The 71,150-nt window shown below is 47.6% G+C and overlaps 1 protein-coding gene and 2 long non-coding RNA genes across 7 annotated transcripts; 2 read left to right on the forward strand and 1 right to left on the reverse strand.

Moving 5' to 3' along the window:
• Positions 1 to 14,440: 14,440 nt before the first annotated feature.
• Positions 14,441 to 47,285, forward strand: TLR5 (toll like receptor 5). Of its 4 annotated transcripts, none has more exons than XM_065589379.1 (4): positions 14,441 to 14,713; positions 18,531 to 18,627; positions 18,740 to 18,802; positions 43,649 to 47,285. In XM_065589379.1, the coding sequence occupies exons 2-4, from the start codon at positions 18,581 to 18,583 to the stop codon at positions 46,233 to 46,235; spliced, it is 2,697 nt and encodes an 898-aa protein (XP_065445451.1). In that variant the 5' UTR covers positions 14,441 to 14,713; positions 18,531 to 18,580; the 3' UTR covers positions 46,236 to 47,285. The 4 variants fall into 4 exon arrangements, with proteins under 4 accessions (XP_065445451.1, XP_008173443.2, XP_065445450.1 ...); XM_065589378.1 differs by lacking the exon at positions 14,441 to 14,713 and adding an exon at positions 14,747 to 15,086; XM_008175221.4 differs by lacking the exons at positions 18,531 to 18,627; positions 18,740 to 18,802 and having other exon boundaries at positions 14,442 to 14,713.
• Positions 47,286 to 49,637: 2,352 nt separating this feature from the next.
• On the reverse strand, positions 49,638 to 51,719 carry LOC135982479 (uncharacterized). The gene is made up of 2 exons (XR_010599864.1): positions 51,624 to 51,719; positions 49,638 to 50,535 (listed from the first exon to the last, which is right to left on the reverse strand). It is a non-coding gene; the product is annotated as an uncharacterized LOC135982479 (long non-coding RNA).
• LOC135982478 (uncharacterized) lies at positions 51,641 to 70,919 on the forward strand. Of its 2 annotated transcripts, XR_010599863.1 has the most exons (4): positions 51,641 to 52,039; positions 52,336 to 52,471; positions 54,547 to 54,640; positions 55,749 to 70,919. It is a non-coding gene; the product is annotated as an uncharacterized LOC135982478 (long non-coding RNA). The 2 variants fall into 2 exon arrangements; XR_010599862.1 differs by having other exon boundaries at positions 51,644 to 52,039; positions 54,547 to 70,919.
• Positions 70,920 to 71,150: the final 231 nt, after the last annotated feature.

Below are 71,150 nucleotides of genomic sequence, written 5' to 3' on the forward strand. Positions count from 1 at the left end.
AATTTCACAGTGTTGTAACCATGGGGGTCCTGATCTAAAAGAGAGTCATGGGGGGAGGGGGGAGTGTCGCAAGGCTATTGCGGGGGTGTTGTGGGATTGCCACCCTTACTTCTGTGCTTTTGTTGGCAGGGGTGCTGCCTTCAGAACTGGGCAACCGGAGAGCAAAGTCTGCTGGCTGGGTGCCAAGCTCTAAAGCCAGCACCACTGCCAGCACCAAGCAGCACAGAAGTTAGGGTTGCAGGGTATCAGGGGGTGAGTTACTATATGTCTGGGTTTTCCCAACAGCGTCCCCACCAGGGTCGGGTGCTGACATCTGGGGCCGCAGCCCCCCACCCAAATGGGGAGCTGTCCTAGCCAGCAGCCATGGAGCTTCCTGCAGCCGGGGGAAGGTCCTGGATATGGTCTGACCTGGCTCTGGGAGTGGCCCTTGCAGGGGAAGAGGAAGGCCCAGCCCAGGCCAGGAGTAGCAGCTGGAGCCTGGCCCACGGTAGGAGCCCTGCCCTACAAAAGCCAGATTTCACAGGGGAGATCAGATTTCATGGTCCGTGATGCATTTTTCACATCCATGAAGTTGGTAGGGCCCTATACATTGGGGGCTCACAATGACACCCTGGGTGGAGTCTTGTACTTAGAGGTGATTCCCTGGGAAATCCCCCATTCTTCTTCAAGTGATTCCACAGTAGGTGTGTGTGCTCGCCACGTGCACCGGTGCCAGACGTTTTCCCCCTAGCAGTACCCATAAGGGGGCAGCGCCCCCCGTGACCCCTGGAGTGGCGTTTTCCTGGCGTGGTATAAGGGGAGCTGCGCGCTCCCCCCACCCTCAGTTCCTTCTTGCCGCCAGTGAAGGTGCGTCGGAACTGCTCAGCTCCAGCCTTGCTGCAGCTTGTCACCAGAACTGTTTGTTCAGTAGTACCTGTAGTCAGTTAGTTTTCAGTGAAATTTAGTTAGTTAGTGAGCCTGGGCTGGGGCATGCCCCGGGATTTAAGTCATGCGGCTCCTGTAGGCGTTCTATGCCAAGGAGTGACCCTCACACAGACTGTCTGCGCTGCTTGGGAGAAACCCACATCAGCGAAAGGTGTAAGATCTGTAAGTCGGTCAAGCCCCAGACTGAAAAAGAAAGGGACATTAGAGTCTGGGCCATCCCGATGGAGTCGGCTCTGGCCCCGACCCCGGCACACCACTCCGATCCGGTACCCGGCACCGCAGCATTGGTGCACAGAGACCCTCCGGTACCCTCGACTAGTTGGCACCACTCCCCTTCCATGGGATGTGCCAAGAGGACCGGAAAGACTTCCTCTTTGCAACGGCACTGAGGAAAGTCTGGGATAGAGGCTAGACCCATGTCGGGTAGACCTCGGTCCCCCTCAGGCCCTAGGCCTCTGACTCATTCGGAGCGGAGTAGCCCGGCCCCTTCAGAGCAGACCTCTCCAGATGTCAGGATGCCATCTATGCCTGAAGCTCTCCAGGCGGCTAAGGACATCATGTCCATGCTGGTGCTCGGAGCACCGCCGATGTTGGCCCCACACTCCAGAGGCAAGTCGCCGCTGGGATCGCCGCAGTCGCCGCTGGCCCGGTACTGGGTCTCGGTCGAGGGAACGTTCCCGACACCACTCGCCGCCTAGTGACCATTCAGGGCTCAGTCCATGTGGATCACCCTCGACGCTGGCCAGACTGTCTGGATGGGTGCCATCCAATCGGGACTCCCGGTACCGCTCGTCTTCATGGAGTGAACCCAGACGGGACCATGGCAGATGTCGTCAATGGTTCTCGACTCGAAGGCGGTACCGCAGTCGGTCGCAGCATGACCATCAACCCCGTTCCCACTAGGTATCCTGCTCGAAGTCTCCGCCAATGCACCGTAGCTCCAGGCGTCGATCGCCGGCTCCTTGCCGTCACGGGTCCACCAGTCGAGATTGCTCGCGGAGCAACTGCTACCGTCGGTACCATTCTCCGGCCTCGAGGTCACAGTCCCGTGTTGTATGCCAGCCCGACCTCCGCTCACAGTCGCCCGTCTACAGGGCAGGCTAGCAATGGCACCGTGCCTTATGGCCAGCCCAGTGGTACCAATGGGCACTGTGGCCTCTGGCACAGCCCTGGTGGGGCTCGCTTGGTGGCCGGGGCGTCGGAAGGACCATCGGCCTCCATTCCTAGACCGCGGGGAAAGGAGACGACGGGCCCCACTTTCTCGGGGCCATGCCCGGAGTCTGAGCATGTGGTGGATCCTCCGGTGCTGGCCAACACCCAAAGCACCACACCAGCCTCCTCGCCCCATCCGTAGGAGCGGATTGCGGCCCCGCCCCTCTCCGCCCTGCAGGAGGACTACCGGGCCCATCTAGACTTACTGAAAAGCGTGGCAGCGAGCCTCCATCTCCAGGTTGAGGAAATGAAAGAGCCCTCAGATTCCCTGTTCAATGTGCTGTCCCCCTCGGCACCGGGCAGGATGGCCTTGCCGCTCCATGAAGGGGTGGCAAAAATGTCAAATGCCCTGTGGCAAACACCAGCCTCGGCTCCCATCTCTAAGAAGGTGGAGTGCAAGTACTTCATACCCACCAAGGGGCACAAGTATCTGTATACCCACCCCGTGGCCAACTCCTTGGTGGTCGAGTCGGTCAACCACAGGGAGTGACAGGAGCAGCCAGCCCCGACCCCAAAGAACAAAGACTCTCAGAGGCTGGATGCTTTGGGGGAAAAAATTTATTTGTTGTCAAGCTTCCAGCTGAGGGTAGCAAACCATCAGACTCTCCTGGGTCGCTACGAGATTAATCTCTGGGGATCCCTCCCCAAGTTTGAGGACTCCCTCCGGGAGCGCGATAGAAAGGAGTTTAAGGCACTCGTGGAGGAAGGGGCAGCCGCCGCAAGGCCGTCTCTGCAGGCCACTTCGGATGCAGTGGACACGGCTGCATGGTCCATGGCCTCGGCGGTGTCCATGAGACAGGCATCCTGGCTTCTGCTCTCTGGGTTATCCAGCGAAGCACAGTCGTCGATGCAGGATCTCCCTTTTGACAGGAAGGCGCTGTTTGCGGAGGAAACAGACACAAGGCTGCACGGCATGAAAGACTCCCGCATGACCCTCCAGACCCTGGGCCTCTATGTCCCTGCTCTGGCAAAGCCCAAGTTCAAGCAACACCAGGGTCCCGCCCAGGCCGCCCTCCCAAAATATGAGGCCGCCCATAAGAAGCAACGGGACTATAAGAAACGCCTGCAAAGACAATACCAGCCTGCACCCCAGGCTGGGTCCTCTAAGGGCAAGCAGGCGGGTAAAAGGCAGTTTTGTCGGGACGCTTGGGGGTACCCCGCCAGTTTTCAGCAGGGATCCACCCCCGATAAAGCTCCCTTTTTCCAATCGATTGTGTGCATTCCTCCCGGAATGGTCACGGCTCAACTCGGACTGTTGGGTCCTCAACACCATCTCCCGAGGTTACACCCTCCAGTCTACCTCCTACCCGCCCAACCACTGCCCACCCCCATCCCTCTTGGGGACCCATCTCATGAGGCTCTGCTCGAGCAGGAGGTCGGGAGGATCCTGGAACTAGAAGCGATAGTGGCGGTGCCCAAGGAGTTCCTGGGCAAGGGGTACTATTCCTGGTATTTCCTTATCCTGAAGGCCAAAGGGGGGCTCAGACCTGCGAGGTCTGAACCAGTACATGGTAAAAACTCAAGTTTCGCATGGTTTTCCTGGCCTCCATCATCCCCTCCCTGGATCCCGGGGATTGGTACACGGCCCTCGATTTACAGGACGCGTACTTCCACATCCACATATTCGAGGGGTAGAGGCGCTTCCTCCGTTTTGTGGTGGGACGGGATCACTACCAATTCACAGTCCTCCCGTTTGGTCTGTCCACTGCCCCCAGGGTCTTTACAAAGTGCATGTTGGTAGTAGCGGCCTCCCTCAGGCGCCGGGGGGTCCAGATATTCCCCTATCTGGACGACTGGCTGGTCAAGGGCACCTCCTGGTCGCAGGTGAGGGATCATATGGCACTCCTCCTGTCCACATGCACCACCCTGGGCCTGCTGGTAAACAACACCGAATCCACATTAGTCCTGGTCCAACGCATAGAGTTTATCGGGGCGCTCCTAGATGCAACATCGGCCAGGGCCTCTCTCCCCTCGGACAGGTTCAAGACCCTGAAAGGGTTCATCGACTCAATTGTAAGGTTCCCGGTGACGACAGCCAGATCCCGTCTGTAGCTGCTAGGGCACATGTCAGTGTGCATGTACGTGGTCCGCCATGCCAGGCTCAGGATGAGGCCCCTACAACTCTGGCTGGCCTCGCAGTTCTCCCAAGCCATGAACAGGCTGGACAAGGTCCTCACCATGCCGGACTCGGTGACCGCTTCCCTACGGTGGTGGTCCACACCGAGCAACATGCTCTGAGGGGTCCCATTCAGGGACAGGGCCCTGTCCATGGAGCTGGTGTCCGATGCATCGGACCTGGGCTGGGGAGCCCATGTGGGGAATTCTCAGACCCGAGGCCTGTGGTCTCCGTGAGACCTGACCCTTCACATAAACGTCAAGGAACTCAGGGCGGTACAACTGGCGTGTACGGCCTTCTGATTGCACCTGAAGGGCAAGGTAGTCAGAGTTCTCACGGACAACATGGCCTCGATGTTCTATATCAACAGGCAGGACAGGGCCCAATCCTCTGCCCTCTGCCACGAAGCCCTCAGTTTGTGGGACTTCTGTATAGCCCATGACATCCACCTAAAAGCTTTTCACCTACCGGGCACCCGGAACGTGAGGGCGGATCGCTTGAGCAGGAACTTTTCCTCTCAGCACGAGTGGTCCCTAGACCCAGAAGTTGCCCTCCAGCTTTTCCGGAGGTGGGGAACTCCCCAGGTGGACCTGTTCACAACCTGAAAGAACCGATGATGCCCTCAGTTCTGCTCCAGGGGGGGGCCTGGGGAGGGACACTGTCTCCAATGCCTTTATCCTCCCCTGGTCAGGCCAGCTCCTATACGCCTTCCGTCCCTCCCCCATTCCCGTTGATCAGCAGTTCCTAGAGAAAATAAAGACAAACAAGGCCAGGGTCCTCCTCATTGCCCTGGCGTGGCCCAGGCAGCACTGGTACGGGACCCTCTGGGGCCTGGCGGTGGCTCCACCCTGGCCGTTGCCGCTCCTCCTGGACCTGCTCTCTCAGGACCGGGGCCGTCTCCTCCAACCCAACCTGGCAGCTCTTCACCTCATGGCGTGGCTGCTCAGTGGCTAGGTGGCAAGGAGAGGACATGCTCAGCTTTGGTTCAGTGTGTCCTCTTTGAGAGTAGACGGCTCTTCACTCGCCGCTCCTATATGGCAAAGTGGTCTCGTTATGCAGGTGGGCAGTGGACCAAGGTGCATCCCCAACGGCTGCCCCGATCCAGCTTATCCTCGATTACCTCCTCAGCCTGAGGGCCCAGGGCCTGGCACCCTCATCGGTCAGGGTGCATCTGGCAGCCATATCAGCTTTCCATCCCCTGGTGCAAGGACACATGGTGTTCTCCCATGCTATGACCGGCCAGTTCGTTAAGGGGTTGGACCAGCTTTACCCATATTCTAAGCCCTGGTCCCACAGTGGGACCTGAATCTGGTGCTGCCTCAGCTCACAGGGCCCCCGTTTGAGCCACTGGCCACTTGCTCCTGGTCTCACCTCTCATGGAAGGTGGCCTTCCTGGTGGCTATCATGCTCAGGGCCCTGACCTCAGAGCCACTGTATACTGTTCCATAAGGACAAGGTCCAGCTCCGCCTACACCCCGCATTCCTCCCGCTTACCACAGGGTCAGGACATTTTTCTACCCATCCTTTGCTCCAAACCTCATGCGACTAATGAGGAAAGCTGCCTCCACACGCTTGATATGAGGTGGGCTCTGGCTTTCTACCTCAAGCGAACCAAGCCGTTCAGAAAGTCCTCGCAGTTGTTTGTCACCTCAGTTGAGCGCATGAGAGGCCAGCCAATTTCCACTCAGCGACTGTCCAACTGGATCACTTTGTGCATCTGCTCCTGTTATGAACTGATGGGTGTTCCCCCGCCGCCTATTGTTAGGGCACACTCGATGCAGGCTCAGGCCTCATCGGCTGCCTTTGTGGCCCACGTCCCCATTCAGGACATTTGTAGGGCCACCAAGTGGTCTTCAGTTCACACGTTCACCTCGCACCATGCAATAGTCTCCCAAACCAGGGATGATGCTGGGTTCGGCAGGGCGGTACTCCATCCGAGTGTCTGTGAACTCCTACCCACCTCCAGCAGATACAGCTTGGAATCACCTACTGTGGAATACACATGAGCAATCACTTGAAGAAGAAAAGACAGTTAGCTTTTCCGTAACTGGTGTTCTTTGAGATGTGTTGCTCATGTCTATTCCACATCCCGCACTCCTTCCCCACTGCCGGAGTTGTCTGGCAAGAAGGAACTGAGGGTGGGGGGGAGCGCGCAGCTCCCCTTATACCGCACCAGGCAGGCACCACTCCAGGGGCCGCAGGGGGCACTCCCCCCGCCACGGGTACTGCTAGGGGAAAAACTTCCGGCACCGGTGCACGTAGTGAGCACGCACACCTACTGTGGAATAGACATGAACAACACATCTCGAAGAACACCAGTTACGGAAAAGGTAACTGTCTTGTCAGTGCTCACATGTGGTGGGGACAGGGTGTAAAGTGCAAGCCAGCCGTGCACAAAGAAGTTATTTGGCTTGCCCAAGGTCATCCACAATGAGCTACTGGCAGTGTCAGGTAGAGAACATGGCAGCCCTCAATTTCAAGCCCCGGTTTTAGCCCCTAGACCACATGACTTGTTCTCTTGCAGTTGTCCAGTTCCAGCCCAGCTCTTGAAGTGCATCAGTTTTATTGCTGAACACTCAGGTCAGTGTGGACCTATGTTTAAACCAAGTGGGGATGCAATTGTGAACTAAAAACCTTACACCTCCGGGCCAAAGATAACTGGAATTCAGCATGGTCTTAACTATAACTGTTACAGCCTAGAGAGTAGGAATGTAGGCTGCCTGACTACGTCTGATGACAGGTATCAATTCCTGAGCTACCCACTGGGGAGAAGAAAAGGGATCAAAGCTAGCAGCTGGCTTGACAAGTGACAACCCTGGGAAGCCTAAGGGCTTCAGCCCTGGGTGGTTGGGCTCGGGCTGTGGCTTCAGCCCTAGGCCCCAGCAAGTCTAACACCAGCCTTGGCGACCACATTAAGATGGGGTCCCGACCCACAGTTTGAGAACCCCGGTTCTAGACTATGCCGAGAACCAGACAATGGGCACCTGTATAGCACAAATGGAGTACATTATCTTGTTGATAAAGAGGGATTTTCTCATCTATAGAGCTCCTCACCTGTGGAGAGCTAGTGGTTGAGGCGTGGGACTGGGAACGAGCACTGAGTTTAAATCTCTGCTCTGACGCTTGACTACGCATGTGGCCTGGGGCATATTTGCTAATGTCTGTTGTTTCTTCCCTATCTGTAAAATGATGATTATAATAATGACGTTCTCCTGTTCATCCTCAGGGGACAGACAGAGGATGAACTGGAGAATAATTGTGGAGTACTTTGAATATGACAAATGCTGGGGATAATTATTACAGTTTTATAAGGAGAGGAAGCCAATCATCCCTTAGGTTAGCCCACCTACCCTCGTAGCCACTGGCCCTGTTATTCACCATGGCAGTTTATTTGTCACTCTGTTAAACAGTGCTGTTGTAAATTGCTTGTAAAGGGCTGGGCCCTGACAGAGCCTGAATTCTAGTTTCTTTTCTCTAGCTGTTGTCTTCCACCCTCTTCATTTGCAAGCGGTTAAGTACAGTAACCAATTACAATTTAGCAGTGGTAGCTCCTGCAAAATTACCTTTGCCAACTCTCAGATCCTTCTCTCTATTCCAGGAGACTGACTCTTTGTTCCTCCCATACTTGAAATATTCTCTCTAATCTTGTGTGCTCTTCATTTTTATTCCTCACATTCACATTTTGATTAAAAGACTAAGGTTCATTCTCTGCCCTTTCCAGCTTTCTCCTAACGTTTCACACCTGACAATTATCTCATTCTTGCCTTCATATTCTTTTTGCCCTTTCACCTTGCGTAACACTGGTCTTCTCTTACTGTAAGTCTCTCGAGGTGGAAATGCATTCCTGTACAACTTAATCCCCATAGCATGCCTTGACAGGGGCTTTAAGGAGTTATAGTCTGTTTCAAAAACACATTTCTGTCTACAAATGTTTTACCCTCTATTGTTACAATTAACACCTAAAATGACTATAAGATGGCGAGAGAAAGTCTTTGTTTTCATTTTATTCACTGTGCGTTAGGTTCAGAAGGCCCAGATCTCACAAAGGCTCCTAACTTCCATTGGGATCAACTTTTGTGGGGCGGGGCCAAAGTGTTGTCACGTCACTTCAGTTGTTTCACCTGCACAGTTAGATTCTCCCTTGTAGATTTTACAGAAATAAGGGGGAAGATGAGAAAAAGCAGTTGTAACATTCAGGGCCAGGTGCAGTGTTTGGAATTATTTTCACTTTATATATATGAAACAGGACTAGTTTTCAAGGCAATGATAGCTCTTTAAATTGTGGAGAGGGCCTTAAGTTTGCCTTTTGTACTGCAAGGCCATCACCAGATTAAACACTTTCATAACAGTTGAAATGGCAAATGCTACAGTAGTGTGGATGGGACACCAGTGCCTTTTGCTAGCACTCCGCTCACTGTAACTGAGGCTGCCAAACAGGCTTTGTGACTGACACTGGAGAATTGAAATGTTTCTGCTCAACTTCAGTTGCTTTTCCTGACCCTGCATGTCACTTTACCTCATTACTTGTTGTTCTTCCCTCCCCCCAGTTTCTTGTCCCTGCACTAGTTCCAGTAATAAATGGTCACTGAGCAAAATCTCATTCAGAGGAGGAGACAGTGGATATCTATCATCTTTTATCAGGCAAAGAGACCTTTCAGCTTCTGCTGCCACCGCTGAAAGCTTGCACTTTGAAGCCTGATTGGGCCATTGGCACCCTAATCCTTTCCACTAGCTCAGTGGAAAAGGCAACAGCAAAAATCTTTCCCAGCTCTGTCACACTCAGAATTAGCCCAGACGATGACTGACGTTCATTCCTCCCATCCAGGCCTGGTTCTGACCTACTGTGAAACCTCCAATAGCAGAGAGCCTTCACATGGAAGGGGCTCCCATGGTGTGCACCTCGCTCCTCCTCCAGCCCACAGATGTAGCTGGGCTGCACACTGCCTTGTGGAAATACTGTTGTGAAGGCCAAGACTATAACAGGATTCAAAAAAGAACTAGTTAAGTTCATGAGGATAAGTCCATCAAAGGCTATTAGCCAAGATGGGCAGGGATGCAAAACTATGCTCTGAAGTATCCCTAGCCTCTGTTTGCCAGAACCTGGGAATGGGCGACAGGGGATGGATCACTTGATGATTACCTGTTCTGTTCCGTATGAAGCACCTGGCATTCGCCACTGTTGGAAGACAGGATACTGGGCCAGATGGACCATTGGTCTGACCCAGTATAGCCGTTCTATGCATGAGATGATTCCAGGCCTAATCAGACAGCTAGAACTTTTGAAGCCAATAATATCTAACCATGCAGCTAAGATATTCATAGCACAGCAAGCCCCCTAGTTGGTGGGCTGGCCTGGATTTAAAATCACCACCTGTTGACAACCATGGTGAGAGACTGAGGGCAGGGAAGTTGGGGATATTTGATGTGTGAGGGAGTGTCCTGGGAAGCATGTATGTGTGGCCTTCGCTCCTATCTTGCCTTACTGCCTGCTCCCCCTGGCTTGGATACATCTCCAAGGCCTCCTAAGGGCTGTTACTGCCTGCCCCGCCCCCCCTCCCCCAGCCTGTGGATCAGTGGGACCTCCCTTAGTCTCTGCTGCTGTCCCCTGGCTCTCCCCTGGCTGAGGCTGCATGTCCTTCCCTGAATCTGTGTGCATGCATGCGTGCGTGTAAGGCCAGGTCTACACTACAAACCTCTGATAGCATAGGGATGTTAGGGATGTGATTCCCTGACTGACATACCTGAGCCAGCCACAGCCCCTAATGTAGGCACACCAGTTTATACTGGCAAAACTCTGCTTTTAGCAGGACAGCTGCAGTTTTGCCAGTATAAACTGCATCAACACTAGCTGGTGTATAAACTTTGATGGTATAAACTTGTCTGAGTGTTTAAATGTAAGTAATTTAGTGATTATGAGAGGATCAACGGTGGGCCATGGATGAACCTGAACTGGTTCTGCTCCCATCCAATCTTATCTACAATGTTCTTAGACCGGGACTAAATCTCACAGGAGCAGAGACCATATTCCATCTGCTAATCCTAATGATTTATTAATTAATCAGTAACTAATCTAAATCATGCCAGTGCTCTGAAATAGCACAGGCTGCAAACTGAACCTAACCCACATTTTATTGTTACATATGTGCTGCTAGTTTTTGCTATTTCTGATCTGAAATATTTTGTGTTCACAAACTATTCTGTCTGGCTTCATATTCCTCCAGTGTGAAACTACACTGAAGTGAGGAGAGGGAGGGGGGAATATTAGCAGCAGGATCAAAAATGAAGGTAGCAGAAGTGATCAAAGACAAGCCTCCGATGAAAAGAGGACACTGCAGGATTCATTGAAGATACTTTTTTACTGAACATTTACACTGAGCAATCTGGAGTGTTTTCAACAAACCAGCTGGTATCGTAGTGTGACAAGACGAGCGAGGTGATATTGTTTATTGGCCCAACTTTTGTAGGTGGAAGAGACAAGCTTTCACGCCACGCAGAGCTCTTCCATGATGTTGGTCCAATAAAAGATATTACTGCACGTTCCACACCAGGGCCAGATTAAGACCTATTGAGGCCCTAAGCACTGAAAAGATTATGGTGCCCCCCCATATGTAATTCAAAATAAAAATACTATACTGTAAAATAAAATTTTATTTTTTGAAATGACACAAAATTTACATGTATGCTGAAATTAAAATAGCTTCTTTCTAGATTTTCTGATTGCAAAATTCTGGATAAGTTCATCGAAGCTGACTCGACGAAGCATGTCCACTTCCATACACAATAGGGAAAGTGAATTAAGTCTGGCCTGACACATTGTTGTTCTCTGAGGGTTTTTTATTCTTTTCAGCTGAGAAAGAGCGCTCTGCGGAGCAGTTAGTAATCATCAATGTTAGAAAAATACATCATGCGATCTCTACATTTGGAAATACACACTGTATTCTGTCTTTCGATATTGTCATGAAGATCAATGTGACTGAATTTCATTTTTCCTGTTTCATTAAACTTTGCGCGCATATAACAGTGGAACTGCCGTACTTCTCCACAGAGATTCATGTTCAAGTCAACAGGGTATGAGTCAACCAGCTTTTGGGAACCTTGTGAATATTGTTCGTCAGATAAGTCCATATCCTTTAGAAAAGAAAATCTACTTGATACTTCTTTGTACACTTCATATGAGCTTCAAGTGTATCAATTATAGCGTAGTAAGTAGATATGCGAAATTTGTCTCTAGGATTTGTGACAAAGTTCCTCCTCTATCTTGGTGGGTCCTGCCCTTATTGGCGGATTTTCTTGCCTCAGAGATTCACCATGTGGGTTGGGGAACAGTCCAGAGACCTTCCCCTCTGGAAGAACCCACAGTCCAGGTCAATTGGGAGGTTTGGGGGGAACCCGGGCCCGCCCTCTACTCCGGGTTCCAGCCCAGGGCCCTGTGGACTGCAGCTGTCTATAGTGCCTCCTGTAACAGCTGCATGACAGCTCCAACTCCCTGGGCTACTTCCCCATGGCCTCCTCCAAACACCTTCCTTATTCTCACCACAGGACCTTCCTCCTGGTGTCTAACGCTTGTGCTCCTCAGTCCTCCAGCAGCACAGCACACCCTCTCCCTCTCAGCTCCTTGCGCCTCTTGCTCCCAGCTCCTCACACTCGCACCACAAACTGAAGGGAGCTCCTTTTAAAACCCAGGTGCCCTGATTAGCCTGCCTTAATTGATTCTAGCAGCTTCTTCTTAATTGGCTCCAGGTGTCCTAATTAGCCTGCCTGTCTTAACTGGTTCTAGCAGGTTCCTGATTACTCTAGTGCAGCCCCTGCTCTGGTCACTCAGGGAACAGAAAACTACCCATCCAGGGACCAGTATATTTGCCCTCTACCAGACTCCTGTACCCCACTGGTCTGGGTCTGTCACAGATTCAATGCTGTTTCTGTTGCACTGCTATCATTTGCTTGTTTTTTCCTGATTCGCTTGTGGGACTGGGCTTCATTGTAGTTAGTATCAGGCAAGTTATCTTTTGATATGTCTTCAAATCTTTCGAAATCATTCCTCAAAGTGTGTAAGTGGTCAGCTAATGATTGACAGAGGTCTGCACATGTTTTCAAATCCAATTCTTTTTCTTGGAGAGCTTGACTTGTGTGGTAAAAGTGTTGTAAAATTTCATTCCACATGGTCAACATGAATACAAACTCTAGTTCTTGCATCTTATTTGCAACATTTTCTGCCTCTCGTTTAGTTTCTCCCTTTTGTGATTGGTCTTCAGCTATACTTTCTAATGCATCCACAATCTTCGAGTAGGACTCCAGAATTACACTTGTTGCCACTGCATGTGCCTCCCAGAGAGTATTAGAGAGAGATTTCAACACATGATCATTGCCCAAATATGTTTTAAGAACTGCCCATCGGTGTGTTGAGGCAGAGAAAAATGTATAAAGTAACTGGACTGTTGAGAAAAACCTTACTGCCACCGGACAACAATCAACAGCACTGCGGCCAACAAGATTGAGAGAGTCTGCAGCACATGGTATGAATATGGCATATTTGTTCTGTTCTAAAAGCTTCTTCTGCATTCCTTGATAACGCCCTGACATGTTGGCAGCGTTTGTCATAAGATTGACCTCTGCACTTTGAGAAATCTATTTTGCAAATTTGGCACAGATAATGCATTACTTGATTTGCCATTTCTTCACCAGTGTGGCTTTTCAAATTGAGGAATGTTATAAATCATTCAACTGGTTTTCCATTTATGGGAGACACATATCTTTGTACAATGCTCAGTTGATCAATATGTGAAAGATCAGGTGTAGAGTCGACAGATTAAACTGAAGTACCCAGCAGTACTTATTTCATCCACAATAGCTGAAAGAACTTTGTCACTCATTAGACCAATGAGTTCATCACATATTGTCTTGGATAAGTACGATGGGTTACCTTTGCCAGCATTCCCATATTTTGAGATATTGCCTTCTAAAAATGGGTCAAACTGAGCTACAAGCTCCAACAATCCCAAGAAATTTCCATTCTGCAATGATCCAAATGTGTCATTTGATCCCTGGAAAGGCAGACCACATTCAGCTAATGTTGGAATAACAGCTCTAATATGCTGCAAGACATGTTGCCAGTATTCACAGTCCCCTTTAATTTGTTCTTCCAATTTTTGTGTCAATCCAAAGCCCCGTCTTCGATTTAAATATGTCAACACTGAATCTCTGTGAGTAGTGCTATTTTCATGTTGTTCAATTAAAACAGTATTCCGCCAGTCACTAAATCCATCTGCAGCAAACCGGGATGTTGAAGGTTTATATGCAAAAAGTTTGCAAACAAAACAGTACCCAGACCCTGTTGATGGTGAATACAGTAGCCATTCTCGAGTGTATTTCTCATCATTCACTTTCATGCTGGAAAATATTTTTTGTGGACAATATCTTGTTTGTTTGCCATTGGTAAAAATCCGACATGATTTCTCAAATGGCCCAGTGTGGTGTTGACAGTCATTTGGTCCACGATCTATCCAGTAAACTACACCATCGGTACTGAAATCAACCCCCATACCAAGATCTTTTCTCCTATTATTTACAGCATGAGCAGGTTCAGTTTCTGACGCATCCACACCTTCTAGAACAATGTCTATTTTACCATCAGGAGTAGGATGATCAGTTACCGTCTCTGATTTCCTCACATTATTTCAATTTACGTTAGAAGGACGCCCCCCTGGTTTAGGTGGGGATAAGTAATAAAAAGAGAACAGAAAAACGGGGCAAGAGTGTGTAGTGGAGAGTAAGGAAGTCTAACAAAGTTCTGATATTTCCCATGATGACTTCTTCGATGCTTTTTTTGAAATATCAAATTAAAAAAAAAATCTGTTTTTTTTTGTGCCCCCTGCTTTGCTGGTGCCCTAAGCATGTGCTTTGTCTGCCTATTGGATAATCCAGCCCTGCTCCACACCCAACGTGTCTCGCTTTAATATCCTGGGACCAACAACACTGCAAACAGACAATATTGTATTTGGTTGTATATATTGACACGGCTGAGTCAACAAACCTTTGCTGTGATATCTGGCTTGTAACCAAGACTGAAGTGGCCACACTTTTCCAAAGTGGCCACTAATGTTGCGTGCCCTTGTTAAACTGACCCCCCCCCCCAAAGGAGACGCCTAAAATGAAGGGACACTTGAAAAGGCCGGGCTTAAAGGGCTCTAACCCTAGTAGGCTATAGGGCACCAATCAGCCTAGGCGCATACCCACTAGCTCAGCTGTCTGTTCTCACGGCGTTGTAGCCCTGTCAGCCCCAGGAGATTAGCTAGCTTTGGTGGCTGAGGCAATATCCTGTATTGGCCCAACTTCTGCTGGGGACAGAGACAGCTCTGGAGCCACACGGAGCCTCTTCCTCGCTGGCAAGCGAGTCTCGCAGCACCCGCCGCTGGGCACGACAAGCTAGTCCCGCGCCCGCCTTGTCTCGCTCCTAGGACTGGGGTAAGAGCGCGCGGACGCCGGGGCTGCCTTGCGCTTCGCTTGATGGACGTGACTTGTAACTGGGTTTTGTTTGGTAACTGCCGAGCTCCCCCCGCTGATGGCCGGGGTGTTTTCCCGAGGCAGCTGGCACAGGGCTCGGGCTGGGCTAGGCGAGCCCGGCGGAGGGTGTCCCCCTCCCCGCGCCAGTCGAGGCGGAGCAGGGTTGGGGAGGCGCGGGAAGCCCGGGCACGGAGGTGGAGCCCTGGGCGAGAATCCCTTCCCTGGCGGGCGGGCCGAGGCTTCGCGGAGAGGCTGGTGGCCGCCGCCTGCAGCGCAGCCCTTTTCCAGGGGCTCGCTCGGCTGAGCTGCCCGCGGAGCCGGGCCCCGGGCGGAGGTAAGCGGGAGGGAAGCTGGGTCTGTCCCGCATGGCGCTCAGCCACGCCCCGGGCCCTGCGGGAGGTGAGGCTGCGCGCGGGGACCTGCACTCTGGGCCAGCCCTGCCACGGACCCCCGCCGGCAAGCGGCTCCGCCCCGCTGCGCCCCACGCCAGTGCTCCTGCTGGGCGGCGCAGGGGCTGGGCCGGGGCGGCTCTGCGCCCACAGGGGAGCTAGGGGGTCCCCGCGCTCCTGCAGCACAGCTACTCCCCGGCCAGGTGCTGGCCCCGCGGGGTACACCGCGCCTGGCAGGCGGCCAGCGGGAGCCTGAGGCAGTGGCTCTGGGCGTCAGCTCTGATCGCTTGGCAGGTGCAAGTTCAGCTTGGCTCTGACTTCCCAGGACGCTGTCAGCTTCAGCCAGAGGGACATATTTTGGCACCTTCCAGCCCCAGCACCTTTAAAAGAGGCAGGCTGGGATTTTCAAACACGCTCTGTCTGGACTAATTTGTTCACCTGACCTCAAGGGTCAACCCCATTCATTGCCAGGGGAGCAGAGGGACCCTACCACTACTTGCTTTTGGAAATCCCAGCGGAATGATTTAGTTCTTACAACACCCCTGTGAAGTAGTTTAGTCCCATTTTATAAATGGAAAAACTGAGGCCCACAGGGCTCATTGGAGGAAGGGGTCTTAAAGTGATTTGCCAAAGGTCACACAGCCAGTCATGAATAGAGCCTAGGATTCCAGACTCTGCATTGTAATTAAAAACTCATGTCTGACCTGTTCCAGCTGACGGAGGGCTTGGGCTCACAGGCTGTTTGATTGCGCTGTAAACCTTCAGACTCAGGCTGGAGCCCAGGCTCTAAGACTCAGCGAGCCTAAAAGTCTACCCCACGAGCCACTTAGCCGGAGCCCCATGAGTCCAAGTCAGCTGGCATAGCTCAGCTACAGGCGTCTAATTGCAGTGTAGCCATATCCCCAGTTTCCTCTTTCACAACATTCACACTGCACAACACTCCGAGCAACGATAACGTTTATACACTTCAATTTCAAGCTGTGAGCTGTGTTGTTTATAATGTATGGATTTAGCACTGATTTTAGTTGCAAATTGTCACATGGTGATTAATAGATATCAGCTGGCATGAGAGTCCATAAAAAACAACTGAGGTAGCTGGCCACATTGCACAAAGCAATTGTTCTAGAATGACATTATCTAAGATTTCTGGACATTGGCCTGCCTGGCACAAAATCAATAAAAGCAAATACGGAGTTAGTGATTTTGAGTTGTTTTAAGACCCTGCTGCGAGGGAGATAACACAGATCCCATGCCACTACTGACCTATCTCAGTTGAGCAACAAGCAGTGACCAAGACCTGCGTGCTGAGCATCATAGGCTAGGTCTACACTACCCTCCTGAATCGGCGGGTAGAAATCGATCCCTCGGGTCTTGTCTCGTCGGGACGTGACAATCGATCCCCGAATCGACGCTCTTACTCCACCAGCAGAGGTGGGAGTAAGCACCGTCGATGGGGAGCGGCGGAGGTCGATTTTGCCGCCGTCCTCACAGCGGGGTAAGTCGGGCTCCGATACGTCGAATTCAGCTACGCTATTCAAGTAGCTGAATTTGCGTATCTTAAATCGACCCCCCCCTGTAGTGAAGACCTGCCCATAGTGGATACAGAGGGACATCAGCAGCATGAATTTCAAAGAGGTGGAGCATTGAGGTTGGGGGAGTGAGGATGTTCAGCCCTTCTAAAAACCAGGCCAAATATCTGAGAGCATTCCTCTTTTCTGTGTGTAGCTCAGCAAAGGAAGGTTATCCCTTCTTATTCTACACTCAAGCTGATAAGAGAAAAGAAGTGCTGGCATCTGGCATGGTGGATTTGATTTAAATCATGATTTAAATCACTAGTCAGGAAGACTCGATTTAATCATGGTTTTCTCCATAAAAGTGCATTCTTGTTGGTTTTTATAACCTTAATCCCTTCTTCACAACTCAGAGATAGATGTAGGTTTCATTTTTAGAAGGTACACACTATACATTTTTAAACAGTGATTTATTTTGAAAACTTTTCAGATTAGTTTTACAGCTATATCAGAAAATGAATGATTGTTTGGTTATTTCATTTACCAAAGGTAATTGAAGCAGATATTTATGAAATCACTGGGAGGTGAACTATCTCCAATTCAACAGGTTAATCATTAATATTTAGAGGATTGTTTTGCCATGCTGTATTAGGAGGACATCATCACCAGACAGACATTTAAATTGTTTTATTTAACTAAACCAACAACGTTAAGTATTCTGGATTTTTTTTCTTCAACAGCAAACATATAATATTTTAACAAAACAAGCATATGTCCATCACTTCTCACATTTATCTCCAGACTTCTTGTCCAGATCTGTTCTGCCCCCAACAATCTTCTATTCATTGAACTTTTTGAAACTTTGCACTTTTAGAGAGAGTTAGGAGATTGACTTTGTGTACACAAATTTGCAGAGGGACAGTAGAGTTGAGGTCTGTTATTTCTCACCTCTATATATTATTTATTTATTTAAAAACATTTTTGTTGTTAACAAGCATGTTACCTCTGGAGACACAAATCCACAGTTTGAGACCTGCAAAAATAAGCATCTCTGATGGTATCTTCTAGACTGAGCACTGAATTCTTTGGGTAGATAGAAGGATTAACCTAGATAATCTATACAGAAGCCTGTGGAACCTCATAAAATTGGGTCCTTAATCCATGAACTATGGAACTCATTTACAAAAGTTTTCTTAAACATTACATGAATATATTGTCTCATACTATAGAATTAGAATTTATAATCCCTATTCCATGATGAGATATCTTTGAGCTATAATGTATCTTAATTAAAACTATCTTTAGATAATTTTTTCCTCAAAAAGCATTTTATCAAAAATATCCGATTTAAATAAAAAAAATCAGATAAAAAAATCATTGATTTTTAGCCACCCTGGCATCTGGGCACGGAAGAATTTTGGGCACTCTGCTAGCACTTTCTTAAATAATGCTTGTACATTGTTTTGAAAAATGTAATCACTCCTTCCACCACCACTGGAAATATTATTATCCCCCTTTTACAGAGGAGCAAACCAAAACCCAGAGTGCCAGTGCTGGAAATCAAACCCAGGTGTTCCTATGTCTTCGTCCTGCTCTTAATCTACCATACTGCCTTTTTAAATTTTTGTTTGTTTATCCCATTTTTAATCTAGTAAATAAAGCCAATTAGAATATATGGCTTAGGTAAGAAAGGCATGGCAAACAGTTATTCACATTATAAACACTTAGGGAAACATTCTTAAAAGCACTCAGTGTTGGTCAAATCCTGCTTCCACTGACATCAATGATAAATCTCCCATTATTTTAATGGGAGCAGTTAAGCCATCACTTCACGCTTTCAAAAATTCCACTCTTAATTTACTTTTTCTTTATTTACAGACTGGGAACAGTTAGGTAAACCTTCCTCCTCTCTGCCCCTACTCCTGGGAATGCTGGGGCTTTATGTAAAATGGAATCTGGTTTGGAACCAGCTCAGGTATGAGAGGAGTCCAAACTAAAATCTTTCAGCCATTGATTAACCTTTAATTGGATTAAAGATGATATCTAATTGACTGTTCTTCACTATTGGCTCCTTTTCATATGCAAAGCTGCCTTTCATCCTGGTTATTCAACTATCATCTACAGCACCTGCCTGTTTATAGTAAAAGCAAGTAAGTTACATGTACATAAACAACGGATACTATAAATTCTGTAGATAATGGGGATTGGGAAGATTTCAAATCTAGACAAAAGCCTCATTGTTTTAGTAAATTGATTATGATGTTTAGTGGAAGCTAGAAAGTATAATGAATACAGAATGAAACATTCAGATAATCCTGAGAAGTTTGTCTATCAACTCATTGGGGAGATAATTCAGGGGGATGCATACCTTTAATTCTAGGAGCTTAATTTTCAGTTATATATTAATTACAGCCTCCAACTGCACATTTTTGTTTGATGAAAAAACTATAAATTACTTATTTTTATAGACAGCCATTTTCCAAGCCATCATTGCTGAGGTGTAAGTGGAGGATTTGATGTCAAAAAGATTTATTGATGCAAAGTCATCTTCAGGGTACCTTGGCTATCTCTGCAGAAGCTGTCGAACCTGAGTTTTTTGTATGCAGTCTTATTCAAGGGCTGAGAAGAGAGCTAGGGAGGTTATCTGGTGCTGGCTCTTTGCTTTAGAGCAGAAGTTCTCAAACTGGGGGTCGGGACCCCTCAGGGGGTCACGAGATTATTATGTGGGGGGTCGCGGGCTCTCAGCCTTCACCTCAAACCCCGCTTTGCTGCCAGCATTTATAATGGTGTTAAATATGTAAAGAAGTGTTTTTAATTTAAAAGGAGGTTGCACACAGAGGCTTGCTGTGTGAATGGGGTTACCAGTATAAAAGTTTGAGAACCACTGCTTTAGAGAGCAACTACATGAGGGACAGGCTCAAGTGGTCATAAGTGGATGATAAACAGTAACAACCTGTCTCCAGTGGATGAAGGCATAGCCTGTAAAAAAGAACTTATGTCAACATCAGTAAATGTTCAAGCAATATTGCTCTGAAAGAGAATTAGTTGGTTTTGAGGATCGGCTCAGTTACACAACTGATATACCCCTAAATAAGATTATGAGTTAGAATGGCCTTGCAGGGGTAGTACTGGTTCTCAATTAACTCAGGTTAAAGCAGGAACATACATGTGAGTCTGGGCATGTCTTGTGTTGTGGCAGAAGAAGAGTGCAATGTGACGCACCTAGCCCAGCCAGATAGCTTCCAGCTGCTGGAGTGAGTACTGGGGAGCCTCCTGCGGCCACTACCACCACCTCCCCAGACTCAGAACATTTCCCTAAAATATCTCGTCTTGGTCGGGGGCAGCAGTTTTGACAAAGGCTTAAGGTTTGGCCAGGGTTTTCTGTGAACTGGCTGGAATCTAGTGGCCCTATTTGTAATTTGGTGCGAGACTTTGGAATCTATAGAAAATTGGCTGCTCCCCAAGCCTATTGCACTCCTTCATTTCTTTTGTTTGCATCTTCCTTATATCAGCTAGCTGAATTTCTTGCAGTGAGTCTATACTGCCACAAATATCTTTTTATACCATGTGAGTTGACTTCCCTTTGCATAGGGTGAGTAGATACATGTTTATCTGTCTCTGTAGTTAAGATTTATAAACTGTGATTGGCTTAAAAATCATGAAATTTTAAAAAATAATACCTTTGGGGTCTTTTTATTTGAATTGTAGAGTTGAACCTTTGGGTGGGGGAGGTCCCAGTTCTTCGAGTGCTGGTCCCTATGTGTATCCCACATGTGGCTATGCATGAGAATCATGCGCCCAAGTTTGGAAATTCTGCAGAGCAGTGTCCATTGACCCGCACATGCGCAGTAGCTTCCCTCATGCTCTTGACCCAGGGTATACAAAGCAATGCAGATCAATGCCTCTCCAGTTCCTTCTTACTGCTGCATGGCCTGAGTCGGAATCGTGTCCTTCTGTGCATAACCTGCAAACTCAACTCCTTGTAAATAGCTTTATATCTAGTTTAGTAGTTATAGTTAGCATAAATTTATAGTTAGTATAGGATAAGTCCTCCTTACCCCTCAATCGGGGGACTATGCCCAGAGTCCCAGGATTCAAGAATTGTGTCTCCTGCTCTTGCTCCTTCTCCATCAGTGATGGGCATCAACAGTGCCTGCACTGCCTGGGTGAAGCACATATATCTGCAAAGTGCTGTATCTGCTAATCTTTTCCACCCAGAACTAGCGAGGCATGAGAGCTCTGTCTCAGGAAGTTTCTGATGGAGGAGGCTATAAGGCCTCGCTCCAACCCGGGCCTGCGAGACATCCCTGTACAGTGGCCTCAACTGACTAACAGCGCCCCTCCAAGCATGGGCCTCAGAGCAGAGCCATTACTACCAAAGCCCGAAGATGACTCTTACTGGGCTCTCCATGAAAGTAAGGTGCATTCTCATGGGCACAAGGATAGATCCCCACAGAGGACTGTCCATAAGAAATGCATTTCCTCCCCAAGTCAGTCCAGGTCAGGTGCGATGTCGCAGATGGAACCCATGGAACCTGCTCCACCAAAGACCCCCCCAGGTTGGAGGGTGAGGCATGAAAGAAAAGGGATTCAGGTAGTGACAGCAGGACCGAAGCGAAAAGCCAGATACTTGCCAGCTCATTAATGAATGCAAGTCCAGACCCATCATCAGTGCAGAGCTATTTATCTAAAGACTGAACAATAGCAACAGATGAGCCAGGTTCTTCAGGCATCCCAGCTGGAACTCCCTGGACTCTGGGCCCTACAGAGACCTTCGTAACCCCGAAGGATATATTTGTCTGTTATCCACAGTCTCTGCTCTTCGTGGGCCCTGCCCTCCTGAGAGAAATCCTTAAGCCTGGTGGAGGAATCGTTACTGATGTCTCAGGAGCAGTTACATCCCCTGGGCAGGAGTGCCGCAGTACCAACAGTGCCACCGCTACCAATGGAATTGGAATCAGAAGAGCTAGAGGAGATGGAGGCACAAGTATCTCAGAGAAAGCATAGGAGTCCTGTCATAACTATAAAGGGAAGGGTAACAGCTGTCCTGTGTACAGTACTATAAAATCCCTCCTGGCCAGAGACTCCAAAATCCTTTTCCCTGTAAAGGGTTAAGAAGCTCAGGTAACCTGGCTGGCATCTGACCTAAAGGACCAATAAGGGGACAAGATACTTTCAAATCTTGGGGGGGGGGGAAGGCTTTTGTTTGTGTTCTTTGTTTGGGAGTGTGTTCGCTCTCGGGACTGAGAGGGACCAGACATCAATCCAGGTTCTCCACATCTTTCTAAACAAGTCTCTCCTATTTCAAACTTGTAAGTAAATAGCCAGGCAAGGCGTGTTAGTTTTCCTTTGTTTTCTCAACTTGTAAATGTACCTTTTACTAGAGTGTTTATCTTTGTTTGCTGTACTTTGAACCTGAGATTAGAGGGGAGTCCTCTGAGCTCTTTAAGTTTGATTACCCTGTAAGGTTAATTTCCATACTGATTTTACAGAGATGATTTTTACCTTTTTCTTTAATTAAAAGCCTTCTTTTTAAGAACCTGATTGATTTTTCCTTGTTTTAAGATCCAAGGGGTTTGGATCTTGATTCACCAGGAGTTGGTGGGAGGAAGGAGGGGAATGGTTAATTTCTCCTTGTTTTAGATCCAAGGGGGTTGGATCTGTATTTACCAGGAGTTGGTGGGAGGAAAGAGGGGAATGGTTAATTTCTCCTTGTTTTAGATCCAAGGGGTTTGGATCTGTATTCACCAGGGAATTGGTGAAGGTTTTTCAAGGCTTCCCAGGGGGGAATCCATTGGAAATGGTGGCAGCGGACCAGGGCTAAGCTGGTAGTTAAGCTTAGAAGTTTTCATGCAGGCCCCTACATTTGTACCCTAAAGTTCAAAGTGGGGATACAGCCTTGACAAGTCCCGACAGGCATTCAAGAGGCTACCTACCAGCACTCTGGACACGAACCCCCAAAGAGACCTGGTACAGATTGGGACTATCAAGGCTGATGGACCCCTCCTTCTTGCCTTCTTGGGGCCTTGGGGCCTTATGGCAGACACCCAGACCCCTCTCACGTGTCATACCGCTCCTCTCCCTCTCGGCAGCTGGCTCCATTGGTGTATGAGGAGGAAGAGCTGGAACTGGGTCCGACAGTACCAACAGTTCCGACGGGGACTTCCTTATCATCCCTGGACGATGCTGTCACTCCTTTGTTGTCCTCTCTGTCGGATAACCATCAGCAATACCAGGAGCTGTTGCAAAGGGTAGCTAATAATCTACGGATCCCATTGGAAGAGGTCCAGGACCCTCAACACTGGCTCTTGGACATTTTACAACTACAAGGCCCGACCAGAATAGCTCTTCCAATTAATGAGCCTATATTAGATCTGGCCAGAGCAGTTTGGCACATACCTGCATCTTGTGCCCCTATGCCAAAAAGACACTACTTTGTTCCTGCCAAGGGAGCTGACTTTATATTTTCCCATCCTACCCCTAACTTGCTGTTGGTACAGGTGGACATGGAAAGAACTAGGTCACAGAAATCCATTCCAGCAGAGTAGGGCCCAAAGACACTGGACCTCCTAGCAGGAAGGTCTTCTCTGCAGGTCTGCAATTTCGTATAGCTAATTACCAAGCCTTATTAGCAAAATATGATTTCAACACCTACATCTGCCCTGCAGATTTCAGAGACAAACTCCCAGTGGAAGACTGAGCCCAATTCCAGTCTTTTCTGGATGACGGAAAACTAGTGACGAACTCTGCTCTCCAAGTTGCGGTGTATGCTGCAAATACTGTGGAGATTATATGAGCATCTCCCAACCCCAAGTTCCTAGTTTAAAGCTCTTTTAATCAGTTGTGCCAACCTCCATTTCAGAAGTCTAGTTCCCTCCTTCCTTCCTCAGGTGGAGTCCATCCCATGAGAACAGTCCTCTGCCTATGAATGCCTCCCAGTGGTCAAACATTCCCAAACCCTCCTTATAGCACCGATCATCATTATCTTGTCTTGCCCTCATTCTCCTCCCCTAGGGACAGGCTGAAGATCACCTGAGCTTCCATTTCCTTAAGCATCTTCCCCAGTCTGGCATAGCTTCCCATGATGCATTTCAGCTAGAATCTAGCTGTGTCATTTGTTCCCACATGAAGGACAGTCATTGGATTCTTTCCTGCTCCCATTAGGATCCTCTTCAGTCTCAGGTCCACATCCCCTATTTTAGCTCCTGTCAGACAGCACATCCTTCTGTTCTCCGAATCAGCTCTGGTGACTGGCCTGTTCTTCTTAGTAGGAAGTCACCAATCATGTAGACCTACCTCTTCCTGGTGTAATTCTCCAGGTTTCCTCCTGTTCTTTCTGACTGCAAGTCCTCTTGTCTTTTATTCTCATTTGCAATCTCTGCAAGTCATCCTGAATCCCCCTGGGGCTCTGAACTTTTCCCATCTTTGACTCTTTCCCCTCTTCTTATAAGACTAGACATTCTTCTCTTCTTCCTTGTCGTCCCACCTTCTGTTACAGCCTGCTGTGCCCCTTCTTCATTTTCCAGCTCCGCAAACCTGTTCCTGAGCTCTATTTCTCCTTCAGTAGCTGGTCTTTTCCTCTACCTGGTTCTTATAGGCATGTGCTTCCATTGGCCACTTTCCTCACCCAGCAGTCTGTCTCCCCATAGAGTTCTTCAGTCCAGCTTGCATCTGCAAGTCTTGATTTTTTCCTTCAGTCTCCTCTCGCCTTCCCTCCATCATCTGTTCAAATCCCCTTTGAAACTCAACCAGAATTTCCACCTGCATCTCCAGACCTCGGATTTTCTCTTCCATCAGCTTTATCAGATACTTCATACAAACAAAGCTATCACAAGGTAACAACACAACTAGTTTTGTCAGGGAAGACCAGACGCTGCTTTGAAGAATTTCCGCACTTGGGCGCGTGGTCCGCATGTGTACCCTCATCACGTGTGGAATACGGATAGGGATCACACATCTTGAAGAACCTTCAGTTACACTAAGTAACCTCTCATTTCAAGTTTTTCTCTGCAAGCATGAGAGAGCGAAATTTAGTGTGGTGGGGTTTTTCCCCTTATACTTACATGAATTCAGGCTTTAAGAAAAAGAACACTTATTGCAAGGGTTGACCACACTATCGCTTAATGGATAGCAAGACACAAAAGCACTGCTTTTCCCCCAATGGGTGAAGTGATTCTTAGCTTCTGAGATCTCATCTTTAGTTGCCCCCTCTGCGTGTCCCAAGCTCTGCCACTTGGTGTTTCTCGTCTCTCCTTCTGACAAGTAACTCCTTTCATTTTCTCATGCCTAGAACAGCCTTCCTGGCCCAGTACATCCTGTACCTCCACATACCTCCTCAGAACTCACCAAACAGCTTTCTATGGGTCACTGCTTCCTCAGCCCCCCTTTGGACAGTAACTGACTGTTACTCCATTTTTTTAAATTCAGAGGAACTAATGAGATGCTCTACACAATAATAGACCTCTCTCATGAGCTTTCTCACTCCTTCTATTCCCGCTCTTCACCCTATATCCTTATGTCTCACACAGAAAGTTCTCTAGTGCAATGACAGGTCACTTGTAGGTGTCTGTACAATCCCAGTCACATTTATGGTGCTGTAAAAATAAGTTACAGCCCATTTCAAGTGTGTTCTATCCTAGGCCCTACTTCAGAAGAAAGCTAAGCCAGTGTCTCTCAAAATCTGACTTTTCTCTATCTTCATTCCAGGAGAAAGTGGAGCTATGCACATGGCTTTGCCGCAGACACTCTTTTGTAAGTTGTAAGTTCCTACACAGTTGCTCCCAAGCGTAGTTCTATCCAGAATTCCAGACATACCATACCCCAAACACAGGTCTGTCTGCTTTTTGACCCTGCCAGAGAAACAGAACCTTTTAATTTTCTGAGGTCGGCAGGGGAGTATGCTCATCTTTGGTCTTTGTGGATGGTGTAGATCCCATGACATGATTTTTTTTTAATGTGAGTAAGAGATTACATCAATGGCCTGTGCCAAAATGTTCCCTCTTCTTCTCTCCTTCTTCTGTGTGCTGTGCATCTAGGCCAAAATGTTCAAACTTGGGCATCTAAAGTTAGAGACCTAAATAAATTACTCTAGTTTTCCAACTAGATGTTGGATGTTAAACACCCAGCAACTCTCATTGGTTACATCATAAGGTTTTGTCAGCTGGATCCGGGGGCAATAGGATCTTTGAGAAGCTGAGAAGGCATCAGAGATGGTTTGGGATTGTGAGGTAAGCATATTTAGCTGGATATTTCTTAAAACCATCATCAGTGAAATAGTTAACAATGTTAACATTTAAATGGTTAGCTTTAGGTTTCAGAGTTAAAACTCCATTGAGCTGTTCATAGCTCTCAAAGCTAGTGTTTCAGGCTGGCTGCAGACTCAGGCAAACTTCACTGCATTGTTTTACACTCAGTTCATGTTTTTAAAGATCTTTTAACATGATGTCTAGGACCCTGGAGAGCCTTTATCACCTTTGTTACCCTTTTCTGTACTCTCAGTATTTCTTAGCTTCACAACTGTGCACCATACTCCAGGGGTCATCGTGTCTGCTCCTTGTGCTCTTTTTCTGCGAGTGATACAAACCTCTGTTCTCTTTGCACTCTTAACTCCTCCCAGACATTCAGAAGATGGGGTTTAAGGATCTCTTCTCATCAGTCCCGCACCTTTTTTTCATCAGGCTCTGGCAATCTTTTATCACCTTGAATATGTCTCTTTTGCTGTTTGTCCAGTCCTCTCCTAATTGCTTCGCATTAAATTGCATGAGCCTCCTCAACCCCATTTTTCCTAATTACCTGTAGAAGTAGATATGTCCCCCTTGGGTATCAGCTGTCACTCTTAGTTCTAGGCACTGGCCTGCCTATTCCTTTTGCCAGTTCCTTGATGTATAGCATAAACAAGATAAGCATCAAGGAGTGAGTGTTGGTCCTAACATGTCACTTACCACCTATCTGATCTGTAGCCATTCAATGCTGGTCTTCCCTGACAAAACCAAGTGTGTTTTTACCTATCCCACTGTAAAAACATAGAGGAGACGGGTCACTTTCATTTTATTGAGGTAAACTAGGCAAGGTCAGCCATGGGTCAGACAGGTGCCTTGTCTCCATTTAGGTTTTTACAGCAAATTAGCTGTTGCGTTTGTTATCTCGCTGTAAAACATCACTTTGTTAAATAGTGAAGACAAAGCCTTCGCCAATGTTCTCTGGCTTCTGTTACCAAGCCAAGTTGGTTAAGGTTTGTTTTTTTTAGTCAACTCATTTCACCATTGTACTTGTGCTTGTTAACTTTATACACATTTTAACCTTGAAGACAATACTCTATTGAAACTCTACTTGAAGCTCTAGAGTACATTCTGTACATTACTCACCATCTACTCTTCCTTGCCATTTCCTCAAAGATTTTAATCAGTTTTGTCAACCCTGACCTCCCTTTTGTAAATAAGGGCTGTCTCTAGCCAGCCTATAACTGCCCAAGTTCTTTCCTGTTACCTTTCTGATCCTTCCAGGTCAGAGTTTTGGTCTTGGCTGCATTTCTAATTAACTTGTGAGAGTATCTAAGGATCCCTCATCTCTGTTCTAGCTGCTGCTTTGTTTGAGACATGGTTCAGAATAACTACTAATCTTCTTGGTTGCTCAATGACTAGATTAAAAAAAAACTATTTAAAAACACACAGATTCTTCCCTGTGGCAATTCCTATTCTAATCAGAGCAATTAAAATTCTTCTCATGTGGGAGTTTTCAAGGAATATTGAGAGTCAACACAGATTGAGTTTGGGTTTGTGAGCCAGGAGCAACTGAGCTCTAATTCTGGTTCTGTGGCTCTGGGCAAGTCCTTTAACATCTCTGCCTCAGTTTCCCCAGAGGTAAAATGAGGGTAATACTTGTCCTCACAAGAGTGTTGTAGGGATCAATTAGTTGTCTTAATTGATTGTCTTAAAGTGCTTCAAATGAACCACACTGATACTATTAGCCCTTTTCAAAAAGGCCAAATTTTCTCCGACTTCACTGCTGTTTTGAGAGACACTAGCAACACAAAGGGCCGGAAACTGATCCATTTGGCCTGCTGAGAAATTTCCCCACTGTGGCAGAATCCTCAGCTGGAATAACGAGCAGAACCAGCTCCTTTGTCCAGTAGAGGGGACATGCCAGTGAGGGGGAGGAAATGGTTTGTGGTTGGAACACTCAGACTATGTTCAAATGGCGGATGGCTCATTGGGAGTCATTGGGAGCTATAAACATGGCTTAGAGCAGTGGTTCTCAACCTTTTTGGGCTCAGGACCCAAATGTTTATGACATATCGCGACCCAGTAAATAGTCTGGGAGTTGAGGCCCTGGGGTGGTTTCAGGCAGGTCCTGCCCTGCCTGGAGGGGTTGGGTCCTGCCCTGCACTTACCCCATAGTGGCAGCTCCTGTGCTGTGGGGCTGGCTGGGGTTGGCTCTCCACTCTCTGGTAGGGTTACCATAGTTCAACACTGAAAAAAGAGGACACTCCACGGGGGCCCTGGTCCTGCCGCAACTCCGCCCCTTCCCCACCCCCATTCCAACCCCTTCCCCAAAGTCCCTGCCCCAATTCTGCCCCCTTCTCTGAGCACCCTGCATTCCCCCTCCTCCCTCCCGCTGTGATCTTGGTTGGGGGTTGCTAAGTACTTCCCTGCTCCCCCCTTGCCCTGCAGCCCCTGCACTCCTTCCCACTCCTGCAGCCTCTGTGCCCTGCAGCCTCTGCACCCCCCACCTGCCCTGCTCCTGTGCCCCCCTACCCCTGCAGCCTCTATGCCCCTGCCTGCCCTGCTCCTCCTTGCCCTGCATCCCCTGCACCACCCACCCGCCCCTGCAGCCTCTGCATCCCACCGCCTGCCCTGCCCCTGCCTGCCCTGCTCCTCCTCGCCCTGCAGCCTCCGTGCCCCCTGCTCCCCACTCTCCCTGCAGCCCCTTCACCCCCCGCCCCTGCAGCCTCTGCTCCCTCCTGCCCCTGCAGCCTCTATGCCCCTGCCTGCCCTGCTCCTCCTCACCCTGTAGCCTCTGCGCCCCCAGCCTGCCCTGCTCCCCCGCTTACCCGGCAGCCTCTGCCTGGCGGGGGCTTCGGACGCTCAGCGGGGACCGGGACAGCGTGGGTCCCTGCAGCCCCGGCACACGCCGCACTCCCCGCCCCGCGCCGCAGCCTCCTTCCTGCCGCCGCCAAGCACGTTCCCCGGCCTGTCTGTCCTCGCTGGAAACAGCTCCCGCGGCGCTGGGTTCCGAGCCGCGCAGGGTGACGGGGCCGCAGGAAGGGTCCCCGCAGTGGCCGGGGGGTCCCCGCCCGCGAGGGAAGCCCGAGCCGCTGGCTGGGCCTGGCCTCCCCATGGTCCTGCGGGCTCGGCTGGGGCGCACGGTCCGCCCGGCCTGCGGGGGCAGCAGCGGCCCCTCCGCTGCCTTCTGTGGCTGCGCTCTCCCCCTCCCCCCGCCCAAGCTCGCTACACTGTAGCCGGGCGGCTGGGCTGCGCTGCGGACTCGGCGGGTCATGCTGGGGCCGGGCGGACCCTGGCTTATGCCTCCCTATTTTCCTGGACATGTTCGGCTTTTTGGAAATTCCCCCAGACAGGGTTCTGAGTTCTAAAAAGCCGCACATGTCCGGGGAAATCCGGATGTATGGTAACCCTACTCTCTGGGTGTTGCACCCCCCTTTGCCCTGCAGCCTCTGCACACCCCTTGCCCTGCAGCCTCTGTGACCTCTGCTCCCCTCTCGCCCTGCAGCCCCTGCACCCCCCCAACCCCTGCAGCCTCTGTGACCCCTGCTCCCCACTCGCCCTGCAGCCTCTGCACCCCCCCCCACCCCTGCAGCATCTGCGCCCCCCGCCTGCCCTGCTCCCCCGCAACCTCCGGGGTTGCAGCGCTGTTCAAAGTTGGCCTCGCCCCCCTTTCCCCCGCCCCCCCGAACTGGACCAAATTTGTGTGAGTGGAGTTGTGACCTGGCTCATGGGGTTTCAGTGCCACTCCCTCAAATTTGGCCTACTCGGACTCACATCACGACAGCTGGGCCAAACCTGAGTGGTGCTGGGACCCCAGAGGTTGCAGTATCTGGAGCAGGGAGGCAAGCCCAACTGGCTGCGTGGGACAGGAGCCACAGGAGCTGCCATGGAACTGTTTGAAACATTCTGATGACCCAATTTTGGGTCCCGACCCAACAGTTGAGAAACCCTGGTTTAGAGCATCCACCAGTCTGGGACCAGCCTGTGAATCAGGGAGCCAGGACCAGCTGTCTTATGCCCATCCCCAGCTTTTCTGCCGTCCCCAGTGGAAACTGGGCACAGCAGAGCCTTAGTGCCATTGTGCCTGTGACAGGTCACCCCCTTCAAGATGCCACCTGATGTGCTTAGATACCACTGAGCTTGCCTGTTCTGCCAGCATGGGCCCCCTTAAACCTGTGTTGCTTAGCCAGGCTCTTAAGCCTCCTGTAGCACATACATAGGCAAGGCCACACACCCCTGCAGAACGACACAGACACTGAGATCGGCTCTAGGAAGACTCAGCTTAAGGGACTTGCCCCAGCACTCAGGTGTCCACCTCCCTTGAAGTGCAGGCCCAAAGGTATATTGTCTTGCGCTGTAGAGAAATCTATACAACGTTAGGGTTACCATACGTCCTCTTTTTCCCGGATATGTCTGGCTTTTCGGCAGTCAAACTCCCGTCCGGGGGGAATTGCCAAAAAGCGAATATGTCCGGGAAAATGGTGGCTCTGCTCCTCCCCGACTCTTCGGCTCTGTTTAAGAGCCGGGCTGCCCGAGCGCTACCGGCTTCGGGCAGCCCCGTGCCTCCAGACCCTGCGCCGCTGGAGCCCGGGAGGGGAAGTGCCCGGCTGGGGGCGCAGGGTCTGGAGGCACGGGGGCTGCCTGAAGCTGGTAGCGCTCGGGCAGCCCGGCTCTTAAACAGAGTCGGGGAGGAGCAGAGCCGCCGCGGCTGGAGGCTCTGCTCCTCTTCGGCTCTGTGTAACTTACACTGTGTCAGTTACGCAGAGCCACCGCGGCTGGAGGCTCTGCTCCTCTTCGGCTCTGTTTAAGAGCCGGGCTGCCCGAGAGCTACCGGCTTCAGGCAGCCCCCGTGCCTCCAGACCCTGCGCCGCCGGAGCCCGGGAGGGGAAGTGCCCGGCTGGGGGCGCAGGGTCCGGAGGCATAGGGGCTGCCCAAAGCCCGAGCGCTACCGGCTTCACAGTTTGCTGGGCAGCCTCCAGACCCTGCACCCCCGGCTGGGCGCTTCCCCTCCCGGGCTCCAGCTACGCTGGGGAAGCGCCGGCTGGGGGCGCAGGGTCTGGGGGCTGCCCGGCAAACCCTGAAGCCGGTAGCACTGGGGCAGCCCTTTCCCCCTGGCTGGGAGTGGAAGGGAGGAGGGGGCGGAGTTAGGGTGGGGAAGGGGCAGAGTTGGGGCGGGGCTAGGGGTGGGGAAATGGGTGGGGCCAGGGCCCGTGAAGGGTCCTCTTTTTTTATTTATGAGATATGGTAACCCTATACAACGTAAGCTCATAAATTCTCCTGCCCCCTCAATGTGGAGGAAGATATGCACAACTTCTTGCCCTCCCCCCAGTTAGAAATTACATAAACTGGGTTTAATAATAAACAAAACAAATATTATTAACCATAAAAGGCAGATTTTAAGTGGTTAAAAGTGATAGCAAACAGTTTGCGTGTTTTATTTTATTTGCTTAGTAATATGTTTTGTTCTAAGTTTTATTCATTAAAGAAATTGGCTACAAATAGTAATTTCTCACTCTAAATATTGTCACAGGTTGATTACAGGAAGTCTTGAAAGGCAGCTGCACTGGCCTGCAGTTTGAGTTCAACCCTTCTCCCCTCAGTTCAGTTCTTGCTTCCAGGTGTTCTTCAGTGTCTCTTTGGGTGGGGAGGCAGAGGAGAACCCTAATGATGTCACTCCCCTGCCTTCTATAGCTCTTGTGTATGGTGGGAACCCTTTGTCTTCCAATGGTAAAACACTGGCATTCCAAAGGGTGGGTCCAGTACCACGTGACTCAGACCCATATCTTTGCAGGGCTGTGGCAGCCATTACTCGTAGGCTGTCTGGACAGTCCACAGGAAGACTATGTTCTTTCACAGTCCATTGTCTTTGCTAATGGGGCATCAGCCCTGTCTGGCTTTTCCATTGTTGTACCTGAAGGACTAGTTGTGGGTGACATCCAAAGTAGCACATTTGAAATACAGCTACATGGTCAATATTCCTAACTTCAGATACAGAAACAATACAGACATACAAATTGGATAATTACATTCAGTAAATCATAACCTTTCCAGTGATATCTTACATGAGCCATCTAGCATGAATTAGATCTGTTATGTCATATCCCTATCATAAGCATATTTTCATAAAGAATATGGAGTGAAACATCACACCTTCTCCCTGAGTTTACTGCTAAAGGGTTGGTCACTGACCAATGCGGAGGCAGTATATCTAAAATCCCTTTTTGGCTTTGGCTATACAACCTCCAAGTATTACCAAACACTGTAATGTTATCCATAGGCGTTTTTGCAAAGTTCTGGGTTTCTGTTCCCAAGTTGCCTGAAAACATTGTGTGTATAGCATTGTGTACATAATGCAGATATCAATATCATTTAAAGTGTAGGTGTAAAATGTAGCCATTAATGCCATGAGGCGATGTGCCTCAGTTTCCCCTTCCACCCCACAATCAAGACTGGTTATGCTTTCTCTGCTGTTCCAGGCTCTAAGCCCGTTTACAGGTACTAGCTGAGAAGCAGTATTCTTATAGGACTTTCTTGTTACCTACCACTCCTAGTTTGTACCAAAGCTTTTTCCAAAAATCATGCATAAAGAATATGGAGTAAAACATCACAGTGCCCTTGTAAGTAACCCAGTAATAGAATTAGACTTTGAAAATACACTTTAAACTTTATTTCTCCTACCTGGGAATACTGCTTTATTTTAAATAGCTGCAGGAGTATAGAAAAGGGTGATGGGAACTTTGGCTGCCTTTGAAGCATGCATGCATCTCATTATACAGAGGGATCCAGGGAATTAGAAGGATAGATTGTCATGAACTTTTTAAAAAGTGCTAAAAACATAGACAGAAGAAAATAGACAACCTATCTGACTTTTCACTCCAATTCATTGTGCTGTGCGTCTGCTATGTGACCTAGGTGAAGTAACTTCTCTGTGCCTCAGTTTTCCCAGCTATAGAATGCGGATCACGATGCCTATGTAGCTGTATAAAGTGCTTTGCGAGCTCTGATTGCAAATGCTACAGTAGAACCCCAGAGGTATGAACACCTCAGGAAAGGAGGTTGTTCGGAACTCTGAAATGTTCGTAACTCTGAACAAAATGTTATTGTTCTTTCAAAAGTTTACAACTGAACACTGACTTAATCCAGGCACCAGCCGACCAAGCACGTGCTTGGGGCGGCACCTTGGGCCGGGGCGGCGCTCAGGTTTTTATTAATTTATTTATTGGGCAGGGGCTGCCGCTCGGAGGAGGGGCGGGGGCTGGCGCGGCGCTGGGGGGGGGCGGGGGCTGGCAATCGGAGGAGGGGCGGGGGCTGGCACGGCGCGGCGCTGGGGGGGCGGGGGCTGGTGCGGAGCGGTGCTGGGGGGGCAGGGGCTGGCGCTCGGAGGAGGGGCGAGGGTTGGCGCGGTGCTCGGAGGGGGCGTGGCTTCGGGCAGCGTGGCGTTCTGGGGGGTGGGGATTTCGGCAGCACTGGGGGGGTACGGCGGCGCTGCGTGGCGCTCGTGGGGGCGGGGGAGCGGCCCTCTTCTTTTTTGCGTGGGGCGGCAAAAAAGTTAGAGCCGGCCCTGGACTTAATACAGCTTTGAAACTTTACTATGCAGAAGAAAAATGCTGCTTTTAACCATCTTAATTTAAATTAAACAAACACAGAAACCATTTCCTTACCTTATCTGAGCTTTTTTTTTTTTTAACTTTAATGTTTTGTAGTTCATGTTTAACACAGTACAGTACTGTATTTGCTCTCCCCCCCCCCCCCCCCATTGCCTGATTGCGTACTTCCAGTTCCAAATGAGGTGTGTGATAGTCCGATCAGTTCGTAACTCTGGTGTTCGTAGGGTTCTACTGTATATTAGAGCTAAACCCACTCAGTATTATGATGCCCATTTAAGAAGAGAGTAAGGGATCACATTCAGTACATAGCCCAAAACACTGTTAAAGCCAATATTTTTTTTCAGATTGTAATTATTGGGATGAAATTCAGCTCCAGAATATTCAAAGCAATTTAACAATATTAATGAACAGGTGACAGCTCAGAGGGGGGAAAAATCTTGGCACTTTTTTTTTGTTAATAAATAATTGAATCTGGTCTAATCAGAGGAGAGCAGCAATGCAATTAGTCATGAGGGCAAAGATGTCGACAACCAGGCTTTTCTTATCTGGCCAATATAACAACCACCTAAAACCAATTTTACTGTAAATTGTACCTTATTTTCAAGAGCTTTACTATGGCCTAGATCAACATAATAAACAATCCCCTTGTCAATTGCCTTACTAACCATTTAAAAAAGAGAGATTAGGTTAGTCTCGCATGGTCTGTTCTCTTAGAAGCTTTGCAGACTTCCCTATAACATATAATGCCTTTGTCAGCTTCTGTCATCAATGTTTTATCAAGTTCTCCAGAATTTTATTTGGGAGTGGAGTTAGATTAATTATATTATAATTTCCTGGTTCTCCATTTTCTCTTTTTTTTTTAAGCAATGGGAGTGGTCCTCCAGTCCCACACTGAACAGCAAGACGAGGTTGACTATATAATGGTAGCAGAATGGGGAGATCCTTTAATATTCTGGGAAATAAAGCACCCAGGATTTGGGACTGAGTCAGATTCAAGTTCTGTGAGCACAGTGCTGGTGAGGATGCTATCATCACCTTCTCCTGGTACATTTGTGACATTGATTTGGAGACATTCACCATCTGGTCACTGCATCACATTCTCTGTAGTAACTCAGATCCCACCCCATCTAACATCCCATCACAGGCCACGGGGCATATTTACTGCTAATAGTCAAAGATCAATTAATTGCCAGATTTAGGCTATCCCATCATACCATTCCCTCCATAAACTTATCATGCTTAGTCTTGAAGCCAGATATGTCTTTTGCCCCCACTGCTCCCCTTGGAAGGCTGTTCCAGAATTTCACGCCTCTGATGGTTAGAAACCTTTGTCTAATTTCAAGTCTAAACTTCCTGATGGCCAGTTTATATTCATTTGTTCTTGTGTCCACGCTGGTACTTAGCTTAAATAATTCCTCTGCCTTCCTTGTATTTATCCCTCTGATATATTTATATAAAGCAATCATATCTCCCCTGAGCCTTCTTTTGGTTAGGCTAAACAAGCCAAGCTCTTTGAGTCTCCTTTCATCAAACAGGGTTTCCATTCCTTGGATCATCCTAGTAGCCCTTCTCTGTACCTGTTCCAGTTTGAATTCATCCTTCTGAAACATGGGAGACCAGAACTGCACACACTATTCCAGATGAGGTCTCACCAGTGCCTTGTATAACGGTACTAACACCTACTTATCTCTGTTGGAAATACCTCACCTGATGCATCCCAAGACCGCATTAGCTTTTTTCATGACCATATCACATTGGCAACTCATAGTCATCCTGTGATCAACCAATGCTCCGAGGTCCTTCTCCTCCTCTGTTACTTCCAACTGATGCGTCTCCAGCTTATAACAAAAATTCTTGTTATTAATCCCTAAATGCATGACCTTGCACTTTTCACTATTAAATTTCATCCTATTACTTTTACTCCAGTTTACAAGGTCATCTAGATCTTCCTGTATGATATCTTGGGCCTTCTCTGTATTGGCAGTACCTCCCAGCTTTGTGTCATCCACAAACTTTATTAGCACATTCCCACTTTTTGTGCCAAGGTCAGTAATAAAAATGTTAAATAAGATTGGTCCCAAAACCGATCCCTGAGGAACTCCACTAGTAATCTCCCTCCAGCCTGACAGTTCACCTTTCAGTATGACGTGTTGTAGTCTCCCCTTTAACCAGTTCCTTATCCACCTTTCAATTTTCATATTGATCCCCATCTTTTCCAATTTAGTTAATAATTCCCCATGTGAAACCGTATCAAATGCCTTACTGAAATCGAGGTAAATTAGATCCACTGCGTTTCCTTTGTCTAAAAAATCTGTTACCTTCTCAAAGAAGGAGATCAGGTTGGTTTGGCATGATCTACCTTTTGTAAAGCCATGTTGTATTTTGTCCCAATTACCATTGACCTCAATGTCCTTAACAACTTTCTCCTTCAAAATTTTTTCCAAAACCTTGCATACTACAGATGTCAAACTAACAGGCTAGGGCAGAGGTGGGCAAACCATGGCCTGCGGGCCACATACGGCCCACAGGACCGTCCTGCCCGGCCCCTGAGCTCCTGGCCTGGGAGGCTCGCCCCACCATGGGCGTAATGCTCTGGGAGGTGGGACTGTGAGTTCCTGGGGCAGCGCAGCTGCAGAGCCCGGCCTGACCCAGTGCTCTGTGCTGCATGGTGACGGCAGCGGCGTGGGCCAGCTCCAGCTGGGTGGCGCGGCTGTAGCGCCACCAGCCACCAGTGCTCCAGGCAGTGTGGTAAGGGGGCAGGTAGCGGGGGGGTTGGAGAGAGGGCAGGGGAGTTCGGGGGTGGTGGTCAGAGGGCGGGGATGTGGATAGGGGTCAGGGTGGTCGGGGGGAAGAGGGGGTTGGATGGGGTGGCAGGGGGCAGTCAGGGGACAGGGAGAAGGGGTGGTTGGATGGGGCAGGAGTTCCAGGGGGGCCATCAGGAATGAGAGGAGGGGTTGGATGGGGCGGCAGGGGTCCAGGGGCGGTCAAGGGACAGGGAGCGGGTGTGTGTGGATGGGGCAGGGGTCCCAGAGAGGCCATCAGGGAACAGAGGGGTTGGTTGGGGCAGGAGTCCCGGTGGGGGGGGGGCAGATAGGAGACAAGGTGGGTGAAGGAATATCTTTTATTGGACCCACTGGTGTTGGTGAGCAAGACAAGTTTTTTGATCTACACAGGACTCTTCTTCAGGTCTGTGGAAGGTACTGAGAGTGTCACAGCTAAATACAAGATTGAACAGATAGTTTAGCATAAATAGTTAGGGACCATTCAAGGCAAAGGGGCCCCTTAACACCCCCAGCATAGGACAAAAAAGGGGGTTAGTGGGTTACACATAGTTGTAGTAAGCCATAACACCAGTGGCTTTATTAAGACCATGATATTTAGTGTCTAGCAAAATTACAACTTTCAGCTCCCAGGCTTGTCTTTTGAAAGTGTTGTGATAAGTCTGACCTATCAGTTCTCATCCTCAAAGGAAACCTGCCCAATATGCAGAGAGTATACATGCTGATGAATGCTGAATCCGCAAAAAAGACTAGTCAGTACTTGCAGGTTCTGGGAGATATGCAAAATTTACCCTACACTTCAGACAGCCAATGTGTTTCCTTTCCTGTCTAAAAAAGTGAGCAAACATTCTCAAGTATTGGCAGGGACAATGTGAATCCAAACAGGATGGCAACATCCTTCCCTGGTCTAATTAGCTTTATTGGCAACACTTGGCAAAAACCATCAGGTCTGCATTGCTTAAAAAACAAAAACCGTTGAACAAATGCTTTGGTTATAAATATGCTGCTTTTTTAAAGAGGGGAATGGTGAGTGCTTTGCTTCAATGGACGGTTCTTTAGATTAGCTAGTGCTTCTCTCAGGGCAGGTCTACACTAACCCCCCAATTCGAACTAAGGTACGCAACTTCAGCTACGCGAATAACGTAGCTGAAGTTCAAAGTACCTTAATTCGAACTTACCTCGGTCCAGACGCGGCAGGCAGGCTCCCCCGTCGACTTCGCGTACACCTCTTGCTGAGCTGGAGTACCGCAGTCGAGGGCGAGCACTTCCTGGTTCGACTTATCTCGTCCAGACAAGACGCGATAAGTCGAACCCAGAAGTTCGATTTGCTTGCCGCCGAACTACCGGGTAAGTGTAGACCTACCCTCAGTGTCCCTCCCCTTCTCCTACCAATGGGATTTCTTCATTCACCAAATGCCCTTAAGAGAACACTGAGGTTCCACAAAGGGCCCGGCCTACTGCAAAATTCACCCTAAAACTACAGTCAGCAAGAGTGCTTCCTTTCATCTACACTGGGAAATCTTCTAACCAGTTTTAAAACCAGTTCACCTCAAAAGAGTTTCAGAACCTGCTTAGAGCTGTAGAGTAGGCCAGTTTTAGGCTAAGGCAACCTGATCTGTTTTTACTGAGGCAGTTTAACCCCTGCTGAGAGGGAACTCAGAGCCTGGAGCTGGAATATTGAGATGGAGTCTCAACATACACACGCACTGGTCGGTCATGGGGCAGGTGAAGCTCCATTTCTCATTATAGAAGTTCCCTTCCTGCTACACTAAGAGCTGGATGGTGAGACGACCCATCTGTTATAGCTAAGGGTACGTTACTTGCTAGAGCAAGGTCTAGGAGTCACGTGAGCCTCCCTGTTCCCAACTCTCCCGGTCTCCGTTTTTTTTATTTCCTTCTGACGCCTAGGCAGGAAAACAAAATGAAGCTTGGATTCATGTGTCTAAATCCTGCAGCCATGGATCTGGAACTTTCAATGCCATGGTTCTCAATAACATATTAACCGGTTACCTAATCCCTCTTCTCAACAAGGCTGGTGTGGATACATAGCCCAAGTACACCTCTACCCCGATAGAATGCGACCCGATATAACACAAATTCGGATACAACGCGGTAAAGCAGCGGGGAGCCCCGGGCCCTTTAAAGCGCCACTCGAGCCCCGCTGCTTTACCACGTTATATCCGAATTTGTGTGGAGCCTCGGGCCCTTTAAATCCCCACCCGAGCCCTGCTGCCAGAGCTCCAGCGGTGATTTAAAAGACCCAGGGCTCCCTACAGCAGCTGGAGCACCGGGCCCTTTAAATCACCACCCGGGAAGCCGGTCCAGTCCGGCACAGCGTACCGGCTCTTGCCAGTACGCCATACTGGACCAAACCTGATATAACACGGTCTCACCTATAAGGCGGTGAGATTTTTGGGCTCCCGAGGACCGCGTTATATTGGGGTAGAGGTGTAACTGGGTAGTGTACTTAGGATTTCTGCAAGGTTATTTTGGAGCAGGAACGTGTTTGCCCGAAACATCTTGGGGGCTCAGCTACTACCCTGATGCGGCCATATAAGTGACCAACAGATTTTTTTAGGTTAAAATGCCATCTGTTTTCACATCTCACTCTAGAGCCATGATGGATCCCTGGCTGCCTTCTGGCCCTACACGCAGGGCCAGCTCCAGGCACCAGCCCAGCAAGCAGGTGCTTGGGGCGGCCAAGGGGAAGGGACGGCAAGTCGGGCTCTTTGGCAGCGGGTCCCTCGATCCCTCTCAGAGGGAAGGACCTGCCGCCGAATTGCCGCCGAAGAAGAAAGCGACGCGGTAGAGTTGCCGCCGATCGCGGCTTTTTTTTCTTTTCTTCTTTTTTCCGCTGCTTGGGGCAGCAAAAACCCTGGAGCCGGCCCTGCCTACACGTCTGTGTACCCAGAAGAGAAATCCTGAGTATATGCATTGGTGTGATGAGCATTGGTGTGATGAGCATTTGTCTGTCAGTACGTTCTGCATACATTAAATCTTTGGTCAGATCACATTGCACCAGTAAAGGGCAAAGAATAGATTCTTGTTTATGCTTCAACAACAGAAAGAGTAGCCTGGTCTACATCTGGAAGTTGCACCAGTATAATTTAGCTCAGTTAAGGGTGAGATTTTTTTTTACAGAAGTATTTATATTGGTATATCCCATATGCCGGATGCAGTCGTACTGGTATAAAGGTCCTTTACACTGGTAGAACGTATTCTCCTTCCACCATGGGATATGCTAGATCAGGGTATGACTATACTGCAAGTGTTGCAGCATAGACACTAGCTACAGCAATGGAAGGGTTTCCCATTGCTGTAGTAAATCCACTCCCTTGAAAGGCTGGAGCTAGGATGATGGACGAATTCTTCCGTCAACCTAGTGGTGTCTTAGGTTGGCTTAACTGCGTCTCTCGGGATGTGAATTTTTCGCACCCCTGAGCAGAATAACTAAGTTGATCTACGTTTTCGGTGTAGATCAGGCCTTAGTATATGCATGTACACGCTAGGGTGTTGTACCAATTTAACTCTCACAGTATAGGTAAAGCAGTACAAGTTTTAATCTGTAGACAAGCCCAGAGAGACAGAACTTCCCATGCTGTTCTATCTTATTTCCACTCCCCCGCCCCCACACACATACTTTTCAGCTCTCTATGGAGATAAAGCTGATGCTGTCATTCATTTAAAAATAGTTGGACTCCTAGTGGAATTTGCAAAACACCGTAGAATGTCAATTAAATTTGCTCCAGCAACACACAACTCCAGTCGGTTTTATGGCTAAACAAATATATTTTTACTGATCCTCCGTGCAGTTTTCCATGTTATAGTGTGTTAAAGGAATGCTATCAGCTACCTCTAGATTTAGATTATGTAGATTGTTTTGCTAATAGAAAGAACCGCTGATGTAAGGAGTGGTTCTAAACTGCTCCCTGTGACAAGAGTGAATGGAAAAGGTCGCTTATTGTCATCACTCTTGCCAATCCACACAAAGGTCCAAGTTTTCAGGAGTACACTGGTCCCACGAAAATATTGGAGGAGCAAACGGTTTATCCATTAGCCCCTCTCTGCAAGCAGACTCGAGATAAAGGCGGGATTGTATGAGGACACATGGCCTGATGGATACCTCCTTAACGTCTGATAGCAGCCAAACCCCGAACTATAAAGGGTTGGAGAATTTTTCAACAAAACATTTTTCTGATGTAAAAATGAGATTTCTTTTTCCATCAAAAATTGCTCCAGTTCCCCTCCATTTTCTGAGATCCTCAATCTGAACTTGTTGCAGTTCACCTAGTGCTAGATTTATATTGCTTGCCTGCACCACGGCCGTTATTTTACTTGTGGCTTTGTTTTGTTAATTCTGTGATTTTGCTTAAACTTAAAAAACAAAAATGTTTGGACAAATAGCAGGCATAGAAGTGTTCATCCTGAAAGTGAAAGATGAATGTTTAATAAAATAATAGCATATGATACTTGGAGATTAGAAGAATTGCATCTGAAGAAGTGAGGTTCTGACCCACGAAAGCTTATGCTCCCAGTACTTCTGTTAGTCTCAAAGGTGCCACAGGACCCTCTGTTGCTTTTTACAGATTCAGACTAACACGGCTACCCCTCTGATACTTGGAGATTAGAGACATTATATTTGCAACATCAAATATAGTGGTGAATATAAGCACCACCATGGTAATAAATAAAAGTGAAACTCACCAGTCTATTTTAGGACCCAAGCGAGTGAAGTGGAAAACGTAAACAAGGAGTCTAAATGGTGAAATGTATAATAATTTTTTAAATAATCTAAGCAGTTTTTAGTAACAAGTAAAGGTTTTTAAATATATATATATTCACTGTTGACAGTGTATCTCTTAAAAGGCAGGTTTGACCAAACCTCTGGGATAGAAAAGACAAATAGTAAAAGAGCCCTTTGCAAATTAAATTATCGAGGATAATCCCCTATAGATTTTGTCAAAATCTCCATTAGATTTCTTTCAGAGTGGTAGCCGTGTTAGTCTGTATCAGCAAAAAGAACAGGAGTACTTGTGGCACCTTAGAGACTAACAAATTTATTTGAGCATAAGCTTTCGTGGGCTAAAACCCACTTCATCGGATGCATGCAGTGGAAAATACAGTAGGAAGATATATATACACAGAGAAAATGAAAAAATGGGTGTTGCCATACCAACTGCAATGAGAGTAATCAATCAAGGTGGGCTATTATCAACAGGAGAAAAAAAAACGTTTGTAGTGATAATCAGGATGGCCCATTAGATTTCTGTTGTCCATGCCTGCAATTTACTTTCTTTGGCCCAAATCCTGAATTCCTTACTCAAGCAAACTATGCATTAATCTTAGTGGGTATTTTGCTTGAGTAAAGACAGTGTGTAGGGTCTTCAGGATGTGGCCTCTTCTCCAGTATTGCCAACATCAGTCCTGTTCAAGAATTATTGGTGGATTATTTTTATGTGCTGTCTAGTGTTTGAGCATTTAGGGTACATATTTTCAAACTTTTCTCTGCAGCCATGACAGCTAGAAACTTAATTTAAAAATAAATAAATAGGACAGCTGAGATTCTCATGTAATCATATGACTGGAGGAACACGGGGCTTTAACAGAAAAACTACCAAATATTGTGAGATTCATGATAAAATTGCGAGAGTTGACAATGCTGCAGTACCATTGGAATCCCTGTTGTCCAATCTGTGAATTAAACTGGATAAGTGTGTAATTTACTGTTTGCAATATATCTTTTTTTTTACTGTCTCAAAAGTCTGTAAAACTTGTGAGTACTAAACAAACAGTATTCGTGGTTTCACTACTACAGAGCTGAGTTCAGCATAGAATCTTGAAATCATTTACTCTTACTGTGATGCTTCTGGGAAATCTCTGCCATTAGTGAAACAGTACAGTCAATCGATAACAACAATTAATGGGATTGACCTACTTGTTAAATACTGGATCAGGGCCTATCTTTTTCTCTATGAAGTAAATTTATTTAGCAACCACTATATGGCCAGCAGGGATTTGGTTTGACAAAAACTTATGCTTATTAAGTTTGAACACATTAGGCTGTAGAGTACAAAAATTCTTACTCTGGTTGTCAGCCAAGTAAACATCTCAGTGAATGCTTTTTAGAAAGGAGAGGCGGGTAGTTGCAATCTTTAGTAAATACATATTAAACAAAAGCATGCAAGTAGTCCTTTTAGTGCTGACATCTTGCTCTGTGTTATGCAGTAGGCAACGTAAGGACAGTGATTGCTCTGAAGAGATTACAGTTTAAAAGAGAGATGTTTAGCTGACAGGATGCATGAAGAAATCCAGAGTGGGGAAAACCCCAAAGTCTACATCAGTTAGATGCATTCATTACATTCACGCATTGCTATGCAAAATCTGACTGTCTACAGTACATCAAATGTAATCTTTTAATAAGCAGTAGGCTGTAAACAGTAGATTTGTCCCACACAATAAATCAGTGATCTTAATACCATATGCTAGATCTCTTGCGAGCTTCATTTGTACTGGAGAATATTTTAAGATGACTAATAGCAATAAGAATGATTACTAAGGACTATTTAATTACTATATCCTCCCCATCAACCTCTTTCCTGTGTATGCTTTTAAAGCATTGCTCTCACCATAAAAAACAACTTCATATTACTGGAATAGTCCCAGAGATTCTGAAACTCCAAATAAGCCTTTTCCTTTTAAACCTATAGCTGAGTCAAACTCTGCTGTGTTCAATTCAGAGTTACTCCGCTGATGACCAGAAATCTTATGGGTGCTCCAAAAAGAAAGCATGCCATTTTTTTAATACTATTTCTGGAAGTGCCTTGTCTGTGAGACTATTGACATGTCATTGTTATCCATTGGAATTGTCTGACCTAGTCCCACTAGCAATGAGGAGTGGGGAGGAACATGGCAGTGATTACACTGTTCAGAAGGGTAGGTGATTATCTCAATACTTTTGTTAACCTAAAGCCTCTGACCATACTATCCAAACTTTTAAAAAACAGTCTGGCTAACTTTGAATAAGGAATGAGTTTCAGGGTAATGTACCAGTGTTGTCACATCAGGGGTGCAACTGTTAAATATTTGGACCAAGATTTTCAAAAGTGACCAATAATTTTTGGGTGCCCATCTTAAAATACTTTGCATGGAACTTGATTTTTAGAGTGGGTTGCTCACCATTTTCTGGAGCCCATCCACTGAACATCAGCTCCCTTTAAAGTGTTTCAGATTGTATACTCAAAAACACATGCACCCAAAATCCCTCATGATTTGAAAATCTTGGCCTTGTTTTTTTATTCTGTTGCATTAAAACTTTGCTACAAAACTTTATTGGTCAGACAGCCAATTTTATATTTTGTTCTTACAACTTTCTCTCTCTTTTCATGCAGCATCACAATGTTACATCATCTAGTATTTCTCTTAGGAATGTCACTGGTAACCAAAGAAATATTTGCATTTACAAGCTGCTATTCCGATGGCCAAATTGCCAGGTATTATTTTTGTAACCTCACCGAGGTTCCACCTGTGCCCAATAATACAGTTATACTCTGGCTAAATTTCAACAAAATCAGGCAAGTGAATGCATCCTCCTTCCCTCTGCTGGAACAGTTGCAGATTTTGGAAATTGGAACCCAGCTTGTTTCTTCTGTTACCATAGGGAAAGCAGCTTTTAGGAACCTGCCAAACCTTCGAAACTTAGATTTAGGAGACAATAAGATACTTCATCTCGATCCTGATGCTTTTGTGAAGTTGTCAAATGTACAAATACTCCGGCTATATCACAACAGTCTTGAGGAGTCCATTCTGGAAGAAGACTATCTTCGAGATATGATCTCCTTAGAATATTTGGATCTTTCTGGAAACAAGATCAAAAGCCTTCGCCCTCATCGCTTATTTTACCGTCTAAAATCCTTGCAAATTGTGGACCTGAAAAACAACCGGATACCCATCTTATGTGAAGGAAACCTTGATAGCTTCCAGGGAAAATTCTTCACGTTGTTTATTCTCAGTTTAAATAAATTATACTACCCAATTTCTATGGACTGGGCCAAGTGTGGAAATCCTTTCAAAAACATAGCCCTGGACACCCTGGATCTTGGTGGCAATGGCTGGGGTGTAGATATAATCCAACACTTCTGCACAGCTGTGAATGGGACTTCAATTGTTTTTTTGAAGCTTAGCCATCACATAATGGGTCCAGGATTTGGCTTTAAGAACTTAAAAGATCCAGACCAAGATACATTTGCAGGGCTAGCAAGAAGTGGCGTTCGCTTACTGGATATTTCACATGGTTTTATTTTCTCTCTCAATCCCTATGTATTTCAGAGCCTTGGTGATCTGGAATTGCTGAACCTTCACAACAACAAGATAAATCAGATCCAAAAACAAGCATTTTTTGGTCTGGGAAACCTAGGAACTCTCAACCTGTCATATAACATTCTGGGGGAGCTCTACGATTATACTTTTGAGGGGCTTCAGAATGTGATGCATATTGATTTGCAACAAAATCATATTGGAGTAATTGCTGGGAATTCGTTCAGAGATTTAAGAAGGTTAAAGTTGGTGGATCTCCGGGACAATGCCATTAAAACTCTCCCTTCTTTCCCAGCCATGATCACTCTTCATTTAAGTGACAATAAGCTATTATCTGTAAGAAACCAGAGTATAAATGCAACAATCCTTGTCTTGGAAAGAAACAGACTGGACAATCTGGGTGATCTTTATATTCTTTTACAAGTTCCAGATGTGAAGTATATCTTGTTAAGACAAAATCGTTTATCTTATTGTGTTAAAAGTGTTGATGTTATAGAAAATAACCAGTTAGTCTACTTGGATCTAGGAGAAAACATGTTAAAGCTTGTGTGGGACAGAGGTTTATGTTTGGATGTGTTCAGGGCACTTTCCAAACTAGAGGTGCTCCACCTGAATAACAACTACCTTACTACCCTTCCACAGGATATTTTTAGTGGTCTAACATCATTAAACAGACTTAACCTAGCCTCCAACCTGTTGTCTTATCTTTCTCCTGGTGTTTTCCCTGAGAGCCTAGAGACACTTAATATGTCTGAAAACCAACTTCTTTCACCTGCCCTTGAGCTCTTCATGACTTTGAGTATCCTGGATATAACAAATAACAGGTTTTTCTGTGATTGCAGTTTAAACACCTGGACAGCACGGTTAAATCAAACCAATGTGACCTTAGCTGGCTCAGAAAATGACACATACTGTATACTCCCACCTTTTTTAACAAGGGTTCCACTCTCTTCAGTGGCACTTGATGGCTGTAATGAAGACGAACTCCAGAAGCCTCTACAGTTCTCACTGTTCATCTTCACTTCAGTCACTCTGATAATGTTCCTAACAGCAGTCATCATTTTTAGTCACTTTCGGGGGACTTGTTTTGTCTGGTATAAGACCATCAAAGGTGCTATGCTAAAAGAACGTAAGCAAGCAATAGATACAAGTGCATATCAATATGATGCATATTTATGCTACAGCAACAGAGACTTTGAGTGGGTCCAAAATTCATTGATAAAGCACCTGGACTCTCAGTACTCTGAGAAAAACAGATTTACTTTGTGCTTTGAAGAGAGAGATTTCCTGCCTGGGGAGGAACAGATCACCAACATCCGTGATGCCATTTGGAACAGCAGGAAGACCATTTGCATTGTGACAAGGCAGTTCCTCAAGGATGGGTGGTGCGTGGAAGCCTTTAATTTTGCCCAGAGCAGATTCTTTTGTGACCTGCAAGATGTCCTCATTATGGTTGTGGTTGGGTCACTTTCTCAGTATCAGTTGATGAAATACAAACCGATTAGAGTCTTTGTGCAAAGGAGTCAGTACATGCAGTGGCCTGAAGACCATCAAGATGTAGACTGGTTTTTAAATAACCTTTCTCACCAAATTCTGAAAGAAAAAAAAGTGAAAAAGAAATCCAGTGTTATAGAAATGCAAACTGTAAGGACAATCTCGTAGTTGGGAGGGTTGTTCATGGTTCATATTATTAGTGCTATAAAACAGATTTTTGTAGTTACATTTTTGCTTGTGGCTTGACAGTTACTTAAATATTCTAAATCCATTTCCACCTGTGGCATGGCAAGAAAGAAGTATGGGCCATGCTTCAGCTTTCCCTGACAAATGGATAGAATATAAGTTCCTTGGTTTAACTTTTAATAAATATGGCGTCAGCTTTAAAGTCACCAGCAAATGGAATTAACAAAATTCAATTACTCTAGGAACTATGGCCCATATTTTCAAAAGAAGTCACCAAGTATGGGTGTCTCAAATTTTGGGTGTTCAGATTAGGACACCATGGGTCTGATTTTCAGAGATGCTGAGTGCTCACAGGTCCCCACGACAATGGAAGGAGTGGGTACTCAGCAATTACAAAAACCAGGTGCATGTTATTGCAAGTTAGGCACCAAATTTATAGGATTCTTGAAAATTTGGGTCCATGTGCTGAAAGCCCCTACTAACCAAACTGAATGGGCACATTAACTGATGGCAGTGCCACATTAAGGTCTTGCAATGTCTAGTCCTACCATTCACCACCAGGTCCCCTACTAAGAGAATGTTTTAGTGGTCATCATCCTTGCTTGTGATGTTGCATGATCAAGATGGTGTAGGTGTGGGTGTTGGGGAAGTCATGTACATGTCGCTCACATACACCCACACACCCACTATTGGGTACCATTTTTCACAGAACATCATCATTTTGTAAAGCCACACCACATAGTATTCTTCTTTTTTTTTTTTTTAAGGGGGGGATTTACCTCTTCCTTAAAGCCAGGCTTGGAAGGATCACATTTTTATCAGTAAATGTCACTAAACATCAATTTCACTGTACATGTACAAACCAACCCAACATTTCCGTAACAATAAATGACATTTAGAAATAGACCAAGAAAGAAAAATGCTGCTTAAGAACTTAATAGAGTTTGATTTAAGGATATTTACTTTGTATATTTTGATATGTGATGTTGACAATTTGTGTTTGAACAGTTATAAAGCTTTAATTTTTTGAGATCAGTGTCTCCTGTCATTAAATAATTACTGTCTGCCCCACCCTGTTGTCTGATTACCCCCCCCCCACCAATTTCCCACTACTGTGGAAATTTAAATGGATAAAAATAGGAAAAAATGCTTAAAAATAAATATTGACATTGTCCATTGAAATTATAAAAACAAATTCTGCCAAGCCTACTTATAGCAGACACTGAACAAATAATATATAGTGGTAACTAAAAGCTTAGACACTACATGAAGGTCATAGTCTAACCTTGATCTTTGGGCACATATCCCGCTGCCGTCACAGGGAGAGCCTCTGTGGATTGAGGGTAGTGTGTATAACCCTACATTTATAGCCCCACTTGGCCATGCACTCATTGGATGAACTGTTCCTGGACCTTGTGCTTTCTCAGCTCTATGACCTTTTAGCACTAATTTCAAAGAGTATGAAGTGTATCACCTTTTGCCACTGTAATTGCTGTAGTATAGTTCATGTTTACTTTTACCTGTGTGATAAAACAACAAACACAGTTTGCCTAGGACTCTCAGATTTAGCTGGCACACACAAAGCCCTGGATTTTTACGTACCGTAGACTTTGCATCCCCTAATATGCTATTCCTGTAACTGCCCTAAGTTACAACTGCTGCTGTTTTCATGTGAAGATTCTTCAGCTTAGCTGCATCAAGGACTGAGGTGGATAAAGACCTTAGAGAGATTTGAACTCCCAAATCACAGAACAAACTTGAAGCCAGTCTTCTGCGTAGTCTACCTTACTCTGCAGGCAACTGTAAGGGAATGCCTTGCATTGGATGGAATGTGGAGCTCCTTACTTTATCACAACACCTACTTTACTATATTTCAAACAGCAAACTACCTCATTGACATGAGCATTGTAGTCAATAGGCATTCTACAGACCTCCCTGAAGCAGGCATTCCCAGTCTGCACCCACCTTCTGAGAAGGGGAAATAAAGATCATTTCAGTATCAGCTGAGTAACTGTCTGCACATCTTTTTCCTGATCAGCTCTGAAGCTGCCTCTGCTCCTGTTGAAATAGTCGGCTTGACTCACTAGGGCCTGGAACTGACAGTATGCATCTAGAAAACCAAATTTTAGAAGTGATCAGTTTGCATGATATCAGCATCATAAGAATTAAGGCTGGGGTTCTCAAATGTGTCAGAGAGAGTTAAGAGGCCCAAATCCTGTTCAAATTCAGGAGGGCTAGAGCCGCCTTTCCCATAAGAGCCTTTGAAAAATCCCAGTCTAAAATAATAATTATTTTACAAAAATTATAACATTGTGCAACAAAAATTTGTGCTTAAATGAACAGCAGCTAACCCAAGTGAAATCTAATAGGCACCTTACGTCTGAGCTGTTTACCAATGTTTTATGTTGAGGTGAGACCAAAGCATTAAAAGGAAGCTTTGTCTTTGTGGCATGGTTATGCTTACTATCTTCTGTAGTAAATATTTCTAAGCGCTTGATTTGATTGGCCAGTCTGCAGGGTACATTACAATGGCAGTGTGACCCTGGGTTGCATTGTTATGAAAACTAAGCCTTTCTTTTGAGTGTGAAGCATTTCAAAGAGTGTGTGTGTTGTGTATTTTTGTACATTAATTCAGTTACAATGAACAAAATGAAAAATATCAGTATGGTCTGGGGAGAAACAAACCTTCCATTATTGGGTTATGAAGAGGCAGAGGATGGACTTTGCTTCATAAACTGATTGGTCAGTTAGGCCTCATCTGTCCACAGATACACATTGGTAAAGTTAATGCAGTACAATCCCGTAGTGTGATATAAAGGTGCTTGTTCCAGTACAGCTTACTCCTACATGGGAAGCACTTTTATACCAATATAACTGTGTCCACACTAGGGGCTATACTGATATAAAAGCTTTGATTTAAAAAAAAAAATCACACCCCTAACTAGGGTGACCAGACAGCAAGTGTGAAAAATCGGGACAGGGGATGGGGGGGTAATAGGAGCCTGTGACGGGTTGGATCACAGAAATCCCCTTGGGAGCTGCCACCTAATGTACCAAGACTACTTCTATCCCTGTTTTCCCTGCCAGCTCAGGACTCCAGCACCCTGTCTTGCTGAGCCAGACACTCCCGTCCGCTCCAACACAGACCCAGGGTCTGAATTATTTGCCCCAAAGCTGCAGGTTTACCTGAAAACAGCTCACAGAAGTGTGCTTGTCTTTAGCACTCAGATGCCCAACTCCCAATGGGGTCTAAATCCAAATAAATCTGTTTTACCCTGTATAAAGCTTATACAGGGTAAATTCATAAATTGTTCGCCCTCTATAACACCGATAGCGAGAGATGCACAGTTGTTTGCTCCCCCAGGTATTAATACATACTCTGAGTTACTTAATAAGGAAAAAAGTGATTTTATTAAATACAGACAGTAGGATTTAAGTGGTTCCAAGTAGTAACAGACAGAACAAAGTAAGTCACCAAGCAAAATAAAATAAAATGCGCAAATCTGTGTCTAATCAAACACCAAATACAGATAAGATCCCCACCAGTTCCAGAATGTTCGCTTTTACAGGCTAATCTCCTTTTAGCCTGGGTCCAGCAATCACTCACACCCCCTGTAGTTACTGTCCTTTGTTCCAGTTTCCTTCCAGTATTCTGGGGGGTGGCGACAGTAGCGTAGCTAGCGGGGTGCAGGGGAAGCAGCTGCTTCCCCGCAGCACATTTTCTAAAAGCGGCGCCTTAGTTAGTAACGGCTTGTTGTGCTCGCTGCAGGCTGCCTGTGGCTGCCTCCGTCCGTCTCTCTTCCCAAGTCCAGGCTGGGGCAGGGAGACGAAGGGGTCACAGGGAACCCGCAGCCCTGGGGGGAACGATCAGCTGCTGCCTGAAGTGCGCCCGGGCAGGCCACTTCACCACCATTGGCGGCCTCTACTGGCCCCAGGCTGCACTGGCCGGGGGCGCCATTCGCCTCCCCGTCCCCCGCCCCGACTGTTGGGAAGTGGCACCGGCGGCCCCGCACTCTGAGCGGGATCCACGCGCCGGCCTCGTACCAGACCCCGCCACTGCTGGTAGCACGAGGAAGGTTCCTCACGTCCCGCCCCGGGACGTGACACGGTGAGGGGCGCCCGGCCCGGCCCAGCCCGCAGCTCTCCCGGCATCTCTCGCCGCGCTGGGCACTAGGGGTCGCTGTGCTGTGGCTCGCCATGGCCGCGGGTCAGAGCGATTCCCCGGCGGCTCCTCCTCCCGCCCGGCGGCTTCCCAGGCTCCTGTCCGGGTAAACAGCAAAGGCTGCGGAGGAAGGAGGCGGAGAGCCTGACAACATGGGAAATCACCTGCAGCTCCTACCCGGTAGTGGCCGCTGCCGCCGCCCCGGCTCGGCTCCCTGTGCGGGGGGAGAGCGAGGGACGGGCTGGGCGAGGGGGGGGGTGGAGAAGAGGAGCTCGGCTAGAGGGGGGCGTGAGGGCGAAGGGGGTGCTGCGGGGATGTCAGCCTAGGCGGGAGCCTCTGGCTCTTTGCCGCCCGGCCTGAGCTGGGCAAGCGGGGGATGAGTTTGGGGTGGCCGGCGCTCAGCCTGGAGCACAGAGACTCCCCCAAACTGCCCCGCTGCCCAAGGGGCATGGACCCGCCAGGAGCTGCGTTCCCGGACAGCCGTGAGGGGTCAGAACCCCTGAGCAGAACCGGGCCCTGTAACCCCGATCTAGGCTGTAACCCCTCTGTACCCTGCACACACACAGGGCTGGAACTGGGGGGGCTGCCACACCCCAGGCTTGAAGGGGGGGGCGCAGCATGGTCGCAGCGTGGCTGGAGGAGCCATGGTCAGGGGGATGCAGCGTGGCTGGAGGAGCCGGGGGGGGGGGGGGCAGAGCGGCCGGAGGAGGAGCCATGGGGGGCGTGGACAGAGGAGGAGCCAAAGGGGGGCGCCTTTTTAATGTTTGCTCCCCCTGCTCTTAGAACCTGCCTACACCACTGGGTGGAGAGGCTCCTTCTTTAGCCAGCTGAAGACAAAATGGAGGGGTCTCCCATGGGTTTAAATAGACTTTCTCTTGTGGGTGGAGACCCCCCCCTCCTCACTCCTATGCAAAGTCCAGCTCCAAGATGGAGTTCTGGAGTCACCTGGGCAAGTCACATGTCCCTGCAAGACTCAGTCTTTACAGTCCGAAGCCATTGCCCACACATAGGCGTGCGCAGGGGGTGTGCCAGGTGTGCCCGTGCCCACTCTAATGCAGGGCAGTCAGAGCTGTGGGGGGCGGGGCTGCGTGTATGGCTCCATGCTGAGCCAGACGCTGCTAGGAGCCTGAGGGGGGTTGGACAAGGGGCGGGGGCAGTCGGGGGACAGGGAGCAGGGTGGGTTGGGCCGGGGGGTGGGATGCTCTCACCTCGGGGGCAGCTCCCCACCGTCCCTGCGTGCAGGGAGAGTCTCGGCAGAGGCAACGCTGCCCACTGCCTCCCTCCCAGCACTGACCCGGTTCCCATCCCATTGACCAGGAACCCCGGCCAATGGGAGCTGTGGGGGGGCGGTGCTAGAGTCCCTGACCGCGCACCCCCAGCAGGGAGGGGGAGGGAGCTGCTCCAGCTCGTCTTGCTCAGCCTGTCCCGCCTCCCGGGGCTGAGCCACCTGGGACCAGTGCAGGGGCCGGGTCATTCTCGACCAGCATGGGGGGGGAGGGCTCGTCTGGGCCCCAGGCAAGGGGGCTCTAGCACTCCCCCCCCTCCCACTCTGATTCCCCCACCAACCCCAGCTGTGACACTGACTCAGCCCAGTCAAGGCAAATAGCCCCCGCCCAGCAGGCCGGTGAGTGTGGCGGGGGGACAGGCAGGCGGGGGTGCTGGGTCTCTGGGGATGGTGCTGGGCAGTGGGGGTCTGTGTGGGGTACTCCTGGGCCCCAGGGGGAATGAAAATAGCCCAGGTCCCCCCTCCTGCAGTGTTCTTTGCTTCCCTGTAGAAAGTGAAGGAGAAACTGGTGTGTGATTGGGAATGTTCATGGCATAGTTTGGGGGCATTACCCCCCAAATAAAGGTGAGGGGTGGGGGGGCCACATGGGATGCAAGGTCACGCCACTGCCTCCCCCCCCATTTCTGTGAAAACAGAGTTGCTGCAGCCCTGCTGAAAAAAGAAGGTGCTGCTGATCTTCCTGGACTTTGCAGCTAGACACCACCTTCTGGGTCCTAGTGCTGGCTGAGCTCCCTTCTGTGTGCTGGGAGCCATCCTTCATTTTGTACAACAGTGAGTTGTGGGGCGGGGCGGGGCCGGGCATCGCAAGGGAAAAGAGGCGGGGGAAAGAAGGTGGTGGGATGGGGAGGAGATGGAGCTGTGGGAAGGAGGCATGGGATGGGGAAGAGAAGGGGATGAGGGAAGCGGGGGGAGGGGGGAAGAGGCAGTTTGGGAAGGAAGGGGATGTGATGTGGAAGAGATAGAATGGTGGAGAAGGGGCATGAGATGGGGAAGGGAAGGGGAAGTGGGGGCCTAGCGTGTAGATCCCCTTGGCAGCAGCTGGGGCTCCCCTGTTAAGCAGGCCCCTCAAACCCTCACTCTGACAAGCCCCACCTCCCCTGCATCTGTACCACCCTGATGAGCCCCCCCAGCCACCCTCCCCACTGAGCCCCAACCACCTACACCCAGACCCGCACCCAAATGAATCCCACCTTCCCTGCATCCAGACCCTCCCCCCGCTGAGTTCCAACCACTTTCACTTGGTCCCCCCTGCAGACTCTCATTACCCCTGCACCTGGAATCTCCCTGTACATCCAGATCCCCCACTGAGCTGCCTGCACCCAGACTGCCCCACACAGAACCCTCTTACCCCCGCCCAGCCAATCACCGCCTCCCCAGCGCTACACATGACCTTTGTTGACTTACATCAGTCATAGCACTCTTCCACCACTGTGCTCCAGCTTGGCTGGCGCTCTCTGCACCTATCCTGTAAGTGCCATCACGCCATTGGTCAAGGGGATGTCCTGGGGGTGGGATTTGGTGGGGACTCTGTTCTGAGCTGCGGCGTGGTAAGGGGGCTGGGCCGGGCAGGTTGGATATGGGTCAGAGGGTCTCAGGGGCAGTCAGGGGATGGGGAGCGGTTGGATAGGCATGGGAGTCCTGGGGGTCTGTCTGGGGGCAGGGGTGTGGTTAAGGGTCAGGGCAGTCAGGGGACAGGTAGGGGGTAGGGTCCTAGGAAGGCAGTTACAGTGGGGGGGGGTCTCAGGAGGGGGCAGTCAGGGGACAAGGAGCAGGGGGGGTTGGGAGTTGGGAGGGGGGCAGTCGGGGGTGGGAAGTAGGAGGGAGTGGATGGGGGCAGGGGCGGGGCTAGGGCAGGGTGGGGCGGGGCTAGGGTGGGGCTCCCTGGGTGCACACCCTAATGAAATGTGCTGCGCACGCCTATGTGCCCACATGGTATCTTGTATGTCTCCAGGAAGACTTCGTATGTGTATTGGAGCATTCCAAGATGCATTGTTCCCCAAGTGCTTCCTGGTTAGGTACTTAACCTTGCGAATTCCTTCCTAAAGAAACTGACCAAATGCTTCACAAAGCTTACTTAGAAACCAAGCAAGTATACAGCCCATATTCTTAACCTCAAGTAGAAAATGATATATGTGTACAAATAGGATGAATAGATATAGTAGACCATAACCTTTACGGAGATATGTTACATGGCACAGGCAGCACAAAACATGTTCCAGTTATGTCATACATACATTTATAAACACACACCCCATAAAGCCTTATGGGGTACACTGTCACAGAGCCTATATAAGAAAAAGACCCAAAAATCGGGACTGTCCCTATAAAATCGGAAAATCTGGTCACCCTACCCCTAACTGACAGTTATACTGGCACAAAACCTATGTGTAGACCAGATGGTAGAGGATTTTTGTCAGTGAGAAAAAAGCTGGTGAAAGTAGATCGTGAATTAGGCTCATCATCCTCTAGGGGGCATGATTGGACTGGATAACATCTAGGATTTAGGCAAATTGTTCCTAGTCAAAAGCATTGCACAGTAGCTGTTTACATGTAGGATTGAAGACTTTTCATAATGAACGTGCCACATAAAAAGACTTGAAAAGGAACTTGCTGCTCTGGCCCATCCCAAAACCCTTTGTACTTTCTACAGAGCCTGTGCCTACACTTCATTGTGTTAGTTATACCATTCTTGTAATGCCCTAAACACATCTGACCATTTTTTTAGTGAAATATTTACAGGCGTCCCTGTGAGGTAGACGTTATGCCAAGAAACGTCTCACATCAAACTTTGACTACAGCGATCTCACGTGCTCAGGCCATTCCTCTTTCTCTCCCTTATCCCACAGCTTTTCACTTCCAGCTCAAGTATTAGGAGCAAGTTTGAGTCTGTATCACCAAATTCATATCCAGGTCTGGTCTGTGAACTCCCACAGATGGTGGGTAAGTAGAAGGGTTGGATCTGGGAATTTGGATCAGCCCATTGTAGAGATATCTGAGAAATTCATATTCAGATTTCTGTTCCAACACCCTGTCAAATTTGGGGGTTGGATTTGGTTCAGAGCTATCTCCAGTTACGTTACGTACTTGTAAAAAGTATTTTTCATAAGAATATCCCAGCACTTGAGTCACCTGCCCGTTGCAGCCATCCCACCGTTCACTAGGCTTGTGGTTCTACCCCTTCGCCCACCCTCTGCCTATTTGTCTGTTCTGATTAGAAGCTCTTTGGGACAGCGAGTATCTTTGTGGTCTGGGTTGATACAGCGTCTAGTGCCATGGGGTTCTGGGCCCGGATAAAGTTTTCTAGGTGCCATAGTAATACAGATAACAATTGGCAGGTGCGGACATGACATGGATGGGACCTACCAGAGCCTTTCCATATCTTTTCTCAGCTTCTCTGAAGTGCAAGATTCTTGATTGTCTCATCTCTGTGCATGTCCCGCAGGTCAGAGGTGGATACACAGCACATGGATTTACTTATCACTCTGGCTTTAGAAAGAGAAGACTTTTTACATTTCTCAGAACTGCCTGAGAAGATAAACGCCCTTGGGATAGATTCTGTCTCCCCCAGGCATCTGAAATGCATTACTAGGAGCTGGAAGAGAAGTTCTTCCACCACAGGCATAGCATAGGGCTAGCATAAGCAGCCCTACTTTGGCCACTCATAAGCTCCAGTGCAAGGGGTGTGCTTGGGGTCTGAAGGGGGTAGCTGTAGCACATGCTGCTTTGGAGATTCTGAGCTGTTCCAAACTGTGGCGCATTCCATAAGCAGCCCTCAGGAGGGTGCTGTAAATTAGAGCACAGCCACCTTTGCCCTGCCCCTCCCCTGGGCTGTAACTCTGCGTCAGTCCAGGGCAGTTCTCTTTGGTCTCCGCCACCCCCTCTGAATTGTATACTATACCCCAAGCAGAAACGTTTTCCTGACAAAGTCTTTGCACCTTGGGGTGTTCCAAAAATGAAGTGGCTGATGCCAGGATATTTTAAGCAATTGCTTTAAAGTTTCTCTTTTTTCACAGTCAGTCAGTCATGCTAATACTTATTTCCTCGCTAGTTTGTTACGAGAAAGTTGCACGTGAGTTCTGGGCTATCAGCATCCCTCCATCTGCATTGGAAGCCAAACACTCCCCTTTCCTATCCACTCAAACTACTGCAGGCTTTAGCCCCTCACGTCTCCCTATGAACAAATACAGCTTCCCAGGCTGATGGACCTGCAGCCATTACAGCGAGAAGACTCTAAGGGGAGACCACATCAGCCTGCTCACAGGGGCCCCTGATCAACTCCTGTGTGCAGCCCCATCCTCATCCTCCCAAAGGCATGGGGGATTGTCAAGAAAGTGCCGTCCATGCACACTTTATATTACTCTTCTAGCAGGAACCGCCAAGACCATCCTGCACAAAAAAAGGGGAATGACTATGTTTGATGAATTAAGCCCATAAATTGAGCCACGGCCCCGTAACTATTGACTGGAGTCCCTTTAGACTTGCTAGGAACATTACTGCTCTATTAGAATTTTATGGCTCTTTCGTTAAAGATACACTCATCAGTTTTACTCACGTCGCTTGATGAAAGACATTAAGTCATTGGAGAGCATCCAGAGCCGGGTAGTAAAGTGTGACACTGGCTCTAAAACTGACTATTATGGCGGAAGCCGGTGAATTTATTTGCAGCAGCAGCAGCACAGAGAAGATTCAGAGGACAATGACTCACCTCCATAAACTACAAGTGGAGGCAGATAGAGGTGTGCTACACAAACTCAGAACATTCCCCATGCAAAGTGCTTTATAAACAATCCTTGCCAGGGGAAGAAGTATTTTTCTGGTATTATAAATTGACACAGAGGTTAAGTGACTTGCCCAAGGTTGTTCAAGAAGTCTTTAGCCAGGCTGGGATTGGAATCCAGGAGTCCTGGCTCCAGGGCCTGTCCCAGGACCAGGCAGAGTCTCTGAGGCCATTGAAGGAAATCAGCAAAATATATGTATAATGTACAGGTATAATATGGTGAAGCCAGGAATCCTCGTCCACCAATATGCATAATGTACAGGGCAAGGTATCACAAGGCCACATACTGCTCTCAGATGCATTGGTACCACCCCATTGAAGTCACTGGGATTGCTGAAGTGCAGCAGAAAGAATTTGTCCCCCAGGTACTAGAGATGGCAAAGACCTATCACTGTAAAGTCATACAGTCCATCATTTGGCTGGGACAGAACTGTCCTCTACTGTATTTTCTCCCATCTCAATTTAAATGTCCCAAGTGATGGAGGTTTCTGCCACTTTCCCATGGGTGACTGTTCCACATTTTAATAGATCCACCATTAGGAAGTATTCTCCTTGTTCAGCCTAAATGGTTTCTATCATTGCTATCACCAGGGGAGCTGCACTGGTGCGAGGCCACTGACAGGAAAAAATACAAGCACAGACAAGACCATAAAGAGGGGCAATACCCTGCCTGCACTCTGAGAGCTCTATGTCTGCTGCTCAGACCCATATTCCCTTTTTGGCCATTGTGTCACATTGCAAACTCATCTAATTTGCTGACAACTGGGTTTCTTTCAGCGTTACTGCTCTGCTGAGTCTCCCTGCCAGTGCCTGTGAATGCCTGTGTTTCAGATTACATTTCCCACCATCTTTTCATGCCACTTGGATTATTTTACTGTGGCTTTAACATGCTCTTTCCTTTTGGAACTGTGAATTCATGCAGCCCAGTTTAATCATCAAAACAGGAACTGTATCTGGCAAAATACTTACCATTTTGCACAAAGAGCAAAGCACAGAAGAGTGGTAAGAGATTTGCAGGGAGAGGAGGGAAATGCACTGCAAGTGGGAGAGAAACAACTCCAAGGAGCAAACTCAGAAGCCAGGGGTCTCGCTATAAGGCAGGGAGGGTACACAGAGCTCTCCAAACACCATGTCACGTTAAATGGGACTCTCTCAACCAGGAATGGGTTCTCTGCCAAGCAAAAAAGAATGGAGACACGATACCTTCTTAGGGCCTGATCCTGCACACACTACTAAGCATAGTGCATTAATATGGTGAGTAAATGGATTGAGTTCAATGGGATAATGATCATTCGTAGCAAGCACTATGCTTGGTAGCAAGTGTTTGCAATTCTTGCCAACCCCAAGCATTCAAAAATCACGAGTCAGGCCTCTGAAAACCATGAGATTGGCTTAAAAATCATGAGTTTTTTTTAAATTAGGTCTCACTGTATTTACCTTCTGGTTTCTGAGCCTTTAGATTGCATTCAGGTTACATTTTCAAGGTTTTCTATGCAACCCGAGGGCTTGAAACCAACTGTTTTTTAAAACGACAATGGAGATTCTCACATAATTACAGAAATCCAGGAGCTGGGGGTTTCAGAAGCACACCAACTATCACAAGACTCACAATACAACACTCCCTGTACATTGAATAAAGAGGGGGTATGTGGAGGGGGGCGCTTTCAGAATGTGTTTAGATTCCTTACCTTTGTTTCGTACTGTTTATTTGATGTTAAGTAAAACAGCAAAGCGTGCTTCCTGTATTAGAAAGAAGAAATCCGACAGAGAAGCAACAATATTAAGTCTCCTTCAGCAGAACCATTTTCAATTGATGGCCTCTACCAGGTCTACTGTGGCTGTTCCAGAGGGCTAGACTTGTAAATCTCAATGCCTCAGTCACCCCCTATATTCAAACACACCTCAGAGTTTGCAAAAGAGCCTGTCCATGTGTGCACAAGAGCTGTTTGCACATGCAGTTACTAACCCTTTGCTTACCTGCACAAAAAGATGTTTTGCCCCTTGTAAGGATGTCCTGAACAGCTGGGTTTTCAAAGTTGTGTCTCTGCTGCCCCCTAGTGTGATCCTACAGGACTTCACAGCTACAGCAGGGATAACAAGGAGTCCGGTGGCACCTTAAAGACTAACTTTTATTTGGGCATAAGCTTTCGTGGGTTAAAAACCCACTTCTTCAGATGCATGGAGTGAAAATTAATTAATTAACGTGTTAATTTTCACTCCATGCATCCGAAGAAGAAGGAGGACATGGTCAAGCCTTTCCCTTTGTACAGAAATTGACAAAGGGGGCATTTCCCCATCTTACTCTCCCTTTGTTTTTTGTATTGCACATGCCTAGTGTGTTGCATGCTAAAAATAAGTCTTTCCTGTCCCAATATGCAGAAGTCACTGCAGGTATGACATGAGTTATTTTATAGTGCAAAGTTTGACTATCTAGTCATAGCAGAGCCCATTTGTTTTAGAGGTAGGCTTTTCCTTCCTCTCAGCCTATTGTTTGCCTTTTCCATTTGTATTAAAAATAAAATCTTTGAAAACTGCAAGTAAGGAGAAAAAAAATGTATTCTTTCTGAAACTAGCAATTCTCCAAACAGGAAGGTTAGCTCTTTCCTGTTTAGACATTATGTCCAAAGAAAGGAAATTGGGATTTTAAATTGTAATAATAATTACATAAAGCAGTGGTATGTAAACATTAATAAGTATCAAAGCGGGTTGCACTGTTTATTTAGCGTGTGCTGAATGGTATCGCTTTGTTTCGAGTTTTTGTCTGTTGGCCAGTTCATGGGCGTTACACCCAGATGTAGATTCATGAGCAATCATACCTCTAGTTTGATCACCTGTATGCCTCACCCAGGCTCTCACAGTATGAGGGGGGCAATATGAGTCTGCCTCAGATCTGTGTGAATTACAGCATAGAGGGCAAATGTATGTCCTCTGCAATGGAGTCAAATAGGGAACATTGTTAGAAAATGACACGGATGCGGCAGTGGCTTTCAGAACACAGAAGAATGTGTCTGAGCTTCACAAAATTGTAATGCTGACAAAAGGCTGAGAATTTCAGTCCACATTTGTCATCACTGTTCATAACAATGAGCTGGCAATTGAATTTTAGTACTGAGATATGGCGTGTTATTACCGTAGTCAAATATTTAGCACCGATGTGGCACTTCTCATCAATAGAGCTCATGGTACATTTTAAAGGTGAGTGCATTTGATTATCCTCCATTTTACAGATGGGGGAACGCAGGTATAGGGAAGGGAGGTGACCTGTCTGAGGTTGCACCCAGCGAATTTCTGGCAGAGGTGGGACTAGAACTCAGCTTTCATTTCCCAATCCACTCCCCCATTTAGGGGATCATGCTGCCTCCCTTAGACAGTGAGAGAGAGTGTCAACCACCTAGGGGAAGAAATGGAAACTCCCCTGAGATGCTAATACTATTTATTCTACCTTGTAAGATTTTTTCAAAGTGCATTTCAATCACCAGGGAGACTGGAGTCCTCTACTTATCCACAGAATTAAAGTACTTCAGCAACAGGGGGTAGGGATAGCTCGGTGGTTTGAGCATTGGCCTGTTAAACCCAGAGTTGCAAGTTCAATCCTTGAGGGGGCCATTTAGGGATCTGGGGCAAAATCAGTACTTGGTCCTGCTAGTGAAGGCAGGGGGCTGGACTCGATGACCTTTCAGGGTCCCTTCCAGCTCTATGAGATATACCTATCTCCATATATTATAACAGAGTGAATTCTCCACACGCTGCCCACCAATTTGCCTTAGCCTGGCCTGCAGGGACAATTTTCTAGGGATGATAAGGTAGTTAAGGCTCGGTGCTTTCTAAAGCTGGCACCTAGTACGGCAATAGCTTAGGCATGATGTGGACACCTGTCCACTAGGCACTTGATTGGGACTACCAGTACATGCAGCCATTAAACACTCAGAGAGTAGCCCCTTTGGGTCACTACCTGCCTGGGTGAGATTTGAACCAGTGACACATATTCACGGAGTCTGGCTTCCAGCTGACACTGCCAGCGTTCCTGAGGCAAGCCAGTGTGAGAAAGGGCTTTAAAGAGAGAAACTGAAAGGGGTGAAGGCCTTGCTGATGGAAGCACCTCAGAGCACCCAGCTTATAAACTGTGACAAGAATCTTCATCATTGCCTACCTCCCAGCTGATTGCAGGGTTTGGAAATGTTTCCCTGTGCATGCCTGGGACTGGGGGGTTAAGCTGCAAGGGAGTAAAAAGAGGAGTAGTGAAAATGAGGAGAAGGACCTAGGACCTAATTCAAAGCAGCAGATCCTAGGCCTGTTCTAGGCTCAGTCCTGTTTGGGAGCTCCTTTTGAAAGACCAGAGTTGAGGGTAGGGGAGTGTCTGTCTTATTTCCCTCCAAACTTCTCACTGGAGAGCTCAAGGATGTTAAAAATGCATCAGCAATCAAAGGGCTACTTTAAAATGAGGCCATTTTTTTCAAAACAATAAAAAATGCCAATCAGGGAATTAAATGGAGAGTGCCTGAGAGCAACAGCACAATGGGGAAGTTATATCAAACTAAAGAGAAAATAAGAGGACAGGCAAATATCTAGTACAAAGCTGAGCCTTCTTATAGTCTCTTTTGTCAAGAGGTCTCAAGGTTCATTAATTAGCTCTCACAGTGACCCTTCTGAAAGCTAAATTTTGGGGCCCGCACTGCCACAGCTGCTGTGACATACCAGGGCACAAACCAAAGTAGTGAGGGGCTGTGTTACCCTTGCCCTGTGACCTTGGGTGTCTTACAGTGCCTTGCTGTAGTAGCTCCCACCTGAACCACTCACAAACAGCCTTCCAGCATGCAAGCCACATCCTGAACGTCTGTGTGTAACTGCAGTCTGCCAGCTATACTGTATCTTGCCAGCCTGGGTTATACCGCAGGGTGACCCCAATGGAACTCCAGTGCCAAATCTTCCCCCAGAAATGTATGACCTGTACTGCCCTGCACTCTTCTGGTCAGTAAAATATATTAAGGGAATAATATGCCATCTTATTGCTTTAAATGGAGTTGCCCAGACACTTCAACTTAAACACACTGGATTAGATAAAACAGTAGCACAAGTTTATTAACTACAAAGAGAGAGATTTTAAGTGAGTATAAGTAATGAGGCACAACAGTCAGAAATGGTTACAAGAAAAATAAAGATAAAACACTTACTAGTATCTACTTAAAAAACTATCTTAGTTGCAAAGCAAACTTTCTCACCACATGCTCCAGCAGATTATTGACCAAATTTTCAGGCCAGGAGCCCTCCCCCAGAGTCCAATGGCTTTTTCATTTTGTCTTCTCAGGTACAGAGAATGAGGTGGTCAGGGAGAGAGGGGGTGTGTGCCTTAGAGTGTTTGTCCCTCATTTTTATAGTTTCAGTCATCCTCTTCTTGAAAAACATTTTCAGCTGAGACCCAGGAGACAAAGAGTCGATGTGGAAGGATGTTCTCTGTTGGGTTTTTTCCCCACACCTGTTTGAACTTCCTTTGTTTTCCCTCCCTACTGATGACTCTCTTTACCTTAAATGCAAATTAAGGCAAGCATACATTCCTTCCTTTGTTTAGGACAGACCTGACTTCTGCCTGGGTAGGGCTGTGGGGTTTGGAATGTGTGTTAATATCATACAGAGGAATCTGATAACTTCACATACAATGTTGACACTCATATTTTATCAGGACAATACTGACCAGCAAATTATGAGTGTTCAAATGATACCTTACCAGGCATACTATGTACAAAGATTATTTTAAAAGTGTGTGTTGAGTGTAACTATTGAGGGATGTATTCTATCACAGCTGCAAACTGAGCTGGGGTCCTCCCCAAAATCAAGGCATCCTTGGCCATTGTTTTCAATTGGTTTTCCAGTTTGAAGCCTATAGTTGCAAGAAAAGGAGCAAGAAACTTAGGGCCTGATTTTCAGAAGTGCTGAGCACTCACAATGTCACCTGAAGTCACTGCAGGCACTAGCAACTTTGAAAAACAGGCTATTGCTCTTTTAAAATGAAAGAGTAGCCCTGACATTTCTAATGGATCTGATGGCACTAGGTTACATGCAAGTTCCCTCCCAGCCAGATACCTGTAGCTGAGCCAGCTCCTCTGCTGAGCAGAAGCCAATGGGAGAGGAGGGCGCCCAACACTTCCAAGAAGGTGCTTGGCACTTTGTAGGGACACATCTAGAGAGACGAGATGATTAAGATATAGATCAATACAAAGCTAACTAGAGTGACAATATTCACTAGCCCGTATCTTCAAAATTCAATTTAAGAATAATTTGGAATCAGACTTGCTGGAGAACAGACTCTAGTGAGGCACAGTAGAGCCAGTTTAGTTTAAATAAAATTGGAGTTCCTTCCTCTCAGTCCCTGAACCTTCACCCAGGTGTCACAGTCATGAACCCAAGCTGAACTTTTTCTAACATTTAAAAAAAATCAATTAGCTTTCCTCCCTCTTCCCCCCATTGTTTCTGTGTGTGTGCAGTTCTCCTCTCCCAGATTCTGACTGGGGATGGAAGTAACAAATCACATGAGAAGAACTTGTCTCCATACAATCTCCAGTCCTGTGTTAGACTCAAGAGATTCCGAACATTTGAGATCCACCCCTCAGTTGCCAGAAGAATATCCTCAGTGTTAAAGCCTACAGTAAAAAAACAGAACAAAATGGTAACATTGGTGATAACTGAAGCTTCATCTTCCAGTGCTGGTCCCTGTGTGTACTCTACACATGGGTACCATGCACGCCATGTGCCTGAAGCTGGAAGTTTTTCCAAGCAGTGTTCATTGACCCGCACATGGGCAGTATCTCCCCCATGCTCCCAATCGAGTGTAGAAGGGGCGGTGTGGGTTGACATCTCTCCAGTTCCCTCTCACCGCCACATAGTCTGAGTCGGAACCTGTCCTCCTTCGCTCTTCTAATCTCTAAAAGAGTTTTTGTATATATTTGCTGTTTCGAAATCTTTGTTGTATACATAGTCTAGTATAGTGTAAGAATACTCCCCACCTCCAGTTGGGGGGAAACCCTCTTTACCCCAGGGACTATGCCCAGGGTCCCAGGCTTCAAGAACTGTGTCTCCTGCCCTTGCTCCTTTTCCATTAGTGACGAACATCAGTGGGGCCTCTACTGTCTGGGTGAGATGCACATCTCTGTGAAGTGCATCATCTGCAAGTCCTTCCCATCCAGAACCAGAGAAGCCTGAGAGCTCAGGCTGAGGGAGCACCTGATGAGGTCCTGCTCTGATCCTGGTCAGGAAGACCCCTTCTACATAGGCCTCAGCTGACCAGCAGTGCCCCTCCGAGCACGAGCCATGGAGCGCAGCCACTGTCCCAAAGCCCAAGGACTAAGAACACAGGGCTCCCCATGAGAGTAAGAAACATTCTCATGAGCATGAGGGCAGATCCCCACAGTGGGCTGCCCACAAGAAGCGCATTCCCCTCCCAAGCTGTGCCAGGTTGGGTGAAATGTCATGCACGGATACCATGGAACTGGTGCCAAAGGCCCCCCACAACTGGAAGGGAAGGTGAAGAAGAGGAATCAGACAGTGACCACGGTACCAGGGTATACAGACAGGCCAATCCCATCCACGCTCCAGATGAACCACAGGTACCGCTTTGGCAATATGGAGAACAGCCAGCTATGGCAGTCAAACTGGGTTCCTTCCATGTCTTGATGGGAACCCTGCAGACTCCAGCCCGTATGGAGACTTTTCTGACACTGAAGGAGGTCTTCCTCCCCATCCTCAGTTTCCACTTCTGTCGGACCCAATGGTTCTCAGGGAGGTTCCTACCCAGGAGGATGAATCACTGCTACAGTTTCAGGAGAGACTCCCCTTATCTATCCATCAGAGGGGGCCTCCGGGAACCAACAGCACCATCATCAGACTCAGAGAAGATAGTCCCACCAATGTCTCCAACCTGGCTCAGGAGCTCAGACAGAGCCTCGGTAACCCTCTCCACCTGGCTATGACCCCATCCCCAGGCTGGGACTCCTGGTATCGCTTCCCAAGGGGAGAAATAGGTCTCTCCTCTGGCCATACCGGGGCCCCAGCACCATCGCAGGAGTCCTACTGCTCTTCCTCCTCTTGTCTGCCAGTTCCATTGGTGTACGAGGAGGAAGACGCTGAGCTGGTAACACCAGTTCTGACTGGAGCCCATTAGAAAGTCTCAGTCTTTTTGTCGCCATAGCAGAAAGATCAAGAGGCCAAGCCATATCCTCACAGAAAATTTCTACACAAGTCTCAGGATGCATATTAGAATGCTACAGGATAGCAGACATTCCCCCTGCTCGGAGTGTTCCAGCTCACTCCACGTGAGCGCAAACAAGCTCCACAGCATCCTTATCTGATGTCCCATTGCAGGACATTTGCAAAGCTGCAACTTGGTGATCTTTCCACACATTTTATTGCACAGTATGCCCTGACTCAAGCGACAACTGCAGATGCAGGAATAAGAAGGGCTGTATTACAAACAGCTCTGCCACCAGCCTCCTCGCACCCACCTCCATGCCAATCACTGCTCACAAGTCACCCATATGTGGAATTCACATAGGCACCAGCATTCAAAGAAAAAGAGGAGATTACTTACTGTAACTGGAGGTTCTTTGAGATGTGTGGTCCTTATCTGTATTCCACCACGCGCCCTCCTTCCCCTCTGCTTCGGACTTGATTACATTGCGGTAAGCGGGAACTGGAGAGATGTCGACCTATACTGCCCTTTATGCCCTCAGTTGGGAGCATGAGGAGAGATACCGCGCATATACGAGTCAACGGACACTGCTTGGAGAAACTTTCGAATTCAGGCGCATGGCGCGCATGCATACCCATGTGTAGAACAAAGATAGGGACCTCACAATCTCAAAAATCCTCCAGTTACAGTAAGAAATCTCCTCTTCCAGTGGGGAGAAGGAGTGAATATACACTGTAGTATTGGCCTGTCTCCAAGGATCAAGTGCTCACCTTCAAAAACCCATTGTTGGCATTTGTTGGCACCACAGTTGGTTCCAGTCTCAGCAGATAGATCAAGGAATGAATGAGAAAGGAAGAATGGTCCAGGGATTAGGGTGTGAGCATGGGACCGGAGAGTCCCAAGGTCTATCTCCCTCTCTGCCACAGGCTTCCTGTGTGACTTTGGATAAATGACTTAGTCTCTCCAGGCCTCAGTGCCCCATCTGTAAAATTGGGATAATACTTCCCTGGTTCAAAGAGGTGTTATGAGGAAAAATACATTAAAGATTGTGAGGTGGTCAGCTACTATAGAAGTGGGGGGCCATGCAAGTACCCTCTCAGTGGGGTCAAAATCCATTTCCTCAATGCGTTGAGGCACACGCGTTGGGTATCAAGCACCGCCATGGTCCTGGCCATACCTATTGTGTGTATGAGATACAAATGCTTCACCGACAGCTGATTTCACCATCACGCCAGTTCACATTAAGAAGAACATTCACCCAAGACAAACACTACCTATTTCAGCGTTCTGCTAAAACTGGAAAATCTTTCCTATTTACCAGCAACGTAAAAATAAAATAATACTGGTCAATAGGAAATGGGACCCAGCTCCCCCTTGTTTTCCTTTTAGAGTATTTTCTTATATTTCTGTGGTCATTTGTACTAACAGTGTTCTTTTCATCAGTGTTCTTCTCTGAAGAGACTCATTCATAATATTCTCATTCGAATATATACACATGCGCCTTCTTGATACTTAAAAAAAAAATCTACAACTTCATTCATACACCAACACACACACACACACACACACACACACACACATCAGAGAGCTGGTAAAAAAACAGGAAATTTGCTCACAGCCACGGTCTATTTTCAGACTTAGACTGGGTTTGGGAATTTTACAATATTGAGAGGACTTGGCAGTATGACTGTATTTCCTCACCAGGACATGTACAGCCAGAACAACATGTACCGTACACCTTGTGGGGAAGGAACAGGCTACCCTTCAGACTAGGGGATAGAGATCAATGTTTATGCCATGCTCAATTGGTGGCTGGAAAACAGCTCTAATAAGCCACTAGAATCTCCATGAAGAGGTAGGCGATTTGGGGCGGAGTCAGCCATTTCAATGTACAAACAATGGGCCTGTCTGCTGCCCCCTGCCTGCATTGTACCTCACAATGAGTAAGGGCTTGGCTATACAGACATTTTTATTGTGTTATAGGATGGGTTTGTTACTAGTTGTATAGGTGGCGTGGGACCAACTGTGTTTTGTTGATGGTGCAGCACTGTAAAGTTCATGGTTAAAACAGTTTGGTATCTTCTCTGTATGACCAAATCATGGTAAAATAAATTCAGGAGATTATCCTGATAGACTATGGTCCTAAAGCCTGCCGTGTAGATACCGGGGTGCCGTTAGATTGTGTAGTAATAAGAGGTTTAAGAAAGAACAATGAACCAGCCAGCAGCCAGGATATTATAATTTTTCTACCATATTTAGTGTAGATCCTATGGCACCTGAGGAATGCACCACAATCCTTTTAACTGACACAGCCCAGGGATAGCCTGTTACGCTGATAAAGTGGCTGTACTGGGTAAGGTAAAGCCACTTAAAAGTTTATAGATTTTAAACAACAAAATACTGGATTGTATAAAAACTCAGGTCTAAAAGGGACACTGGCCACATTTCCATTTTCTTTAGTCCTTATTCTTCTCTAATCAACCAGTAGGCCACAGTTTAGGGTTTCACCCATAACACTGGGTCAGACACCACTAACTACTTTGGGAAGCATTCAAGCAACGCAATGAACACTGGCCTGATTAAGCAGCAGTCATTGCCATTCGTGGATAAGCTAAATTAGTCCCCTGTAGTCTAAGTCTACAGTTTAGGTAGGGCCCTGTAACTTACCTTAGCTCTCCATGTGCTCAGCCCTCAGCGCCATTAGGGAAGTAGCTCTCAGTGCTGCAGCACAGGGGTCCTGCTGGAGCATTTGGGGCCCTTCCCTCCACCTGGATCCTTCACAGAAGAGATATTTGGTTAGAACGGACAGCTGTGAATAGCACCTAAAGCTGCATTGAAGGTGGATTTATTTTACTCTGATTTTATTTTAATTTTTTCTGCGTGGGGAGCACCTCTGGTGCCCCAAGGTAGGCCCTCCACAGGCCCATACTCAATATGCATTAGAGACAGTGGTGGAGGAGGAGCCTTGCTGAAGACCCCTGGGTTTTATTCAGAGCCCAGCTACAGTTCTTGTGTACAAAGATTGCACTTTCTGGCCTCGTACATGGATGCTCTTGCTCTGACATGGTTGTGGTTAGTTTTTTGTAAATGAGCCTCATTGTGGTTCTCAGACTTCACCAAGTTCTTCATTCAAGAAAATGCGACTCTCCAAACTTTGGCTTCTTCATTTTCCTCTATGATTCTGCAACAAGGAGATGGGGAGGAGCACGCCTGGAGAGGTGTGAGCTCAACTCTATGTGCTGGAGAAGCAGCTTCTCTTTCTCTGTGACCCCCCTGTTGGAGTTCTCCCCGCCTCCTGCTGACGGTCTGTCACTGGCATGACAAGGTAGCACATCTTGTTTGAATCCCGGAACCTTTGGCTGGGTCCCTCACCTTCCCAGCTCCAGGATATATAAACTAATGGGGCGTGATGACCATATTTGATTGGTCTACATACTAAAATTGGGCTTCCCTTTGGAAAAAAGATGCTAGGGCCTAGAGTCTTGAATCTAATTCCTAGCTCTGCTGTAAGCTTTGCTCTGCCACAGGAGTATCAGTCACAGTGAAGATAGCAGAGTGCATGCAGCACAACGTGAACAGCAACACTTGGTTTTGTTCTGGCTTAAAATAAAGGCTGGAGATGTGCTCCAAGTCTCAGTATTTAGACTGGGATTTTGAACCACCACAAACCTTGGGAGTTTTTGCACCTATGTGCTTGATTCAGGCTTCTCTGTAATAGAGACTCGATAGCTGTCTAGATCAATTTCTTCAATCTTTTTAGGATAGTGACCCTTTATTCTAAGTCAAAACCATTTTGTGACACCCCCTTACATTTACTGTAAAAGAATAAAAAATACATCAATGATAACAATAAGCCTAGATCATATATTTGTGTGGGTGTTTTGAGATGCTGACAGAGGCTAATTGACCTTGAAGGACAAGGGTGTGTGGGGAGTGGGGAAGCAAGATCATCTTTGCTTTAGATTGTAATAACATTTTCAATGCCTCAGACTCCCCCCTCCCACCCCCAATTTCCTTTTGTGACCAATTGAGAAACACTGGTCTAGATGGTGCCAAACAGTCTGCAATGCAGCCAGTGCCTTAGTGGAGAATGAGAAGAATGATCTCCCATTTACAATCATTTCTTTTCCCTGTAATAATACACACACTAGAAACAAACCCAGTCGACAAGGTGGTATCTGATGATTTAAAAACTTTGATTCACAAGTATTTAGGCTTTGCCTCTGCTTAGATGCCAGAGGACAGAAAATGCAATACTCCTTTCCTTAGCAGAACATTTCTGATTCGTCTGTTTAGTATCTTTATTTCCCTTCTCATGAAGTCGCCAGAAAGTAAGTCTGTCAGCAATTCATGACTGCTTCCCTTCTCATCGCCTAGCCCCTGATCACCAGAAAGACATTAGTGCGATTTATGATTCATGCCTTGCCTTGCCAGAACAATATGCAATCTGATTACATCTGGAGAGTCTGAAGAAGTGGTGGGCGTTAATGCATTGACTTGTAATTCGTGTTCAGTCCAGAGATTCCCACCCCAACAAAACTCTATGGTGAAGTGCTACCACAAGTCCCCAGATGGATTTCCAGAAGGAGCTCTCCACTGAAACCATAGCCACCGAGTTACTTTCTTCTAGTCACTGCAGAGAAGAAATGCATGTTTCCTATGCACTAGCAAGCTCTATTAGGCTATGATGGGTCAGCAACGTACAGCACGCCTGCCAAAGGTGGCACGCAAGCCGATTTTTGATGGCACGTGGCGCCAGGCTGAGTGGCTCAGCCTGCCGCCACTCTGGGGTTTCCACTGCTGGTCCCACTCAGCGCCTGCTGTTGGCCTGGGTGAAGGAACCCCAGGCTGGGAGTGGGCTGAGACCCTGGCTGGCAGAAGCCAGCGGCTGAAACCCCAGAGCGGGGGCGGCTGAGCCGCTCAGCCCGCCGCCACTCGGGGGTTCCCGCTGCTGGCCCCTTCCCAGCTGGGGTCCCGCCGCCAGCCCCACTCAGCGCCCGCTGCTGGCCTGGGTGAAGGAACCCCAGGCTGGCAGCGGGCTGAGACCCCGGCTGGCAGGAGCCGGCGGCCGGAACTCCAGACCGGCGGCGGGCTGAGCCGCTCAGTCGCTGCTCTGGAGTTCTGGCTGCTGGCCCCTTGCCAGCCGGGGTCCCTGCCGCAGCCCCACTCACCTTGCTTCCAGTTGGAGTTCCAACGCAGGCCCCCTGCCAGACAGGGTCCAGGCCTCTGGCCCTGCTCAGCCCTACCAGCTGCCAGCTCCACTCACCTCAGTTGCCGTTCTGGGGTTCCAGCCGCTGGCCTCCTGCCAGCCAGTTAACAACTGATCATTCAGAAGCCTGTGTGCAGCTTAAAGTATCCAAATATATGCCAGACATTGGAAAACTCAGCAAGGAAAAGCAAGGGCAAGGATCACACTAAACTGATAAGATCTGCATTTTAATTTAATTTTAAATAAAGCTTCTGAAACATTTTGAAAACCTTGTTTACTTTACATATAACAGTAGTTTGGTTATATAATATATAGACTTATAGAGAGACCTTCTAAAAAAGGTTAAAATGTATTACTGGCATGCGAAGCCTTAAATTAGAGTGTATAAATGAAGACTCGGCACACCACTTCTGAAAGGTTGCCGGCCCCTGGGCTATGATTTGTAGCTCACCAAAAAAGTTAGAGCCTACATTTAAAAAGCGGCATATGAGGGCTGTGATGTACAAGTGATGAAGGGGACACTTCAAGAGAGGGACCTTGAAGAATAATATTTCATGGTTGAGTAATATTTCACTGTGTTACACCTATATTTAAAGAAATCCAGGCTGGTATTACAGGAGGGGAGCTGTTCTTCAGAACAGAAAGGAAAAAACAAAGAGGGAGATAACTGAAGTTAGGAGAAACAGCCCAGATTCCTCCATTTGAAGCGGTAACCATCTGTTGGATAGGAAAAACTGTGTGTTTTGCCTGCCATTCTAGTAACCTTCAGTGAAACAGACACTTTTCACCCAAAGATCGCCGTGTTTCACAACAGTAAGCAAATATCTCTATTGTTAGGAAAATTGAGGCACTGGCAAATTATGTAGCTGTCCTAAGGTCACAAAAGCAAGACAGCGGTAGCACTGGGAATAATACCTGGATCTCCCCTGCTCGCATCCCCTTGGGCTGCTCTGCCAAAGGGAAAAAGATGCTGCATTCAACCCCCCAACTCCCATGTTACAGTTTCACGAAGTACATTCACTCCCAGAAGCCCATGCTCCCAGATAAGATCTAGCCCAGCACAGTGTTTGGTAAGGTTGCCAACTTTCTACTTGCACAAAACCAAACACTCCTGCCCTGCCCCGCCCCTCCTCTGAGATCCCGCCCATGTCCCACCCCTTATCTGTGGCCCCACCCCACTCACTCCATCTCCCCTCCCTCGCTCTGTCGCTCGTTCTCCCCACCTCACTCACTCATTTTCACTGGGCTGGCTCAGGGGGCTGGGGTATGGGAGCTGGTGAGGGCT

The sequence above is a fragment of the Chrysemys picta genome, chromosome 3, assembly GCF_011386835.1.
Source record: "Chrysemys picta bellii isolate R12L10 chromosome 3, ASM1138683v2, whole genome shotgun sequence".
Classification (NCBI taxonomy): Eukaryota; Metazoa; Chordata; order Testudines; family Emydidae; genus Chrysemys; species Chrysemys picta.

Excerpts from the sequence above, each read along its gene's own strand:
- TLR5 (XM_065589378.1), top strand. The coding sequence starts at position 14,756 with ATGGACGTGACTTGTAACTGGGTTTTGTTTGGTAACTGCCGAGCTCCC. Across the intron at positions 18,628-18,739 it reads CTGGTTTGGAACCAGCTCAG|CTGCCTTTCATCCTGGTTAT; the intron begins GTATGAGAGGAG and ends TCATATGCAAAG. Across the intron at positions 18,803-43,648 it reads CCTGTTTATAGTAAAAGCAA|CATCACAATGTTACATCATC; the intron begins GTAAGTTACATG and ends CTTTTCATGCAG.